Here is a 72089-nt window from a genome sequence, read left to right as displayed (position 1 = left end):
AATGTTCTATAAATATTTGTTAAGTTCATTTGTTTTAGGGTGTACCTTAAGTCCATTGTTTCTTGACTTTCTGTCTTGATGACCTGTCTAGTGCCGTCGGTGGAGTATTAAAATTTCCCACTATGATTGTGTTGCCGTCTATCTCATTTCTTAGATCTAGAAGTAATTGTTTTATAAATTTGGGACTCCAGTGTTAGGTGCACATATATTTAGAATTGTGATATCTCCCTGTTGGACTAGTTTTTCTATCATTATATAATGTCTGTCTTTGTCTTTTTAAACTGCTGTTGCTTTAAAGTTTGTTCTACTTCTGCTCACTTTTGGTGTCCATTTGCATGAAATATCTTTTTCCACCCCTTTACCTTAAATTTATGTGAGTCCTTATGTGTTAGGTGAGTCTCCTGAAGACAGCAGAAACTTGGTTGGTAAATCTGTATCCATTCTGCCATTCTGTATCTTTTAAGTGCAGCATTTAGGCCATTTACATTCAATGTAGTATTGAGATATGAGGTATTATTTCATTCATTTTGCTATTTGTTGTCTGAATACCTTGTTGTAGTTTTTTCACTGTGTTATTGTTTTATATATCATATAAGACTTATGCTATAAGGAGGTTCCATTTTGGTGTATTTTGAGGATTTATTTCAAGGTTTAGAGCTCCTTTTAGTAGTTCTTATAGTGCTGGCTTGGTAGTGGCAAATTCTCACACCATTTGTTTGTCTGGAAAAGACTGTATCTTTCCTTCATTTATGAAGCTTAGTTTGGCTGGATACAAAATTCTTGACTAATAATTGTTTTGTTTAAGGAGGCTAAAATATAGGACCCCAATCCCTTCTATCTTGTAGGGTTTCTGCTGAGAAATCTGTTGTTAATCTGATAGGTTTTTCTTTATAGGTCACCTGATGCTTTTGCCTCACAGCTCCAAAGATTCTTTCTTTCATCTGGTCTTCAGATAATAAGATGACTATTTGTCTAGGCAATGATCTTTTTGCAATGAATTTTCCAGGTGTTCTTTGAGCTTCTTGCATTTGGATGTCTAGAATATTCTCTCAAACATGTTTTCCAAAGTTTTAGATTTCTCTTCTTCCTTGGGAATAACAATTATTCTTAGGTTTGGATATTTAGCATAGTCCCAAACTTCTTGGAGGCTTTGTTCAGTTTGAAAAATTATTTTTTCTTTTTCTTCTTTTTTTTTTTATTTTTTAACAAAATGGGTTAATTTGAAAGCCTTGTCTTGATGCTCTGAAGTTCTTTCTTTTGCTCGTTTGATTCTCTTGCTGAGACTTTCTAGTGCATTTTCAATTTCTCTAAGTGTGTCCTTGCTTTCCAGAAGCTGTGATTTTTCTTTATCTATCCTTTCTATTTCACTGAAGAGTTTTCCTCTCATATCCTGTATCATGTTTTTGATTTATCTAAGTTGGACTTCACCTTTCTCTGGTGACTCCTTGATTAGCTTAATAATCAGCCTTCCAAATTCTTTTTCTGGCAATTTAGAGATTTTGTTTGGGTTTGGATCCATTGCTGGTGAGCTGGTATGATCTTTTGGGAGTCCTAAAGAAGTTTATAAGTTCTTTAGGACTTTATAAGTTTTATCATATTATCAGAATTGTTTTTCTGGTTCCCCCCAATTTGGGTAGACTATGTCAGAGGGAAAATCTGAGACCCAGGGGCTGCTTTTCAGATTCTTTCGTTTCAAGGGTGTTCCCTTGATGTGGTGTTCTCCCCCTTCCCCTAAGAATGAAGCTCCCTGAGACCAAACTGTAGTGATTGTTTTTGCTCCTCTGGGTCTAGTCACCCAGCAGAGCTACTGGATTCCAGGCTGGTACTAAGGAGTGTCTGCAAAGAGTACTGTGATATGGTCTATCTTCAGGTCTTGCAGCTGTGGATACCAGCACTTGCCCTGGTGGAAGTAGAAGGGGAGTGAAATGAACTCTATGAAGGTTTTTGGTTGTGTTTTTGTTTAGTGCACTGGTTTTGTGTTGGTTTGCCTCCACCCAGGAGGTGGCGCTTTCAAGAGCGCATCAGTTGTGGTCCTATAGGGAGTATGCAAACTGGCCCTAGGGCTACCTGGTTAAGTATTTGGGTTTCTCAGAAGGTGAGCAGGGCCATAGAGCCCCTAAAAGATTATGACCATTGTCTTTGGCTACCAGGGTGAATAGAGAAAGACTACCAGGTGGGGGCAAGGATAGGTATGTCTGAGCCCAGCCTCTCCTTGTGTGGGGCTTGTTGCGGCTGCTGTATGGGATGGCGGTGTGGTTCCCAGTCTAATGAAGTTATATTCCCAGGAGGATTATACCTGCCTCTGCTGCATCATACAGGTCACCAGGGAAGTAGAGGAAAGCCAGCAGTCACAGGCCTCACCCTGCTCCCACACAGCCTGCAGTCTTAAAGGTTGGTCTCAGTCCCACCATATCCCCTCTGCAGCACTGAGTCTATTTTCAGGCAGCTAGTGACAGGCAGAGAACATGTCCCAGACCACCACCTTTCTCAGTCCCTCCTGAGAAAGCAACTCAACTCACAGTTTTTTGGCATCTCAGAGAGCCTGTAGCAGTGATCCCATTCCTTCAAATGGTCTGTGGATTATCTCGGCTTTCCTGGTATGTTCTTGAACATTCCTGTGATAGTTCTTGAAGCAAAAGTTCACTATGTGAGTCTCCACATGCTGCTCTGTCCATGTGGGCAGGAGCTGCAAGCTAGTCCTGCCTCCTATCCACCATCATCCTCTGCAAAAAAAATAATTTTCAACTGGCATTTATTATTAATCTGTTCCAGGCACTTAATGGATATACACGTATTGTCTAGTTTCAATGACCACATTATAGGGGAAGATGTTAAGTAACTTACCACACATCCCACAGCCAGATAGTGGCAGAGCTAGAATTGATACTGAGCAGAGAAAAGAACCATACTCAAAAACCTTATATTATTCTTTCTTCATTCTTGGTGTTCAATGAGTAATAACACAGTCTATTTGCTGTAAGATCTTAAATTAAAACACGATGTGATAGGAAAGGATAAATTATGATAGTATCATCCTACTTTGTTTTATGGTAAAGCAAACCAGTCACCACAAGAGAGAAAATCACTGCACACACACACACAAATAAAATTGTGAAATTATACAAAGTATCATTTTATTGTCAATATGCCCCTCCAAAGACTGAGTTGATTGTACTACACCTTCTCAGAGCTCTATCTGGGAAAGGATAGGAAGGTTCACATGCTTTTTTTTTTTTTTTTTTTTCCGAAATGGCAAAAAGCCCAGACTTTTTTGTTACCATTCCATGGTAAACATTTGTCTCTCCAGTCACCCAGATTCATGATTCATTTGTTAGGGGCTTAGTGGGCACATTTTGGCTGTCAGCCTGCCATGTGCCCATGCCGGGCATTGAGTGAGTTCTGTATAGAGGAAGTCTCTCCTTTTTGACCATACAAGAGCATGTGGATGGGCTTTCTAACCAGATGCAGTTTAGCAATGAGATAGGTATGCAACACAGGAAAGGCCTCAGGAGGCACCTCGCCCACAAATTACCGTGGGTGCCACACTCAACACTAAGCAGTGTTGGCCATGAACTACATTAGAGCACAGTAACTGTACTGTTTTATCGTGCCTCTATATGTATTAGATAGCACAGAGATGTGACTTCTTAAGGAACCATCACTGTTTGAAACACATGAAGCAAGTCTAGAACTGCTATATCATACAACAACTATGTGTTTGCTTTGTTTCATAATGATTCATAATGGTCTTTTGAGCATTATGAATCAGGCTATACAGCCTCATTTTTTACATCATTTAAAAATGAGACTTCTGTCAACACCAATTCTAAAAGTGTGCATAAAACATCTGCACTGATGTCCCCTAACCTTGTTGGAGCTTAGGCTTTTGCCTTCAAGAAATCATTTTACAAAACAACAACTGTATAAAACTTGAAGAATAGCTGAGAATGTAAATGTAGAGGAAGTAAAGAGGCAAAGGATCAATTAAAGCCACATCTTTTCTTCCTGTTAGGTTGGTTCTTTCTCTAAGACTTTCTATGTTTCTTATTTCATTCATTCTTTTAATGAATAATTATTGTGTGACTTCTATGTGCAAGGCACTGTAGCAGCAACAAGAATGGAGGAGATAATTTTGAGGCACAGAGTAGTTTGAGGGGTAGGCTGGTCCTGGGAAGTGTGCTAATAAGCATAGTTTAAATTAGGAAATGAGCATAGTATACCCAAATAGCAGCAATATTCAAGTGAGAGAGGAATAAATATAAAGAAGTAAAAAAATCCCCATGTATATTGCCTATGCCAAATTTTATTCACAGCCAGTCCTGTAGCCAGAAAGAAGTAAATATTTGTTCTCTACCTCCTTCCTTCCTGAACTCAGAGTTCTGTCTCAAGTATAATAAGCACAATTCAACTTAATTACACATTCAATAGGTTTCAGGTGGGGAGAGGCTATAATTTAAAATATTTTCTATCAAAAATTATGTTTTAAAAGCCAAATAATTTACAAGCAAATTTTGAGGACTGTGTGTACCTACATGGAATCATATTCTTTCCTTTTCATAGGACTTAACTCATCATATAACTATATTTGTAATTATGTAATGATATAGAGCTTAGCTAACTATGTAAAGTTAGGCTGAATATGTAGCAACATTTAATTCTTCACAGTTAAAAGTTCAAGTGATTAATGGCCACTGTATTAGTCCATTTTCATGCTGCTGATAAAAACGTACCTGACATTGGGAAGGAAAAGAGGTTAAATTGGACTTACAGTTTCATATGGCTGGGGAGGCCTCAGAATCATGGAGGTTGGTGAAAGACACTTCTTACATGGTGGTGGCAAGAGAAAATGAGGAAGATCCAAAAGCAGAAACCCTTAATAAAACCATCAGATTTGTGAGACTTATTCACTACCATGAGAACAGTATGGGGGAAACTGCCCCCATAATTTAAATTATCTCCCATTGAGTTCCTCCCACAACACATGGGAATTATGGGAATACAATTCAAGATGAGATTTGGGTGAGTACACAGAGCAAAACCGATTCCATCCATGACCCCTCCAAATCTCATGTCCTCACATTTCAAAACCAATTATGCATTCCCAACAGTCTCCCGAAGTCTTAACTCATTTCAGCATTAGCCCAAAACTCCACAGTCCAAAGTCTCATCTGAGACAAGTCAAGTCCCTTCTGCCTATGAGCCTATAAAGTCAAAAGCAAGCTAGTTACTCCCTAGACACAATGAGAATATGGATATTGGATAAATACAGCCATTGCAAATGGGAGAAATTGGCCAAAACAAAGTGGTTACAGGGCCTATGCAAGTCTGAAATCCAGTGGGGCAGTCAAAATTTAAAGCTCCAAAGTGATCTCCTTTAATTCCATGTCTCACTTCCAGGTCACACTGATGCAAGAGGTAGGTTCCCAAAGTCTTGGGCAACTCCACCCCTGAGTCTTTGCAGGGTATACCTCCCTCCTGGCTGCTTTCACAGGCTGGTGTTGAGTGTCTGTAGTTTCCCAGGCGCATGGTGCAAGCTGTCAGTAAATCTACCATTCTGGGATCTGGAAGACAATGGCCATCTTCTCACAGCTCCACTAGGCAGTGCCCTAGTAGGCACTCTGTGTGGAGGCTCCAACCCCACATTTCCCTTCCACACTGCCCTAGCAGAGGTTCTCCATGAGGGCCCCAACCTGCAGCAAACTTTTGCCTGGGCATCCAGGCATTTGCATACATCTTCTGAAATCTAGGTGGAGGTTCCCAAACCTCAATTCTTGACTTGTGTACACCTGCCAGCTCAACACCATATGGAAGCTGCCAAGGTTTGGGACTTGCACCCTCTGAAACCATAAGCCAAGCTCTACCTTGACCCCTTTTAGCAATGGCTAAAGCAGCTGGAATGCAGGGCACCAAGTCCCTAGGCAGCACACAGCATGGGGAACCTAGGCCTGGCCCACAAAACCATTTTTTCCTCCTAGGCTTCTCGGTCTGTAAAGGGAGGGGCTGCCATGAAGGCCTATGACATGTCCTAGAGACATTTTCCCCATTGTCTTGGGGATTAACATTGGGCTCCTTGTTACTTATGCAAATTTTTGCAGCCAGCTTGAATTTCTCCTCAAAAAATGGGTTTTTCTTTTCCACTGTATCATCAGGCTGCAAATTTTCTGCTTTTATGCTTTGTTTCCCTTTTAAAATGGAATGCTTTTAACAGCACCCAAGTCACATTTTTTTTTTTTTTTTTTTTTTTTTTGAGACGGAGTCTTACTCTGTCGTCCAGACTGGAGTGCAGCTGTGTGATCTCAGCTCATTGTAACCTCTGCCTCCTGCTACAAGTGATTCTCTTCTCTGTCATTCAGGCTGGAGTGCAGTGGTGTGAGCTTAGCTCATTATAACCTCCACCTCCTGGTACAAGCAATTCTCCTGCCTCAGCCTCTCAAGTAGGTGGGACTATAGGCATATGCCACCACACCCAGCTAATTTTTGTATTTTTAGTAGATATGGGTTTCACCATGTTGACCAGGCTGGTCCTGAACTCCTGACTCAAGTGACCCGCCCACCTCAGCCTCCCAAGGTGTGGGATTATAGGCATGAGTCACCGTGTCTGGCCCCAAGTCACATTTTTAATGGTTTGCTGCTTAGAAATTTCTTCTGCCGGATACCCTACATCATCTCTCTCATGTTCAAAATTCCACAAATCTCTAGGACGGGGGAAAATGCTGCCCATCTCTTAGCTAAAACTTAGTAAGAGTCACCTTTGCTCCAGTTCCCAATAAATTCCTCATCTTCAACTGAGACCACCTCAGCCTGGACCTTATTATCCATATCGCTATCAGGCTTTAGGTCAAAGCCATTCAACAAGTCACAGGGAAGTTACAAACTTGCCCACATTTTCCTTTCTTCTTCAAACCCTCCAAACTGTTCCAGCCTCTGCCTGTTACCCAGTTCCAAAGTCACTTCCATATATCTGGGTATCTTTTCAGCAATACCTCACTCTACTGGTACCAATTTACTGTATTAGTCCATTTTCATGCTGCTGATAAAGACATACCCAAGATTGGAAAGAAAAAGAGGTTCAATTTGACTTACAGGGGATAAGTCAGAATCATGGCAGGAGGTGAAAGGCACTTCTTACATGGCAGTAGCAAGAGAAAATGAGTAAGATGCAAAAGTAGAAACCCCTGATAAAACCATCAGATCTCCTGAGACTTATTCAGTAACATGAGAACAGTATGGGGGAAACCGCCCCCATGATTCAAATTATCTTCCACTGGGTCCTTCCTACAACACTTGGGAATTACGGGAGTACAATTCAAAATTAGATTTGAGTAGGGACACAGAGCCAAACCATATCACCCACTATCTTTCTACCTATTATGGATTCAAAACTTTTTTTTTTTTTTTGTGGATTTCTAGTATGAGACTTTGTGTCCTAAACATTTACCAATAATTTATTAATTATAACTTAGAATATTTTCTCCTTGAAGTTAAATTTGTAGTAGAATTCTTAAACTTTAAAAACTTGGAATTCATTCAATCCTTTTTTTGGGTGAAGTTTTTGAGGCAATGAAAGAAAGGATTTTTTTTTTTTTTTAATTGTGTACCAAGATCTTTCCAACACTACATAATTACATTCTTGTAATTTTAAATGATTTTCTGAGAGATCAGCTTAGTTACTGAACAAAATTTAACAAAAAAAGTCATTAAATCTGAAGTTGCTATGCTTATGGTGCAGGTACATTCTTACATTCTTTTTCTTCTCCAAAATTTTTCAGATCCAAACACCATATCAGAGTTCATTGCTTTTTAGGGCTTATATTTACAGACATTTTAATAAAAGTCATGAGACTTCATCCTGTGTTTTTATGGGACTTGAATCTAAGGAGATGAATCAGAGTGGTTGTTAAATCTGAATTAATATTGTTGAGATTCCATTGGCAACACAACTGCTGATTTGGAATATCTGTTGTGACTTTAGTACACTTTAGTCATGAAGAATGAGTGCAAAATATTTATAGCATTTCAAAAAATTTTGAAAAGTTCATTTTGGGTCACAAATGTGGTTCCCACTTGTATTTCTCTAGTTACATGTTTAACAGCAGAGCAAATGTCCAGCATGACTGACATTCTGGGAAAAAGAATTAACTAAGAGGTTTTTCAAGTTTTGTGAATAGAAAAATCACAAGAGAATTCAGATAGCCCCAAAAAGCTATTGACATATTATGGTAGAAATCCCTGCTCACTAAGGAGTACTTACAGAATAATCATTCAGAGAAAGGTGAATTTTGGCTATGCCACTTAAGAACTCAGACCTAGTGATGTTATACAAAATACTTCAACATTCTGGGCCTTAATGTACACATATGTCAAATGAGAGAAATAATGGATACTATACAGAGTTATTATAAGGATGAAGTGAGATCATGAAAAAAAGTGGCTGAGACATTGTAGCTTTGCAATACATGGTAGCTGTACAGCTGTATATGCCAGGAAAATAAATGCTGAACAATAATGAGTGACTAAATCACAACAATCTTGTAAATCCTGGGCCTGAGTCCTAAAGAACTTGTGAAAAGCATGATCTTTTCATTGACTGGTATGTGTTTTGTGTAGGAAACATGTTTATAATGTATGAGAGATTGAAGTTCAATTCTCTTATTTTCTTTCACTCAAGAGACATCATAGTGTCATGCTCTCAATATTGTTCTTAATACTTATTTGAAGAACTGAGTCTATGCTGCCCAAGAATTTATGATTGGTAATGGGAATTAACCATATAAACTACACCCTGCCTATGTGTTAGCTAATGCTTATCCTTTGTTTAGTCTAGAAATGCCTTTAACTTTATTAAAAACTTACCTCTTGCCGGGCGCGGTGGCTCAAGCCTGTAATCCCAGCACTTTGGGAGGCTGAGAGGGGCGGATCACGAGGTCAGCAGATCGAGACCATCCTGGCTAACACGGTGAAACCCCGTCTCTACTAAAAATACAAAAAACTAGCCGGGCGAGGTGGCGGCGCCTGTAGTCCCAGCTACTCGGGAGGCTGAGGCAGGAGAATGGCGGGAACCCGGGAGGCGGAGCTTGCAGTGAGCTGAGATCCGGCCACTGCACTGCAGCCCGGGCGGCAGAGCATTGTTGGAAATTTTAGGAAAGACTACTGGGGGTGATTTGGGGGGTTGTCCTATAAATTATCTTTGCAGACTTCTGGGTACCCTTCTGCACATAGGGCCAGTCCTGCCTGTAGCTTCTCTGCTGTTTTCATGTTCCACTTCAGGTAAAAGAGGGACTGTGCTGTTTAATCACACGAGCCTATATGACATAATTTATCCATATGAGCATAATATGATTTATCCACACAAAAAAATCAAAAGACAAACAATATAGAAAAGCAATGTACACAAAGAAATTCACAACAGTATTTTTTATAGTAATATTAGAAATGACCTAATCACTCATGAGAGGGAAATGACTGGATAATTATCAAATTAAGTCAGTGAAATATTATGTAGTTGCTAAAGTAGTAATTGTGAACATGACAATGTCATAATATAATGTTAATTAAATAAAACAGAACAAAGATTGTATTTCCTCATCATTACAACTTCAGAAAATATGTAAGCATGGATAAATTCTAGAAGTAAAAACTAAAAATTATATATGATGGTGAAAATTGTGTGCATTTGCCCTTTCTTTTTAACTTTCCTCTACTGCGATAATTATGCTGGTACAAAAGAAATAAATATGGAGTAAGCAATAAAAAATTGAATGTTATCTGCAAGATGTATAGCACTATATAAAATATGTTTAGGTATTATTCTGCATGTAAAAGTTTAACTTGAGAGTTTAAATTAATAGTTATAGGAATAGTTCAATACATATAGTATTGTTAAAAATGTTAAAAAAACCAGAGTAAATGAATTAGAAGTAGAAGACACGAATTATTGCCTCAACTAAGCCACTAAGTGACAATTTAACTTGAGACAGTTTGTCTGAAACTGAATTTTAACTGTAAAACTCAGAAATTGACTAAAGTTGTTTCAGGTAAGTTTCCAGTCTGAAGTTTTTTGATTCTGAGCCTACAGCTCTCTATCCAAGCTTTATGTAACGTTTACACCCTTTATTTCAGGCACTATCCTAATAATAATGCTAATTACTACTATTGTATTTATTAGGACATCTGCTGAAAATGTGACTTAATTAAATCTTAAATGATTACAAATTATATCCACTATTTAAAATTTCTTCTCAGCTCCCTATCAATCTTAAGAATTTTATCTTTGGAGCTACCTAAGGTAAAAATCATATATATATGATTGCTTTTATATATAAATACATGAAAAATATAGATTCTTTCATATATATGAATTTTATATATGACAGATATAATTACTATCTGAAAATGAAAACTAGAGTGTACTTTTATACATGCTTTTTTCTTTTTAAACTTTTCAACCTAAAAATGTTTGTGCACAATTTTAATTTTGCAATTCAATTAGGTCGTAGAATTATAAGATACAATTTTTTGTAAAAGTATACTTGGATAAGGTATTTTTTTTTATTAACAGACTAATTAAAAATTGGTAAGAATTTGAAGTGATCAAATTAGTTTGTTTATGATTATAAAACAAATTACTGAGGGTATTTAAAAATAAGCTCCAGCAAGGAACTTAAAGAATCTCTTAAACAAGACATTTTCTAGTTCTTACCTCCCGTTGCAACTGACCAGAATAATTACAAATGGGCTGTAAAGTCAGGGCCATCGAGAGGCAGCTTGGTTTTTGATATTTTCAGTGTCAGGAAGGAAATGAATTGCCTTCAATCAAGGACTGGTAATTACCACAATTCAGGAGCTCACCACCTACAGGAAATGCAAAGACAGAACATAAAGTCTGTTACAGCAGCTTATATTGCTTTGATCTTCAGCAAAACTCCATTTGCTGCAGTATCCTGGCATTCTCTCCACTTTGTTGAATGTGAGGGTTCATAATGGACACAGCATGTTACTGACTAATTTCAGTGAGGAAACTCCACCTCTTTCTCCCTTATTTTCGTGTTTGACAAGAAGCTCTTTCTCCTAGAGATAAACACATTGAACTTTATCTGATATGGCATGAAGTAAAACAGTGTTAATTTGAGGACACAGACAAGTTTGAATGAGCTACATAAAAATTTAGGCTTTGTTGGACCAACTAAGTTTTATTATAAAATCTCTCCTCAAACACGTTACAGTGTGCACTCAAAGTCACTTGTCCAATAAAAGCCTATGTATTTTTACCTCTATATTTACTTGTACCAGTACATAGAAATTTTTAAGCCTCAAGAGAAGACAAATCACAAAATATTCAGCACCAGAAACCCCAAATTTTAAAATTCCGTGGGGTTTGGGGTTTGATTTTTTAGCACAAGTTGTGGGTCAGATGAAAGACATTCTGGTCAGAGGGTTGACAGTTTTAGATGCTTTCTTTCCTGTGTACTATTTGTGATGTGGCGTTTCTGGAAATATATGGTCAGGGAAGGTACTGGAGCAGCATTTCCATGAGAGCTGGTAGAGAGCTTGGCGAGAGAGATACAGTAACACGTAAAATAAACCCTTCCCGTAACCCCTTTTTGCCCCACGAACAAGTGACCCCTCTCTTAAGATAAGCTGACCCAATAAAGCCTGGTTGAGGTATGTCTGTTCATTAATCCAACATTTAAAAATTCTCTCCCATGCACCAGGCACCGTACAAGGCACTAGATCTGGCAATGACTACCAAGGTAGCCTCTAATAGGAGCAAATACTCATTTAAAACCCTCCAGCCAACATGGCGAGACCCCATCTCTACTAAAATTACAAAAGTTAGCTGGGAATGGTGGTGCATGCCTGTAAACCCAGCTACTCGAGAGGCTGAGACAGGAGAATCGCTTGAATCCAGGAGGTGGAGGTTGCCCTGAGCCAAGATTGCACCACTGCACTCCAGCCTGGGCCACAGAGCAAGACTCTGTTTCAAAAAAAAAAAAAAAGCCTCCGACCAAAATGACTCCTTTAGTTTTTGTCCACTGGTCATTCTATGTAACCCATTTAGAATCTGGCTTTTAAACTAAGATAATTAAAATGAGATTAAGAAACTATTAAAGCTGACATGAAAAAATGTCAGCAAGGACCTTTAGGTTTATCTACTGAATTTGTCTCATGAAATGCTCTTCAGTGATATTTACTAAACTGAAGTAGCTACAACTATTTACTTCTAATTGTAAAAAAAAAAAAACATTTCATGTAGCTTGACTATGGGTATGGGAACAAGGGGAAAATGAGAGTTACTTAACAGCTGTGGTTTGAATGTGTCCCCCAAAATGCACATTTTCATGAGAGCTGGTAGAGAGCTTGGCGAGAGAGATACAGTAACAGGTAAAATAAACTCTTCCCATAACCCCTTTTAGCCCTACACACAAGTGACCCCTCTCTTGAGACAGGCTGACCTATCTCCACGTGTTGGAAACTTAATTCTCAATGCAACAGTGTTGAGAGTCGGGACCTGTAGGAGGTAATTAGATCATGAGGGTTCAGACCTGGATTAATGCTCTTATCACAGGAATGGATTAATTATCATGGGAATGGGTTCCTGATAAAAGTGATTTCAACTCTTTCTTGCCTTCTCATGCTTTCTTATTCTTCCACCTTCTGCCACAGGATGATGCACCACAAAAGCCATCACCAGATACCAGCACCTTAATGTCGGACTTCTCAGCCTCCCGAACTGTAAGAAATAAATCCCTGTTCTTTATAAATTACCCAGTCTCAGGTATCCTATTTTAGCAGCACAGAATGGACTATGATAGAAAATTGGTACGATGGAGTGGCACCCTTGTTATAACAAATACCTAACACTGGAAGCCACTCTGGAACTGGGTAATGGGTAGAGTGTGGAAGAATTTAGAGGAGCAGGCTAGGAAAAGCCTAAATTGTGGTGTATTACTCCAGAATGGTAAGAAATAAATCTCTGTTCTTTATAAATTGCTCAGACTCACAGCACAAAACAAATTAAGATGTTAAGATTTGCCCCATTCTTAGAATTCATTTTCTTCCATTTTTCCTTTTAATTAAATCAATGCCAGCATCTAAGCAATGTGCCCCTTTTGACCATAGTCTTTCTAATTGACCAGAAGCTTAGATGTGGAAAATGCAAACATTATGCACATTTCTGGTGGGTTTAACTTCTGAGAAATTTTCACAAGGTTTTCCGTATTTTATCTGCTCCAGTAAACCTGTGGTTTCATGAACAGGCCTAGAATTTGAGATCCAGCTTCCAAACTTCAAAGGTGACTTTTCAACCCATTTGTTTATAGACAAGGTATTAACCTTTTGAGTTCTAGAATAGAGTTTTAGAACTCACTTTCATAAAAGTTTATATAGTCAATTCCATTCATTTATGCTAAGGACATAACATATTTCTAGATTGCACAATAGGTTGCTGTGGGAATCAAATGGAAATCCAGGTTTCCTGACAAGAAACAAAAGGTCTGTCAGTCCCTCTTGATCCCAGTCACTTCTCAAGAAAAATAATTCTTTACCTGGGTTTATCTCTTCTTAAGTCCACTGCTTCCTTGTGGGATTTTTTTTTTTTTTTAAATGCTGGATTGCAGATTAAATAAAAAGATCTGAGAAACAGGTCAGAAATTAAATCCTGGTGTTGTCATGGTTTTTTTAAATAGCACCCTTGAAATTGGTTGCAGAACATACATTTTATCTGATTCTAATTATGTGGAATTCCAAAGTCATTTTGGTAACAGAAACTACTCTAACCTGTTATTAAACTCAGGATGTTTTTTTTTAAGAAATAAAAATTGCTTGGTAAGAACGTTAACGTTTAAAAAACTATTAATGAATCAGACCAACAAAGCCTAGTCAAATGAATCTGTATCTTTATTCAAGCATTACTTCTACTTAGTTAAAAATGAATACATCCCCTGGAACTTAAAATAAAAGTTGAAGAAAAAAAATGAATGCATCTTTCATCTTTTATGGTTACAGATATAATGGAAAAATTGTTTCTGCCTCAAAGCCCTACTTTATAAATAATTAATGAAATACAGACATTGATAAACATCTCTAAAATTGCATTTCCCAGGAATATATCTATTTAACTCCTGATTCTTTTGTTAACATAACCCATACATGGGAAAAGAAATTGAAGCTTTTTAAATTACATGCTAATACATGGCCATCAATTTTAAGGGATTTGGAAAAGTCCACAATAGTAAAAATAGAGTAGGAAAAATTATAGTGAAGAAATAATAAAATAAAATAAATGAGCTACACAATTAGCCTCTCTTTATTTATTTGAAGGAAGTATGTAGAAGTATGTGCTGATTCTTACGTTCTCATACTTCAAGATGAGATCATGTTGGCATGCACTATTAGGGCCCTCACTCTTGTCCATAATGTTTTTGCAAGCTTTAATCAGATAGCTCTGTAATATGGTAATACCTTCTCTTTGGATAACTTCATTTCAAAGCAATCCGTAGACATTACACCTTTAATTATAGGAGACCTTGAGGCACAAAGCAAAAGCAGAATCAATTTCATCATGGGAATATACACAGCAAGGCATTAACATCTATAGTTAAATATGTCAGCATCAAACTTCTCCCTGTACCACCCACCATTTCACACAGTTCAGTTAGCTGACTCATTCATAACTTTAAGTCCAATCAGAATAAATTAATGATTCATCACTAATAAAGGTGCAAGGTGTGTACTTTTATTCTTCACTAGGGTAACATGACTGTTCTGAGTACTTCTGGAGCAAATGTGTATGCAGTGCTTGGTTTTTTGTCACTAAGTCTATGTACCCAGAAAAGACATAAATTATCAGTATTGTGGTTTACCACTTGCCAGGCAAAGGAAACTGTAAATAAATGTTTCACCACGTATTTATATGAAAAAAAATTAATTGGTGAATGGACTTTGTTATGATTCTTAATAATAATGAATCATAGTTTTACACATATAGTAGGATGAAGCATTTGAGATTTGATTCTAGCATTTCTGTCGATGTGTTCATAATTTATCCAATGAAAGTATTAAAAGAAAAGCTTTTGGGGGGGCCTTGAATTCAGAAGTCTCACATTTATGCACTTCTATCAAATGATGTAATAGGAATGTGTTTAAGATCAGCAGATGATATATTGAATGTAAACATAATGTGCTTATGACAAAAGCCAAAACACTATTTAATTGATTGGGAGAAAACAGAAATTCACCAAGAGTCAAAATCCCAAATAAGAGGTCCATGTTTTCAGGGCTTATTTTAATAGTATTAACTACTTCAATAAATTATTTTTCTTTGCTTTTTTCTATTCACTTAAAAATATTTAATGGTTTTATTGAACTATATTTTACATATAAAATTCGCCCATTGAAAATATTCAACTTGATGATTTTTAGTAAAATTTAGAATTGTGCAACTATGATAGATTCCATTTTAGGTAACTTCTGTCATTCTAAAAAGATCTTTAATGTCCATTTTTAGTGAAGTCTGCTCCCACCCCCAGTCCCAGCAAATACTGATATAATTTTCATCTACTTATTTTTGCTTTTTCTAGAAATTTCATATAAAAAGTGTGGTTTGCAAAATAAAATCCCCTGCACTTGTCAATATGTTACATCACACTGGAAAGGGGACTTTGCCAATGTAAATAAGACTTATAAATGCGGAGGTGGTCCAGAACTATCTGGATAGGCCCAGTGTAATCACTTCAGCCCTTAAAAGCACAGAACTTTTCTCAGCTGGGTCAGAGAGATACAATAATGGAAGAACAGTCAGAGAGATGCAATGCAAGAAAGACTCAGTCAGCCATTGATGGCTTTGAAGTTGGAGGAAGGGAGCCATGAGTCAAGAAATGGAAGGGACCTCTAGAAGGGAACAGTCAGAGAATAGATTACCCTCTAGAGCCTCCAGAAAGAAACACAGCCCTGTCAATTTAGCTTAGTGAGACCCATGTAGACTTATGGCTTCCAAAATGATAAGATGATACATTTGTATTGTTTTATGTCATTCAGTTTGTAGTAATTATTATGGTAGCAATAGAAAACTCATAGAAATGACTTATTTCATTTTGTATAATTTTGAGACGCATTCATTTTGTTGCATGGATTATTCTATTTTATTGCTGAGTATCATTCTATTGTATTGATACCAAATTTTGTTTTTTCCAATCACCTATTGGTGGTCATTTGGGTCGTTTCCAGTTTCTGGCTATTGTAAGTGATGATTTTATAAACATTTATGTACAAATCTTTATGTGGATATCTAAATATAAGATTTTATTTCTCTTGGATAAATACCTAAGATTAGAATTGCTGAGTCATATGGTAAATGGATGCATAACTTTAAAACTTCCCAAACTGTTCTTCAAAAGGGTTGTGCCATTTTACATCCCCACCAATAATGTATAAAGGTTCCAGTTTCTCAAAATATTTGCCAACACTTGGTATGGTCAGTCTTTTTGATTATAGTCATTCTAGTGGGTATATAATGATATCTCATTGTAATTTTAGTTTGCATTCTCCTAATGACTGATGATGTTGAGCATGTCTTCATTTGGTGTTTTTATTATTTTATTTTTAGACGTTCGTATATCTTATTTAGTGAAATGCCTATTGAAATATTTTGCCCGTTTTCTTGTTGAGTTATTTGTCACTTATTATTGAGCTTCAAAAGTTCTTTATGTATTCTGTTCAATAGCCAGATGACCTCATCTTCTAGCATTCACACCCTTGAGCAGTGCCTTCCTCATTGCTCTAGGATTGGTCTGACCAAAAGAACCAAACAACATACGACAGAAATGATGGTATATCACTTCCAAGGTTAGGTTATAAGAGAGACTGTTTTCCATCTCAGCTTCTTTCTCTCCCCTGCCAAACCCCTTTGCATCATTCATTCCAGAGAATCCAGCTGCCGTGTCATGAGGACAATCAGATGGCTTATAAAGGGCCCCTGGGACAAGGAACTGAGGTATTTTTCCAACAGCCAACAAGGAACCGAGGTCTGCCAACAACCATGTGAGTGAGCACGGAATTTTCTAGCTCCAGATGACTGCGGCTTTGGCCAAGAGCTTGTCTTGAGACACCCTGAACCAGCACCACTCAGCTAAGTCACTTCCAGATTCCTGCCCCTCAAAACTGTGTGACTTGTTGTTTTGAGATGCTAAGTATTACAGTAATTCGGCAACAGATGACAACTATATTCTGGATACAAGTGTTTCTGATATGTATGATTTGCAAATATATTTCTCACTTTGTGGTTTGCCTTTCCATTTTTGAAATGGGATCTTTTGAATACCATCAGTTTTCAATTTCGATGAAGTCAAATTCGCCAGTTTTTATTTTGTGAATCAGGCTTTCAGAATCATGTCTAAGAAATTCTTGCCTAAGGACACACATTGTTTATCAGATGTCGTCTTCTAAAATGTGGATAGTTTTAATTTTTCTACTTCTGTCTCAGATCCATGTTTATTTAAACATGTATATGGTGTAAAGTAAGCATCTAAGGTTTTTCGTTTTGGTTTGGTTTTTGTTTTGCATATAGCGATCCATTTGTTCTAACACCACTTGTGGTAAAGATTATTGTTTTCCTCTTGAATTGCCTAGGCATCTTTGTTAAAAATCAATTTACTGTAAATGTGTGGGTTCTTTACTGGGTTCTTCATCCTGTTTTATTGATCTACATATCTATTATTATATTGATGTCATACTGTGTTGATTACTGTACTTTTGTCTTAAAATTTGAAATTACACAAGTCCTCCAACTTCATGCTTCTTTTTCAAAATGTAAGTTGGAATCATGACTATTTGTCATTAACAAAGTCTTCTTTCAACAGCATAATAATATTTTTGAAATGAATAAAGCAGATGAATCAGTTCTGATAAAAATTAAGATATCCAAAATGTTTTCAGAGGTTTTCACCATAGTAAAACAAAAATACTTGATTTAAATAACTATTATTCACCTATCATTTTCTCAATGGCTACATTTCATAATGTTAGGACTGATTAACACCAAAAGCAATATCCAATATAAAAAAATCAATGATGTTTTTTGAAAAGATTTTAACTATTTATTGATAGCATGTAACTTCACTAAGAAAACGGGTAACATAAACAAAAAATTTAACTATTTTTCAACACTTATCTGTTGGTCATGAGAATTTAGAAGCTAAATCCTCATATTGCTGTTAGTGGAACAGTAAATTGTTCCAAAAAATGTTTGGAGAATAATTCATAGATTTCAAGGAATATTTTGAGATTACTTTTGTACTATTTATCAAAAACTGCTTATTATTTTCTGGTTTTTGTTTTTGCTTTTCCTGAAAGAGTACAAATATCAATTGAATTAAACTTTTCTGTATATTGTTTCAAAGTATTAAAAATAGTACCCAGTGACAATTTTTTGTTCATCGAGACGCTATGAAAAATTTCCAATATTATGCAAGAATAAGGTTGTTTTTATTAGGACTATTCCTATCTACTAGTTAAATTGAATCACCTTTAAAGCATCACGTACAGACTTAAAAAGCTTTGTCCTTATTGACACTTAAAGAACCCAGGAAATCTGGACATTTAATTTTCTACCACCTCTTTCTCTCATGAAAAAACATAATAAAGATTTTCTTGTTTTACTTTCTATGTTCCTGTTGTATCAATGTTATTAGTCTAAGAAAAATCATTTGAAAGTTTGATTAAGTGAAATATCTGAGTTATTGGCTGGTACACTCGTTTCGCACAGTCTGTATAAACAGGATGATTACCTGTATTATTGGATCTCTGTCATTATCAGACAATTCCAAAATGAATGAAAATGTCAAAATCTGAAATTTCCTGTTTCCTTCTGACTCGGCGAAGAGTCAACAAGGCACATTTGACATTTAGCCTAATTACCATAGTTGCAAAAAATCATTTAGAAAAAAGTCAGTGAACATAAAATAATATCCTTTGTCTCATATTAACTGGTTTAATAGTTTTCTCTAAATCTTTATGGAAGAGAATTTGGAAAGGTCTTTCATTGTCAGTTTACATTTGAGTTGGGTTGTGTAAATATGTGGAAGGATATCTGGGCACCTTTCAAGATCAGTTAATTTGGGGTTAGGGTTAATCCAAAATTCTTCTATTTGGCATGTACTGGCATATCTTACTAAATTCAATAAAATAGGTGGCCTATATAGAGGGATTACTTATATAAATTATAAGAAGACTCCAAAAATGATTAGAATATGTTAAACCACACATGTAACAGGGTAAATTACTGAAAATTACTTTTCCTATGAGAGCTAATGCTAAACTTTAGTTTTTGCTGAACTTTAGTTTTTGCTAAAGCAAAAAATTAAATTGAATACTATTCAATTCAATTCAATTTTATGTCTGCCACTAGATAAGGTGTGTGTGATCAGATATACCACCCAGATTGCAAGCATAAATTTCTATGTTTGAAAATTTAAAAAATAAAAAAAAACTAGGTCTATTTCATGAAATAAAAGTGTTTTGAATCTCACTTAATTAAATAAAAATGGTAAGTAACAAAGCACAGTGATTTCAATGCTGAGTTCTGTGCTCCACAGAGAAAGATTCCATTTCTGACTGAGACATTGGTATGCTTTCAGGAAGCAGTAATGCCATCAAAACATTAAGTTCAGATACCCTGAACTCTTAGTACTGACTGATTTGGCAATCAATCCTCTGCATTTTTTTCTGATCCAAACTTTTATTACATATGCATTTGTAAAAATTGAAGTCCTGCCATTTGTTACTTTATTTTTCTGTATTTACATATTTTAAATTTTATTAAGAAAACAGGTAACATGAACAAAAATTTAAACTATTTTTCAGCACTTACCTGTTCGTCATGAGAATTTAGAAACTAAATCTTCATAATGCTGTTCATAGGAAATTGTTCCAAAAAATGTTTGGAGAATAATTTGTACATTTCAAAGAATATTTTAAGATTACTTTTGTGCTATTTATCAAAAACTTATTATTATTTTCTGGGTTTTGGTTTTGTTTTTGTTTTGCTTTTTCTGAAAGAGTACAAATGTCAATTGAATTAAACTTTTCTGTACATTATTTCAAAGTATTAAAAATACTATGAAAAATTGTCAATATTATGCAAAAATAAGGTTGTTTTTCTTAGTACTATTCCTATTTAAATTGGATTAACTTTAAATGGTCCTACTTAAACTGATTCTTCAATCAGTCATTTATTCTATGTTATACTAATCTTTTTTCTTTTTCAAATGTTATACTTTAAGTTTATAAATTTGTGCACCACTCAGCAGCTGGGAGAGTAATACAGGAAGGACATTATTTTCCACCAAGTAAAATGTAGCACACAAAATGTTAGAAGACGAGAGCTTAAGTGGTTAGGAGAATTATGATAAGCCTTCCATACCTCTCTATGTCCAAGAAAATACAGAATTTTTTAAAGGACTCTACTATATGCACCATATTTTAACTTCTGTTTACATAGGATGGGGGATTTTTTTACTTTTAAAAAGGAAAGCAAGGAGAGAAAGCGTATCTAGCTTTGTTATACTACATTCTGATTTTGCATTGTTACACTATTTTCTAATATTTTTAAAGTATCTTATAACAAGCATTTGATGGTGGGAGTCAGGAGAGGCTATGTCTAGCCATAATGAAGTGCTAGTCTATCTAAACAGACTTGGCTTCTACTGTATGAAATCAGTAGCTTTTCTGGTAAGTGGTAAATTTCTTCATACATTTGATCTTATTTTGAGTTAAGGTTTGCAGATTATGTTATGGTTCACTGAAGTCCCCAGTAGTTTCCAGCCTTTTCTTTCTAAGTCACATTAAACATTTATCATTAACAGCAGAATAAAAATATGCACAGCTATTTTAATAAAAGCTAGGAGACCAGGTGCAGAGGCTCACGTCTGTAATCCCAGCACTTTGGGAGGCTGAGGCGGGTGGATCACCTGAGGTCAGGAGTTCAAGACCAGCCTGACCAACATGGTGAAGCCCCATCTCTACTAAAATACAAAAAATTAGCTGGGCACAGTGGTACATACCTGTCGTCCCAGCTGCTTGGGAGGCTGAGGCAGGACAATCGTTTGAACCCGAGAGGTGGAGGTTGCAATGGGCCGAGATTGTGCCATTGTACTCCAGCCTGGGCAACAAGAGTGAAACTCTGACTCAAAAAATAAAAAAAGTAAAAATAAAAATAAAAACTAGGAAATTCTCTTGGCAAAAGCAATATTATTAATAAACATAACCCTTTTTTGTTTGTTGCCTATGGTGACATTCTTAGATTTCAATAGAAATGAGAAATGTAAATAAGTAGTCATTTCACAATTTAATGGTTCAGACTATGACAAGTTCTAGAAATGAAATTTCCTACTGTCAATGATCTCTGCCTTCCTAGCCTAGTTAACATGGTAAGTAACATCACTTCTGGTAATCCAGTCAGATGCTGTATCCAGTGTGAGTGGCTGAGTGTAAGCAGACATTTTTTCTTGTGTCTCACGTGACATTGGCTTGGTCTAAGTCTTGCCTGGCATCCTGATAAGTCTGTATGACACAACTTTTACTATGCTTTTCCAGCTCATTCTTTTCTCAAATTATGGACTAAAAATGCAGTACTAACATTCCCAACTGTTTTTACTAGACTTCTTCAGAACATTAGGAGTACTGTAGATAATACCAGTATTATTTTATTCGTTTCTTTAAATAGTTTTTTAGTTTCTTTTTTGTTTTGTTTTTTGTTTTTTTATTTTTATTTATTTATTTTTAACTATTACAAGCAATGTATTGACTATATAGGGAGTTATATTTTAACAGAATTTCAAAATAGAAAAAGAGCATTTTACTTTTTCGGATTCATGAGAATTTTCAAAATCATTATTCAAAAAGAATGCTTCTCAAATTTATTGAATCATAGTATATGCTCTTTGCTGGCACACCCAAATCTGACTTTGAATGTCGAAACTCATTTTTTATTGTTTTGCTGTAATTTTCAGCAAAATTACAGACCAATAATCAAAGTAAATAAGGAGATTATGTGACACAGTATCCTTTATTCTTTCAGAGCAAATTTGGTATTGTTAAATCTACTTATAAGCATTTGGCTTTTCTTTTTAATGACTCAATGGCCTTGTAGTAATTTTAATTCTAGTAAAGATTTTATGTATCAATTATGATGAATTAATGCTGCTAAGATTTGATTTATAATTTTAAATATATGCGGACAGTAAAGAAAATCTGCACATAGTAATTGTTTCAAAAAGATGGGTTCACTTTCTTTTATAATTACTTGTGATTCTATGTGTGATGGTATGTGCATTTAAGCCTACCTATATACAATCATATAGTTTTAAAATATAAGATTATCATCAATTTTTCAACTAAGATAACTTAAATTATGTTTAATTTGGGGCTTAAAAATTCAGGCAATAATAGATAATAAGGGTTCCCTTCTAAATTTATTGGTGTCAAGATGAAATACCAAATGTCATAAGCATTGTCCTTTACAATTCTGAGTATGTTCTACTTTTGAGAGTTTTGTGATGTGCCATTTGGCCTACTTGTTTTACCTCCTAGTTTGCTAAGACAAGTCTCAAAGGAATGTATGAAAGATATTTGGGGCCAAATAATAAAGTGTGGTTGAAAAACACTTGCCTCCTGTAAATACAGTTTTACTGAGAGAATATCAAGATTTGCATCTCTGGCAATAATACCAGGTAGTCTTGTAAAATTCCTGATGTCTTTGCTTTACTTTGTTTATATGTAGAATTTTAAAGAGGATCAATGATGTGACATGTAACAGGGTACATAATTTAAGTTTCTAATTTCAAATTCTCTGTAAATTAAAAATCAGCAAAGTAGTGTTTGATTTAAATGAGACATTTTCTTTGAAAGGATTGTGTCAGCGATTGTTGTCTAGAAGAAAAAAAATACTTCCTTAATATGCACGGTACCTTAAAGAGATTGTGGTTTGTAACTCATTTGACAACTGTCTATAAAACTGGTTTCCTATATATATATATAAAATAAATCTTTGTGTAGATCTTATGTCTGCTTATTTATGTTTATTTACAAAGTAGCCTTTGCAGTGGCCCTGCTTCTTCTGGTATTGTATCTCATCATGGAAGCTTACATGTGCAGGTTTTCCTCACTGCTTGGTTTTGCAATGCCATTGGAGATATGTCATGTAAGGTGGGCTTGCTGAAATCAGCTACTCAAGGACTATTGCATGACTCCCAAGAGTTCTGTGCTTCCTCTCACAGCTTGCACCTACTAAACAAATTTTTGTCGTCAAGATTCATATAAGACCTACATTTGGAATTCCTGGAAAATTATTCAAATTAATTATTTGGATGTTTCTTTCTTCCTGGAATTATAATTTTGATGACCATCAACTTTATGCAATACTCTAGAAAGATGCTAATAGCATTCTCACATTCTCAGCACTACATTTTCTTCTCTATTATTTGTCAAGTATTAAAGGCCCCAGAGGAGTCAGCAGGATGAAAACTGAGGATTTGTCATCATGCAATTCCTGGCTAAAATTCGAGGACAAATTTCTTTTTCTTTTTTTTTTTTTTTCAGATTAACTCATTATTTAAATCTGAAAAAAAATCCCCAGTTAAGAAAGTGACATTATCCCCATTTTTCATACAGAAACATTGAGATCTGCAGGTGTTAAAATCCTACTATATTATGAAACAGCAGGTCAGCACTAAAGAGAAAATTTGACCTTAGATCTCCCTGACTCTAATGCTTTCACTTTTTCTTTTATTCTCTTTTTTTTTCTTTTTATTATTATACTTTAAGTTCCAGGGAACATGTGCACAACATGCAAGTTTGTTACATATACACACATGTGCCATGTTGGTGTGCTGCACCCATTAACTCGTCATTTACCTTAGGCATATCTCCTAATGCTATCCCTCCCCCCTCCCCCCACCCCACGACAGGCCCCAGTCTGTGATGTTCCCCATCCTGTGTCCAAGTGTTCTCATTGTTCAGTTCCCACCTATGAGTGAGAACATGCGGTATTTGGTTTTCTGTCCTTCTGATAGTTTGCTGAGAATGATGATTTCCAGCTTCATCCATGTTCCTACAAAGGACAGGAATTCATCCTTTTTTATGGCTGCATAGTGTTGCATGGTATATATGTGCCACATTTTCTTAATCTAGTCTATCATTGATGGACATTTGGGTTGGTTCCAAGTCTTTGCTATTTTGAATAGTGTCGCAATAAACATACGTGTGCATGTGTCTTTATAGCAGCATGATTTATAATCTTTTGGGTATATACCCAGGAATGGGATTGCTGGGTCAAATGCTATTTCTAGTTCTAAATCCTTGAGTAATCGCCACACTGTCTTCCACAATGGTTGAACTAGTTTACAATCCCACCAACAGTGTAAAAGTGTTCCTATTTCTCCACATCCTCTCCAGCACCTGTTGTTTCCTGACTTTTGAATGATTGCCATTCTAACTGGTGTGAGATGGTATCTCATTGTGGTTTTGATTTGCATTTCTCTGATGGCCAGTGATGATGAGCATTTTTTCATGTGTCTGTTGTCTGCATAAATGTCTTCTTTTGAGAAGTGTCTGTTTATATCCTTTACCCACTTTTTGATGGTGGTGTTTGATTTTTTCTTGTAAATGTGTTTAAGTTCTTTGTAGATTCTGGATATTAGCCCTTTGTCAGATGGGTAGATTGCAAAAATTTTCTCCCATTCTCTAGGTTGCCTGTTCACTCTGATGGTCATTTCTTTTGCTGTGCAGAAGCTCTTTAGTTTAATTAGATCCCATTTGTCAATTTTGACTTTTGTTTCCATGGCTGTTGGTATTTTAGACATGAAGTTCTTGCCCATGCCTATGTCCTGAATGGTATTGCCTAGGTTTTCTTCTAGGGTTTTTATGGTTTTGGGTCTAATATTTAAGTCTTTAATCCATCTTGAATTAATTTTTGTATAAGATATGAGGAAGGGATCCAGTTTCAGCTTTCTACTTATGGCTAGCCAGTTTTCCTAGCACCATTTACTAAATAGGGAATCCTTTCCCCATTTATTGATTTTGTCAGGTTTATCAAAGATCAGGTGGTTGTAGATGTGTGGTATTATTTCTGAGGGCTCTGTTCTGTACCATTGATCTATATCTGTGTTTTGGTACCAGTACCATGCTGTTTTGGTTACTGTATCTTTGTAGTATAGTTTAAAGTCAGGTAGCGTGATGCCTCCAGCTTCGTTCTTTTGACTTAGGATTGTCTTGGCAATGCAGGCTCTTTTTTGTTTCCATATGAACTTTGAAGTCGTTTTTCCAGTTCTGTGAAGAAAGTCATTGGTAGGTTGATGGGGATGGCATTAAATCTATAAATTACCTTGGGCAGTATGGCCATTTTCATGATATTAATTATTCTTGTCCATGAGCATGGAATGTTCTTCCATTTGTTTGTGTCCTCTTTTATTTAGCTGAGCAGTGGTTTTAGTTCTCCTTGAAGAGGTCTTTTACATCCCTTGTAAGTTGGATTCCTAGATGACATGATTGTATATTTAGAAAACCCCATTGTCTCAGCCCAAAATGTCCTTAAGCTGATAAGCAACTTCAGCAAAGTCTCAGCATACAAAATCAGTATGCAAAGATCACAGGCATTCCTATACACCAATAACAGACAAACAGAGAGCCAAATCATGAGTGAACTCCCATTCACAATTGCTTCGAAGAGGACAAATTTCTTAAGCTGTCTTAGCCACACTTTCCTCATATATAAAATAGAGCTGAGAACAGAGGCTAAATGAGTATTAACTATCTTTACCTCAGACCATTTAAAATGAAACTAACTTGTAAAAGTCTGAGTAACAAGGATTATAGGAAGTACAATGAAATGCGTAGCAATGAAGCACATAACTTGTGTCATGAGAGATCCTGTGAAAATGTCCTTTAGAAACAGTGACCAATGTATACAGGTTAACTTGTAATGTCTTTAATGTAGGAAAAAAACAAACAAATGCCGTTTCTTTTACTATCAATACAACCTCTGGGGTGGGTGATGGTTTATAAACCATCATCTATTTTTTTTTTTCTTTCCTTTAAGGTCCAGTATTTCACTAGAATATGCATTGATATTGATTATTCTGGGTCAACATTATCAGATAATCTCAGATGTATGAAACAATGTGGATATTTCAATTTGTAGTCACATTTTTCTCAGGGATTACATTTTGTTGTGCATTTGTTCTGTTCCCTTATTTCTCCTTCCCCAACTCCCCTTTTATCCTTTTGTTAGATCTTCTTTATCAATCTCCATAATTTGTCATAGTCTCAAATATCTTTTTATCTCTTCATTTATTTCAATTTTTAAAAAGGTATTTGCTTTCACTTTCTATTTCTCTTAAAATATTATCTATTATGCTTTTCATTTGCATTTTCTCTAATTTTTTTCATTTCTTTTTTTGTTTTATTTCTAATTCATTTCTAAACTCTTTTACCTCATTTCTAGTTATTATAATTCTAATTATTTTTTATGTCTTATAACCATTCCTAATGTGTATAGTTAATTTATGTACAGGTTGTTTTGTGGCCATATCTTTCTAGAGTAATTCCTTTGCCTGTAGGGATATTATTTTACTTCTTGCCATCTTTTTTATTTTAACAATCATTGTGCTATTTAATCTCAATGCCACTCTGTTGCTGATTATTTTGCTAGGAGATAGATAGATATTTAACATAACTCTTCTATTGTTTTTTGTCTTTTGTTGTTTTGAGATGGAGTCTTGCCCTGTCACCCAGGTTGGAGTGCAGTGGTGTGATCTTGGCTCACTGCAACCTCTGCCTCCTGGGTTCAAGCCATTCTTCTGCCTCAGCCTCCCAAGTAGCTGGAACTACAGGCGTGTGCCACTATGTGTGGCTATTTTTTTGTATTTTTAGTAGAGATAGGGTTTCACCGCAGTAGCCAGGATGGTCTGGTGATCCTCCTGCCTCCTGACCTCGTGATCCTCCCACTTCAGTTTCCCTAAGTGCTGGCATTATAAGCGTGAGCCACTGTGCCCAGCCCTTCTTCTATTGTTTTTGTGAAATGTAGAAACATATGGTGACTTGCTTTCTAATATTTACTCTCTCTTTATCCTTCCTTTGTTTTATCTATAATTTATCTTTTATTCATCTATTTTGCTTATATTCTACTCAACTTTGCTTCCATCCCAGCAGTTTCTCTTCAGTGTGGGGCTTTCTTGGGAAATAACTTTAGTTGATTGGTTTTCAAAGTTTATGTGGTCCCCACTGGTCCAATCCTTTAAGAAATTACTGACTATTCTGTGATAGGAAGAATTCTGAAGATGACCCACAAGATTTCTGTTGCCTGGTTATTCAATCTGACACTAATCTAAGTACTCTCATGAAGGGACTTTATAGATGTCATTAAGGTTACTAATCAGCTGACCTTAAAGTAGGGAGATGATCCTGAATTATCAAAGTAAGCCAAACGCTAAACACATAAGCCCTAAAAAAAAAAAAGAGAGAGAAATGTCTCAAAGTTGAGCCAAAAGATTCCACAGAAAGAAAATCAGATATATTTGAATTATGAGAGGGACTTGACCTAACACTGCTGTCTTTGAAGATGGAGGAAGAGAGACACAAGTCAAGGATCTCAGCAGCTTCTAGAAGCTGAGAATGATTATGGGCCAGTAGCCAATGAAGAAATGGGGACCTCATTTTAACAACCACATGAAATTCTGTTGACAAACAGAATGAGATTATAAATAAATCCATCCTCAGAGCCTCCAGAAAGGAATTCAGCCCAGCTGACACCTTGATTTCAGTCTTGTGGGAGCAAAGAAACCTTCCAAGCCTATAGGACTTCTTACCTATAGGACTGTGAGATAATAAATTTGTGTTTTTTAAGCCACTAAGTTTGTGATAAATTATAGCAGCAATAGAAAACTCTATAGAGCTCTTGTATTCAGATACTTACTTAAGCTGCTGTTCTCAAGTTGGCTCATTTTCCTCTAAAATGAATACTATTGGCTATTTGGAGTTTCTTAAATTCATGTTCATTGAATGTTCTGTTACCTCTTTATGTTTCTTTTAATATAGATGCTGATAAAATCCTGGTCCTTTAGCTGTAGAATTTATCCTCTACAGTTTGTATTTTGTGGTCTGTAGGGCTGTCATGTAAATTGGTGTTGCTGTTAATGTTATCCATAGGTTTTCAATTTGTATTCAGTTGTTCTATTTTTATATAAGGATTCAGAAGGATTAAAAATTTGATGCTGCCATCTTGCTGGAGTCTCTCTGGCCTTAATGTCCTTGTTAGTCTATGATCCTTATCCAAACTTGATCTTCTTTTATAAACATACTGTAATTACTCTCATCAGGCCTGTGCCTGCCAGAAATAGCTTACCTCATTTCTCTCAGTACTTTTTAACTCCATTGCCTCATATACTATGTGGGTGTATGTCTATTAATTTGCTACTTTGAAAATGGAATTTGATTGTTTCCTGCTGAGTGATACTTCTTGTTCTTATGCTGTGGACAATGACTGCATTTACTGTATTTTGGTCACTTAGAATGGTGCGCAACATCTAGCAGGTATTTTATACATCAGGTTAGACCTATGTGTCTAATGCAACCATAATTCTTCAGTGAGGAAATCCAAGAGAATCCCAAGAAAATCAACTGAGAAACTGTTAAAACCATGAAAACATTTTGTAATAGTCAATGGAGAAAAAGAAAAATATACAAAAAGATCTATGGATTTCTTAAATGCCAGAAATAGATAAGAAACTGTAATAAAAATAATCTATTAGTAACAGCAATAAAAACATAGACAACAATATGATATACTTACCAAGAAAGTGTCACTTATATAGAAATCCTTACTGAGAGCCAAAAACATTTAGCACACCATGTTTTTAAATGTGATTTTTCAGAAATAATACCATATAAGTATCAGAGTAAAATTTAAGTGATTGTATTATTTAGGATCCTCCAGAGTTACAGAACAAATAAGGTAAATAGATAATGATATATGAGAGTTTTTTTATTAGAGGAACCGGCTCATGTGATTATGGAGGTTGAGAAGGTCCATGACAGGTCATGTGCAAGTTGCAGAACCAGGGAAGTCAGTAGCATGGCTGTCCGAGTTTGAAAGCCTCAGAACCAGGGAAACTGATGTTGTAACTCCCAGCCCCAGGGCCTGAGAACTCAGGAGAAAGGAGTGGGTGGTGGTGGAGTGGTGTCACTGGTGCAGGTCCCAGAGTCCAAAGGATGGAAAACCTGAATTTTTAATGTCTGAGAGCAGGAGAAAAAATGTGTCCCAGCTCCAGGAGAGAGAGAACAAATTCATCTTTCCTCTGCTTTTTGTTCTACCCCACCCAATCCTCCAGCAAATTAGATGGTGCCCAACCACTCTGAGGGAAGATCTTCCTCACTCAGCTCACTGACTCACATGTCAAGCTCCTTATAGTCACACCCAAAAATAATGCTTTATTAGCTATGTGTAATCCAGTCAAGTTGACACCTAAAATTAACTATCATGGTGAATATGCATATTGTAGTAGTAAGAAAAACCTCTTGAAGTATACCATTAAGAACAGAAAATATGGCCAGGTGTAGTGACTCATGCCTGTAATCCCAACGCTTTAATAGACTAGGGAGGGAGGATCCCTTGAAGCCAAGAGTTTGAGACCAGTCTGGACAACATAAAAAGATTCTATCTCTACAAAAAAAAAAAATAATAAAATAAAATAACAAAAATGAGCCAGGCACTTGGCACACACCCATAGTTCCAACTAGTTGGGAGGCTGAGGACAGAGGCTATCTGGGAAGCCCAAGCCCAGAAGCTTAAGGTTGCAATGAATGAGACCCTGTCTCAAAGAAAAAAAAAAAAGGAACAGAAATTATAAAGGAAAAGATAGAAAGATTTGATTTCTGTCTTTCTCTCTCTTACGGAAGTTTAATGCCCTTTGTTGGTTACAGTATAAGATAATTATCTTGTTTGGCAAAAACATGTTTAAATGACTTGTTAATCAAAGTGTACCTACCCAAACTCCAGTAATTTGCCCTAAAATCATCATGAATTGAAGAAAATATTTCATTCTTAACATATTAATTACAGTATAATTCATAATTTAACAAATTGGAAATATAAAAAATTGAAAACCATAAATTTTCTAAAATTTATTAAACTAAATTAATTATGCTTCACCAAACGTAGGGCATATAAGTACTCATTTAAAATACTGTCAGTTTTGTATATCAGGGGTGTGTGTGCATTGACTAGAAAGATGTTTATAGTAATATAGCAGAACATCTTACAGAAAGTATATACATTTCTTTGTGTTTTTTAAAGAAAAAAACAATCCTGAGTACTTTTCTGAAAACAAGGCTCTCAGACTTTCCCACCATTTAATTACATTTAACTCATTTTAATCTTAGCAGTATATTCATGACAAAGTATGTCCTCTTTGGCATTCTTTCTTTTTCTTTTTAATTTTACTTTAAGTTCCAAGATACAAGTGCAGAATGTGCAGATTTATTACATAGGTATATGTGTCATGGTGGTTTGCTGCACCTATCAACCTGTCATCTAGGTTTTAAGTCCCACATGCATTAGCTATTTGTTCTAAGGCTCTCCTTTCCCTTGCTCCCCACCCACTGACTGGCCCCAGTGTGTGTCGTTCCCCTCCCTGTGTCCATGTGTTCTCATTGTTCAACTCTCACTTGAGTGAGAACATACGGTGTTTGGTTTTCTGTTCCTGTGTTAGTTTGCTGAGGATGATAGCTTTCAGCTTCATCCATGTCCCTGCAAAGGACATGATCTCATTTATTTTTATGGCTGCATAGTATTCCACAGTGTATATGTACCACATTTTATTTATCCAATCTATCATCGATAGGCATTTGGGTTGGTTCCATGTCTTTGCTATTAGAAATAGTGTTGCAATAAACACATGTGTGCATGTGTCTTTATAGTAGTATGATTTATATTACTTTGGGTATTCAAATCCCAGTAATGGGATTGCTGGATCAAATGTTATTTCTGGTTCTAGATCCTTGAGGAAGAACCACACTGTCTTCCATGATAGTTGAACTAATTTACATTCCCACCAACAGTGTGTAAAAGTGTTTCAATTTCTCCACAGACTTGCCAGCATCTATCGTTTCTTGACTTTTTAATAATCACCATTCTGACTGGTGTGAGACGGTACATCATTGTGGTTTTAATTTTCATTTTGCTAATGATCAGTGATGTTGAGCTTTTTTTATGTTTGTTGGTCACATAAATGTCTTCTTTTGAGAAGTGTCTGTTCGTATACTTTGCCTGCTTTTTGATGGTTTTTCTTTTCTTGTAAATTTGTTTAAGTTTCTTGTAGATTATAGATATTAAACCTTTGTCAGAAAGGTAGATTGCAAAATTTTCTTCCCATTTCTGTGAGCTGGCTGTTCACTCTGATGATAGTTTCTTTTGCTATGCAGAAGCTCTTTTGTTTAACCAGATACCATTTGTCAATTTTAGCTTTTGTCGCTTTTGGCATTTTCATCATGAAGTATTTGCCCATGCCTATGTCCTGAATGGTATTGCCTAGTTTTTCTTCTAGGGTTATTATAGTTTGGGTTTTGCATTTAAGTCTGTAATCCATCTTGAGTTGATTTTTGTATAAGCTGTAAGAAAGGGGTCTAGTTTCAGTTTTCTGCACATGGCTAGCCAGTTTTCCCAGCACCATTTATTAAATAGGGAATTCTTTCGCTATTGCTTGTTTTGGTCAGGTTTGTCAAAAATCAGATGGTTGTAGATGTGTGGTGTTATTTCTGAGGTCTCTGTTCAGCTCCATTGGTCTATTGTCTGTTTTGGTACCAGTACCATGCTGTTTTAGTTACTGTATCCTTGTAGTGTAGTTTGAAGTCAGGTAGCATCATGCCTCCAGCTTTGTTCTTTTTGCTTAGGGTTGTCTTGGCTATATGGGATCTTTTTTGGTTCCATATGAAATTTAAAGTAGTTTTTTTCGAATTCGGTGAAGAATGTCAGTGGTGGTTTGAGGGGAATAACATTGAATCTATTAATCTATTAATTACTTTGGGCATTTCATTCATTTGATCCTCAATCACTGATACTCTTTCTGTATGGCCATTTTTGTGATATTGATTCTTTCAATCCATAAGGGTGGAATGTTTTTCCATTTGTTTGTGTCCTCTCTTATTTTCTTGAGCAGTGGTTTGTAGTTCTCCTTGAAGCGGTTCTTCACATCCCTTGTAAGTTGTATTCCTAGGTATTTCATTCTCTTTGTAGCAATTGTGAATGGGAGTTCATTCAAGATTTGTTTCTCTGTTTGTCTATTGTTTGTGTATAAGAATGCTTGTGATTTTTGCATATTGATTTTGTTTCCTGAGATTTTGCTGAAGTTGCTTAACAGTTTAAGGAGTTTGGGGGCTGAGACTATGGAGTTTTCTAAATATAGAATCACATCATCTGCAAAGAGAAACAATTTTATTTCCTCTCATCCTATATGAATACCTTTTATTTCTTTCTTTTGCCTGATTGCCCTGGCCAGAACTTCCAATAGTATGTTGAACAAGGGTGGTGAGAGAGGGCACAAAGGGAATGCTTCCAGCTTTTGCCCATTCAGTATGATATTGACTGTGAGTTTTTCATAAATATCTGTTATTATTTTGAGATATGTTCCATCAGTATCTAGTTTATTGAGAGTTTTTAACATGAAGAGATGTTGAATATTATCAAAGGTCTTTTCTGCATCTATTGGGATAATTATGGTTTTTTGTCATTGGTTCTGTTTATGTGATGGATTACATTTATTGATTTGTGTATGTTGAACCAGGCTTGCATCCCAGGGATGAAACTGACTTGATTGTGGTGAATAAGTTTGTGAATGTGCTGCTGAATTGTTTGCCAGTATGTTATTGAGGATTTTCACATCGATGTTCATCAGAGATATTGGCCTGAAGTTTCTTTTATTGTTGTGCCTCTGCCAGGATTTGGTATCAGGATGATGCTGGCCTTATACAATGAGAGAGTGAAGTCCCTCCTTTTCACTTGTTTGGAATAGTTTCAGAAGGAATGGTATCAGTTCCTCTTTGTACCTTTGGGTACCTCTGGTAGAATTCGGCTGTTAATCCATCTGGTCCTGGGCTTTTTTTAGTTGGTAGGCTATCAGTTACTACCTCAATAAGAGAACTTATTATTGATCTATTCAGGGATTCAGCTTCTTTCTGGTTTAGTCTTGGGAGGGTATATGTGTCCACGAATTTATCCTTTTTTTTCTAGGTTTTCTAGTTTATTTGCCTAGAGATATTTATAGTATTCCTTGATGGTAGTTTGTAATTTTTTGGGGTCAGTGGTGATATCCCTTTCATCATTTTTTATTTTGTCTATTTAATTCTTCTCTCTTTTCTTTTTTATTAGTCTAGCTAGTGGTCTATGTATTTTGTTATTTTTTCTGAAAAACCAACTCCTGAATTCATTAATTTTTTGAAGGATTTTTCTTATCTCTCTCTTTCAGTTCTGCTTGGATCTTAGTTATTTCTTGTCTTCTGCAAGCTTTTGAATTTGTTTGCTCTTGCTTCTCTAGCTCTTTTAATTGCGATGTTAAGGTGTCGATTTTAGATCTTTCTAGCTTTCTGATGTGTCCATGTAGTTCCATAAATTTCCCTCTTAACACTGCTTTAGCTGCATCCCAGAGATTCTGGTATGTTGTCTCTTTGCTTTAATTGGTTTCAAAGAACTTCTTGATTTCTTCTTAATTTCATTATTTACTCAGGAGTCATTCAGAAGCAGAATGTCAGTTTCCATGTAGTTATGTCGTTTCGAGTTAGTTTATTAATCCCGAGTTCCAATTTGATTGCACCGTGTTCTGAGAGATTGTTTGTTATGATTTCAGTTCTTTTGCATTTGCTAAGAGAGTGTTTTACTTCCAGTTGTGTGGTCAATTTTAGATAAGTGCCATGTGGCACTGAGAAAAATGTATATTCTGTTGATTTGAGGTGAAGAGTTCTGTAGATGTCTATTAGGTCCATTTGTTCCAGGGCTGAATTCAAGTCCTGAATATCCTTGTTAATTTGCTGTCTCAATGATCTGTCTAATACTGACAATGGGGTGTTAAAGTCTCCCACTGTTATTGTGTGGGAGTCTAAGTTTCTTTGTAGGTCTCTAAGAACTTGTTTTTTGAATCTGGGTCCTCCTGTTTTGGGTGCATATATATTTAGGATAGTTAGCTCTTCTTGTTGAATTGATCCCTTTACCATTATGTAATGACTTTCTTTGTCTTGTTTGATCTTCATTGGTTTAAAGACTGTTTTGTCAGAGACTAGGATGGCAATCCCTGTTTTTTGTTTTTTTTTTTTTTTCCATTTTCTTGGTAAATATTCCTCTATCCCTTTATTTTGAGCTTATGCGCGTCTTTGCGTGTGAGATGGGTCTGTTGAATATAGCACACCAATGGGTCTTGACTCTTTATACAATTTGCCAGTTTGTGTCTTTTAATTGGGGGCATTTAGCCCATTTACATTGAAGGTTAATATTGTTATGTTTGAATTTGATGCTGTCATCATGATGCTATCTGGTTATTTTGCCTAGTAGTTGATTCAGGTTCTTCATAGTGTCATTGATCTTTATATTTTGGTGTGTTTTTGCAGTGGCTGGTACCAGTTTTTCGTTTCCAGATTTAGTGCTTCCTTCAGGAGCTCTTGCAAGGCAGGCCTGGTGGTAACAAAATCCCTCAGCATTTGCTCGTCTGGAAAAGATTTTATTTCTCCTTTGCTTATAAAGCTTAGTTGGCTGGATATGAAAATCTGGGTTGAAAATTCTTTTTCTTTAAGAATGTCGAATATTGGTCCCCACTCTTCTGGCTTGTAGGGTTTCTGCTGAGAGGTCTGCTGTTAGTCAGATGGGCTTCCCTTTGTGGGTGACTTGGCCTTTCTCTTTGGCTGCCCTTAACATTTTTTCCTTTATTTTGACCTTGGAGAATCTGATGATTATGCGTCTTGGGTTGATCTTCTCATGAAGTATCTTAGCAGTGTTCTCTGTATTTCCTAAATTTGAATGTTGGCCTGTCTTGCTAGGTAGGGGAAGTTCTCCTGAATAATATCCTGAAGTGTGTTTTGCATTCATTCTCCTGTCTCTTTTAGATACTCCAATCAATCATAGGCTCAATCTTTTTACATAGTCCCATATTTCTTGGAGGTTTTGTTCATTCCTTTTTGTTCTTTTTTCCTCTAATTTTGTCTGTACGCTTTATTTTGTCTGTACGCTTTATTTTGTCTGTACGCTTAATTTTGTCTGTACGCAAGATGGTCTTCAAACTTTGATACCCTTTCTTCCTCTTGGTCAATTCAGCTATCGATACTTGTGATATTGTGTGCTTCATGTTGTTCTTGTGCTGTGTTTTTCAACTCCATCAGGTCATTTATGTTCCTCTTTAAAATGGCTATTGTAGTTAACAGCTCCTGTAACCTTTTATCAAGGTTCATAGCTTCTTTTCACTAGGTTCAAGTATGCTCCTTTAGCTCAGTGGAGTTTGTTATTACCCACCTTCTGAAGCCTACTTCTGTCAAATCATCCATCTCATCCTCTGTCCAGTTCTGCACCCTTGCGGGAAAGGTGTTTACGATCATTTGGAGGAAAAGAGGCACTCTGGCCTTTGGGTTTTCAGCATTTTTCTCATTGATTCTTTCACTTCGTCATGAGTTTGTCTAGTTTTGATCTTTGAGGCTGCTGAATCTTGGATGGGGGTTTTATGGAGGCTTTTTGTTGTTGATGATGCTATTTTTGTTACTTTCTGTTTGTTTTTCTTTCAGTTATCAGATCCCTCTTCTATAGGGCTGCAGCGGATTGCTGTGGGTTCACTTCAGGCCTTATTCATCTGGTTCGCTCCAGCGTCTGGAGATGTCACTCAAGGAGGCTGCAGAACAGCAAAGATTGCTGTCTGCTCCTTCCTCTGGGATCTCTGACCCTGAGGGGCACTGACCTGGTGCCAGTAGGTATGCTCCTGAATAGGGTATCTGACAACCCCTGTTGGAGGGTCTCACCCAGTTGGGTGGCACAGGGAGCAGGACCCATTTAACAAAGCGCTTTGACTGTCCCTTGGTGGAGGGGGTGTGCTTTGCTGGGGCAAAACCCACTTGCCTGGGCTGCCCAGACTGCTCAGAACTAGCAAGAGGACAGACTGAGTCTGCTGTTCTGTGGAGACTGTGGCTGCCCCTCCTGCTAGAGGCTCAGGCCCAGGGAGGTCAGAGTTCTGTCTCTGAGATCCTGGCAGGAGTTGTTGGAGCTGCGGCAGGGAGGCCCTGCCCAGTGAGGAGTGATGGGTCAGGATCAGGCCTGAAGAGTGTCTCTGGCCACAGTCTGCCACAGCTGTTGTGTTGGGCTGCGGCAGGTACCTCTTGGGACTTCTCTGCTCCAGCAGGGGAAAAGCATGGCCTGGAGCTATAGGGATGGCAGCTGCCCCTCCCCCTCCCTAGGAGCTTAGTGTTAGGCAGCTGTCAGTCCCAGTGCTGGCTGCTGTCCCTCCCACAAGGAGCTCAAATGGCTTAGACGGTGGCAGGCAGCAGCAGCTATGGTGCTGGCCACCCCGCCCCCCGGGAGCTTAGCAGATTCTAACTGATTCCAGATTCTAGCTGAATACCTTTTGAGAATCTGTGCAGCTCCATGGTTGGGGCCCTAGGCCCTGGAGGCATGGGCTTACAAGTGGGATCCTCCAATCCGTGGTGGCACACTCTCGAGAAAAAAGCACAGTTTCCCAGCCTGGGTAGCATCCTCATTCACTGCCTCCTTTGAGGGCTGGGGTCTCCCCTGCCCTGTGTGGCTGTCAGCTGGGCCGCCACACCACACGATTCTTCCTTCCTCTCTGTGGTCATGCCAGCCGTGTAGTCACTTCTGATGACAGAACCTGGATACCTTGGTTGCTGGTGCTGGATTCAGGCTGTTATGGTTCTTTTAATGGGAGCCTCCCATTGTTGCTGCTTTTAGTGAGCCATCTTGGCCCCACCCGCTTTGGTATTCTTGATATTTGTTTACATCCTCTACTGGAAAAGCTGTTATTTCTATTTCTACTTCTCTTTCTATAGAAGGAGGTTGCCGTTTATACATTTTTATTAAGAGGAACTTTTCTTTTCTTTTTCTTTTTCTTTTCTTTTTTTTTTTTTTTGAGAAGGACTCCCCCTCTGTGGCCCAGGCTGGAGTACAGTGGCACCATCTCAGCTCACTGCAAGCTCCTCCTCCCGGGTTCATGCCATTCTCCTGCCTCAACTTCCCGAGTAGCTGGGACTTCACGCGCCCACCACCGCGCGTAGCTAATGTTTTGTATTTTTAGTAGAGACGGGGTTTCACCGTGTTAGCCAGAATGGTCTTGATCTCCTGACCTCGTGATTCGCCCACTTCCGCTTCCCAAAGTGCTGGGATTACAGTCCTGAGCCACTACGCCCGGCCAGAAGGAACTTTTCTAATTCGAAGGAATTATTTAGTTACAATGATGATATACTTAAAATGGCCAATAGACTTATGAATATCCAATCATAAGTTACTAAGTAGAACAAAAATTTGGATCAAATAATTTTAAAAATACTTCAAAAGAAAAATAGGGAATTACTCAAATGTTGAGGTTAACATCTGGTTACATTTTTTGAATCAGGTAGTTTGAAATTTATATATAATAAATATATAAAATGAATTACATGAATGTATAGATAAGAAAAACTAACAAACTTATTACCGCAACTCATGTGAATATAAAAGTTTGCCCTTAGATGACTAGCCCATGAAATAGATACTACAACCCGTGTTCTCAAATTCAGTCTCAAATTTCACTCTATCCAACTGACAATATTAAAGAATTTGACTCATGCATAAATATTCATTTCATGTCAACAAACATTGAGGCAAAGAAAGAAAAAAGATTGAGTCACTCCTCAATAATAAATAGAAACATATTTTAATAGTTGGAGTTAAATTTTGTTATTGTGTTGATGTTTTTATCTGATGTTTAGACAACTGTTACAACTTTCTGTTTGCACAGATGTGTTAACAGGTACTTGAACAACCTTTGAAAGGAGTTATACATATTACTTTTAGTCAGCAGAATTTTCAAAATGATATAGCTATTTAAACACATTTAAATATATTATTCTGCAATAAATAGGAAAATTGTGTGTCTTTTCTTAGCATTTATTTAAAGTTCAATATAGACTATATTTTAAAAATTAAAAGTCAACATATAAATTAATCTTTATACTTCAAGATATGAAGTATCTCTGCAAATACCCTAAAAACAGGGTATTTGCAGAAAAGAGAAAAGCACATGGATATTAAATATCCAGGTGAATACATTTTTACATATGTTTCCTCTTCCATTGTTGCTGGAAGTCAGGGACCCCGAACGGAGGGACCGGCTGAAGCTGCGGCAGAAGAACATAAATTGTGAAGATTTCATGAACATGTATTAGTTCCCCAAATTAATACTTTTATAACAATTTCTTATGCCTGTCTTTACTGTAATCTCTGAACATAAAGTGTGAAGATTTCATGGACGCTTATCACTTCCCCAATGAATATCCTTGTGATTTCCTATGCCTGTCTTTAATTTAATCTCTTAATCCGGTCATCTTCTTTGTATGCTGAGGAGGATGAATGTCACCTCAGGACCCTGTGATTGTATCAACTGCACAAATTGTTTGTAGAGAATGTGTGTTTGAACAATGTGAAATCTGGGCATCTTTAAAAAAGAACAGGATAACGGCAATGTTCAGAGAACAAGAGAAGTAACTTTGAACTGGCCGCAGGTGAGCCGGACAGAACAGAGCTATATTCCTCCTCTTTCATAAGCAAATAGGAGAAATATTGCTGAATTCTTTTTCTCAGCAAGGAACATCCCTGAGAAAGAGAATGCGCCCTGAAGGTAGGCTTATAAACGGCCCTTTTTTAAGTCGTCCCATCCTTTATGGTCGAAGTGGAAGGGATGAAATAAGCCCCAGTCTCCTATAGTGCTCCCAGGCTTATCAGGTGGACAGAAATTCACACCTAATAAATTTTGGTCAGACAGGTTATCTGCTCTCAAACCCTGTTTCCTGATAAGATGTTATCAATGACAATGCGTGCCCGAAACTTCATTGGCAATTTTAATTTCACCTCATCTGGTGGTCTTCTGCTCTCGCCCTGCCTCCATTTGTTTTGTGATATTTTCTTACCTTGTGAAGTATGTGATCTCTGTGACCCACACCCCATTCATGCACTCCCTCCCCTTTTGAGAATAGCTAATAAAAACTTGATGGTTTTAGGGCTCGAGGAACATCACGGATCCTGCCGATATGTGATGTCTCCCCCAGACACCCAGCTTTAAATTTCTCTCTCTTGTGCTGTTTCCCTTTATTTCTCAACCCAGCCAAGACACTTAGGAAATAGAAAAAAAACCACGTTAATCATCGGGAGCGGGTTCTCCCTATATTCCGTGATACCACTAGTAAGACCAAAATATAGAACATCTCTAGCACATTTCTTCACAGTCCACAACACGCTAGCCATAAACCAGTATTCTGATTTCTACCGCCACATATAGGATCTGGCTGCTCTTGAACTTGAGACAAATGTAACCATTCAGTGTGTATTCTATGTCTAGCTTCTTTTAGTCCATATTATCTCTGTGATAGTTACACATGTTACTACATGTAGCAGTAACCTACTCTAATTACTATGTGGGAGTCCAGTGTATCTCACACAGTAATTAAGGTATGCCAAATCGATGGTTTATCACCATTCATTTCTTCATTCTACTCCTTTTTTTTTTTTTTTTTTGAGACAGAGTCTCACTCTGTCCCCCGGGCTGGAGTGCAGCAGCGCGATCTCGGTTCACTGCAAGCTCCGCCTCCCGGGTTCCCGCCATTCTCCTGCCTCAGCCTCCCGAGTAGCTGGGACTACAGGCACCGCCACCTCGCCCGGCTAGTTTTTTGTACTTTTTAGTAGAGACGGGGTTTCACCGTGTTAGCCAGGATGGTCTCGATCTCCTGACCTCGTGATCCGCCCATCTCGGCCTCCCAAAGTGCTGGGATTACAGGCTTGAGCCACCGTGCCCGGCCTTCTTCATTCTACTCTTGATGAACATTTGGATTATTTCCCACGAGGTTTTCATGAATAAAGTGCCCATGAACATTCTTAAATAGGTCTTTTAAATGGACACATGCCCTTATTTTTTTAGTTATCCCCATAAGAGTAGAATTGTCATTTCGCAGGGTATAGTATGCTTCGTTTTGGTAGATACTACTATAAATAGTTACCCAACATGCTTTTACCAACTTACACTTCCACAAGCAGTAGCGTTAGAGTTCTGGTTGCTTCACTTTGTCATTGACACTTGGTATTGTCAATCTTTTTAATTTTAGTAATTCTGATGGATATGTGAAAGTGCCTCATTGTGTTTTAAATTGCATTTCCATGATCAGTTATGATGGGTAGCACTTTTATGTTTTTGGGCATTTAGATATCCTTTTTTGTGAAGTACCTGTTCAAATCTTATGTCTATTTGTTATTGTGTTTTTTGTAACTCTAAAACTTGATTTATAGGAGTTTTTTGAAATTCCGAGTACAGATGATTGGCCAGATAAATATATTGCAAGCATTCTTGCCCATCATTTTGTCTTTTTACCCTCATAATGGTGACTTAATAAACAATAATTCATGATTTTAATGAAGTCTAAATTAATAATATTTTATCTTTTTGGACTTATTTAAAACATATTTCCCTACATTAAATTATTTTTCTATTTTACTGTAGTTTTAATGTTTTATCTTTTCCACTTAGATTCATGATCTATCTCAAAATAATTTTTGTGTACAATGGAAGGCGGGTGTTTTGTTCCCCTTCCCTGCCATGGAAAATACTATCTTTCTTTACTAAATGGCACTGATGCCTTTGTTGTAAATCAGGTGACCACATAGACATGAATCTGTTTCTGGAATCTTTGCTATTGTTTATTGGTTCAGTTTCAGTCCTTGTGCCAATATTACGCTGTGATAGTTACTGTAAATTTGTAAAATCCACCAGTTTGTTCTTCGTTTTCAAGATTTCCATGCCTTACCTAGGTCCTTTGCATTTCTATGTACATTTCAGCATCAGTTTTTTAGTTTACACACACACACACACACAAATGCTTTCTGGTAATTTTGATTGTAATTTTGTTGATTATGTTGATCAATTTTGAGAGGATTAGTTGTTTTACTCTCAGCAATTTAGTTTTAGGCATAAAAATTTTTAATATCTTACTAGATTTATTCCATGAATTAAATGTTTTATTGCTGTTACCGCATATTATAAATGGTAATTTTTGTACATTTCATTTCTAGCTGTTTATTACTTTTATATAAAACATATATGTAAATTTTATATTGAGTGTGTATCCAGTGACTGTGCTAAATTCACTAAAATTTTATAGATTCATTGTTTATTTTCCACATAAAATTATGTCATCTGTAGATCATGAAAGTTTTCTTTTTCCTTTTTAGTCTTTGTAACTTGATTTCTTTGCATTGCCTTTGTGCATTGGCTGTAAGTATGGTGGTTAGTAGAAGTGATGGTAGTGGACATTCTTGTCTTGATCTTGCATTCATAAGAAAAGTTTTCAATACATCATTGTTATGTTAAGTGTAAGCCTTTTTGTAGGTATATTTTAACAGATGAAGGGCATTCCTACTGGCTGACAATTGATTTTATCATGAGTGAGGGCTGTTTTACCAAATGCTTTTCAGCATTTATATAAATTGTCATATGGAGTTTTGGGGAGGATTCTGTTAATGTGGTAAATTGCTTCCGTTGATGTTGAAAGCTAAACCAACCTTGATTCCTAGAAAAAAGTCCACTTGGTCATCGTATGTTATCCTTTTAATAAATTACTGAATTCTTGTATTATTTTATTTAGTATTTTTGCATTTGTGTTCATGAAGATTATTATTCAGCGATTTTCCTTTTCTTACAGTGTTTTACTAGGCTTTAGTTTTAAGGTTATGCTGGTCTTATGAGGTAAAAAATATTTCTCCTTTTTTGATTCTCTGATAAAACACCATTTAAGACTGATGGTTTTTTATTTTTAACTTTTTGAGGTACATAATAGGTGTGTATATTTATGGTGTATATATGTTTATGGTATAAATATAGTAGGTATACATATATATTTATGGGGTGCATAAGATATTTTGGTACAGGCATGGAATGTGCATTAATCATATCAGAGTAAATGACCCCATCACCACAAGCATTTATCCTTTCTTTGTGTTACAGACAATTCAATTATACTCATGTAGTTATTTTTAAATGTACAATACATTATTGTTGACTGTAGTCACACTGTTGTGGTATCAAATACTAGATTTTATTCATCTTATCTAACCATATTTTTGTGCCCATTAGCCATATCCACTTCCTCTTCTCCACTCCATTACCCTTCCCAGCCTCTGATATAACCATCATGAAATTCTTATCTTGTTCTGGTTCTCAAGGGGAATACTTCCAGCTCTTGCCCATTCAATATGATGTTGGCTGTGAGTTTGTCATAGATGGCTCTTATTATTTTAAGGTATATTCCTTCAATGCCTAGTTTTTTCAGGGTTTTTAACATGAAGCGATGTTAAATTTTATTGAAAGTCTTTTCTGCATCTATTGAGATAATCATGTGGCTTTTTATTTTAGTTCTGTTTATGTGGTGAATAACATTTATAGATTTGTATATGTTGATCCAACCTTGCATCCCAAGGATAAAGCCTACTTGATCATGGTAGGTTAGCTTTTTAATTATTTGCTAGTATTTTGATTATTTCCTAGTATTTTGTTGAGGACTTTTGCGTCTATGTTTCCCCTGCCCTGCTGTCTGAGTGATCTTTTTAACATCCCTAAAGTCTTTACTAGTTTCCCAAAGTTTTTTCCTTGTATTGATAATTTGTCTTTTTCTCTTTTATATTCTAGATCATTTTTATTGAGTTTATTTGTTTATTTATTTATTTGTTTATTCTATTTATTTATTTTTATTTTTTTGAAATGGAGTCTCACTCTGTTGCCCAGGCTGGAGTCCAGTGGCATGATTTCGGCTCACTGCAAGCTCTGTCTCCCAGGTTCACACCATTCTCCCGCCTCAGCCTCCCGAGTAACTGGGACTACAGGCAACCACCACCAAGCCTCACTATTTATTTTTGTATTTTCAGTAGAGACGGGGTTTCAGCGTGTTAGCCAGGATGGTCTCGATCTCCTGACCTCATGATCCGCCCGCCTTGGCCTCCCAAAGTGCTGGGATTATAGGCATTAGCCACCACGCCCGGCTGAGTTTATTAATTAATCTTTTCAGAAACCTACCTTTGGTTTTGGTGATTATCTCTATTCCCTATTCGTTTTCTATTTCATTGACATTTATTCTTTTACTTATTATTTTCTTTCTTCTATGCTCTTTTATTTACTTTGGAATTCTCTCTCTAGCTTTTTAAGATGTAAGCCTGTATCACTAACCTGCAAACATTCTTAGTTTTATGTAAATTTAGATCTGTAAACTTCATAGTGAGCATTGCTTTATCTGCGTATCATGTGTTCACATGTCCTGTTTTTATTGGCTTTCAGTTCAAAATAATTTTTATTTCCATTGTGATTTCTTGTTTGACCCATGTTTATTTAAAAGTGTGTCACTTGGTTTCCATACATTTGCACAATTTCTAGTTATATTTTTATTATTGATCTTTTAGTTTAACTCCACTGTGATTCAATAATATATTGTTTTATTCAAATTCTCTGAAATTGTTGAGATCTGCTTTATGGGCCTATATTTTGGCAAATATCCCATGCCCACTTTTTAAAAAATGTAAAAACTGCAATTGTTTAGTGCAGTGTTCTGAAATATAAATTAAATTAAATCTTAACTACTCTTGCTATATTTTATCTGTTTGTTCCATCAGTCATGAGATACATTAAAATCTCCAATTATGATTGCTCCATTTTTCTTTATAGTTCTCTCAATTTTTCTTCTTTTTTTAAAAAACTATGTTATCTGGTGCACTCACATTTTGGATTCCTATATTTCTCTACTGAATTATCTTGGGATATTATGAACATCCTAATATATTGCAATTATTTTAAATATTAATTAAAATATATTTACACATACTTTCAAAGGCTCTGCACTCATTCCTGTATTTTCCCACTTCCTTTGACTTGAGAAATTTCTTTTTAATACTTTTTATATTTAATAATTAATATATTTCTATTTAATATATATTATATTATATATGTTATAATATATAATATAATAATATAAAATATATAGTATATTTCTATTTAATACTTTTTAATATCGCCATTTTGCTAACAAAGTCTTTCAGTCTTTATTCAACTACATACATTTTATTTTGTTTTTATTTTGAGTACTTTCAATGTGCTTACAATTTTAGCTGGCATTTTGTTTTTCTTTCAGTACTTTAAAGATGTCATTCTGCTGTCTTCTAATTTTCAGTTTTGGCTGAAAAGCCAACTATTCATTTTGATTTTTCTTATTTGAAAGTAACATTTCTTCTTGGATCTCCTAGTTGATTTTAAAATTTTCTCTTTACTTTTGGTTTCTGTAAGTTTGCCTAAAATAGGCATAATGGAGTTATCTTTGTATTTATCTGGATTGGGGTTTGCTGACCTTCATACCTAGTGGTTCATGTCTTCCTTCCTTCCTTCCTTCCTTCCTTCCTTCCTTCCTTCCTTCCTTCCTTCCTTCCTTCCTTCTCTTTCTTCCTTCCTTCTCTTTCTTCTCTTTCTTTTCTTTCTTCTTTTTTTTTGAGACAGAGTTTTGCTTTTGTTGCCCTGGCTAGAGTGCAATGGCATGATCTCCACCCACTGCAACCTCTGCCTTCTGGGTTCAAGTGATTCCAGAGGTTGGAATCCCCTTCTGGGATTATAGGCCCCCACCACCACGGCTGGCTAATTTTTGTATTTTTAGCAAAAACAGGATTTCACCATGTTGGCCAGTCTGGTCTCGAACTCCTGGCCTCAAGTGATCCACCTGCCTCGGCCTCCCAAAGTGCTGGGATTACAAGCATGAGCCACCACACCCAGCCTATTTTAAAATAATACTTGACATCATCTCTTCAAAAACTGCTTTGGTCCTATTCTCTTTTCCTTTTGAGACAGCAATAACATGTTTATTAGACTATTTTACTGTGCTCCTAAATTCTCTTACACATATTCCTCACCTACAATGATTGGGTTAGAAACTGTTGCTCACCTCTCTAGTTGAAACAGAAACTAGCAAGCTATAGTTTTCATACAGTATCAAGGAAAAAATTGTGACTTTATAGACTAATTGCTTTTAAAACAGGATGTGTTTTTTTGCAATCCATGTGTAGCTTTCCAACTAATTAAGCCAAGATCATTTTAATGAGAAATCAAAGCTAAAATCGATGGATTATGTGTGTGATGACACAAAGTAGTAAACATGTAAGAAGCCATGTTGGCTTATTCCTGCCTGCTTGAACCCCTGGCTCTATGATGAATTGCAGCTCTCCAGAAGAATGCCTTGAAGATAAAACAGAATATAGTACATGGCCCCCCATGTTTCTTGCCTGAGTCTCTCTATTCCCTAAAACATAATGACCATAGTCTTTGCCTTTTTCTACACATAAAACAATGTCTGACAGGATTAGTGACTGTGCCTCTGTAGTTCATAACCAGATGTGCTATTATACCTCGATCTTTTTTAAAAATATTTTTTCAATAGCTTTTGGAGTACAAGAGGTTTTGGGTTACATAGATGAATTATATACTGGTTACACCCCAGTCTTGATGTGGTTCTGCTTTAATGAAACTTCTGAGCAAGCTCAATGTGATTTTGCATGTACTGAACCCCCACCACCCGCACATAGCAGTGGGCTGAACTGCCATGCCAGGGCAGTCTGACGGTACTGCTCCCAGGCCATAGATTTAGTCGATAGTCCTGAGAAAGACTCCTGAATAATACTAATTAATTCTTTAAATGCTAATTAATGACTTTTTTCTTTTCTTGACATGTTCCCAATAAATGCCACTCAAACATGCAGAATAATTAACAAGATACAGAGCAATATTTTTCAAAAAGCAAGTGATCACCCCGGCACGGTGGCTCACACCTATAATCCCAGCACTTTGGGAGGCCAACGTGGGCAGATCACCTGAGGTTAGGAATTCAAGATCAGCCTGGCCAACATGGTGAAACCCTGTCTCTACAAAAATACAAAACTTAGCTGGGTGTGGTGGTGGGCACCTGTAATCTCAGCTACTTGGGAGGCTAAGGCAGGAGAATTGCTTGAACTTGGGAGGCAGTGGTTGCAGTGAGCCGAGACTGTGCCATTGCATCCCAGCCTGGGCAACAGAGTGAGATTCTATCTAAAAAAAAAAAAAAAAAAAAAAGCATGTGATTTTCTCTGAATTGCAATGTTGTACAACAAAGCAACAAATCTACTGAAACTTCTTCAAAACTGCCTGTATTCTAGAAAAAAAATCAATCCATCAAAGAAAAATATCAAGTTATTTCTATGTTCTGAATACAATGCTAAAGTTCATTCTGAGTCTAAATTTTATTACAGAATTAATTCTATTAAAGAATTAAAATCACCAAATACAAGCTCTCTAACTTAGTTGTTGTAAAAGTTCATGACACAGGACATTTCTCAGCCAGTTTGAAACCAGGGACCTCCATAGCCAGTGACGCACCCCTGCCCCCAGCCCTGTGGCTTGGCATCACAGGCACCCTGCCCACTTTGCCTGCTGGGCCAAGACTGGCTTGTGCACTGGCTCAGCCCGTGGCTGGGCCAGACGTGCCCTAGCTTGCCTGTGTTATAGCTTGTACCCACAATCAGTGGTTTCCGAGCTCATGACCCACATCCAAAAAGAATGAGATTATACTAACATTTTGAAGGGTAAGGAGGGTGGAGAATAATTTTATTGAGTGACAGACCAGCCCTCAGCAGAGAGGGGATGTGGGGGCTAGTCCCCCATCCCTGCAATCAGGTGGTTTCTTTCCCTGTGTGGCTGAGTCTGGGGCTTTTATGGGCTCAGAAGAGGGAAGTGGGTGCTGAGTGGTTTGTGAGTATGCAGAAAAAGACTAAAGCAAAGGCACTACTCAAAAGTGAGCATGACAGTGTATAAAACCAATCAGAAAAGGGTAGGTATATGTATTATAAAATAAGTGAAGTGTAGGGATCACTCAGAGGAAAATACACCAAACAGGAAGACAGGTTCTCAATCTGGTTTACCCAGGGCTATCTTTGGCTTGAAGGTCAGGTTTCACTGGGGTCCCACCCCTATGTGCCTAGGCATTTGACTGCCTCTTGTCACTATCATTAATTCATAGAAGTAACTATACTAAGTAAAAATACATGCATGAATAGCACCCAGAAAAATCTGTAAAGGTGTACCAGGACTATTTTTGTTTCAAATTTGAAGAAAACCAACTCAAGTCAGCTTAAGCAAAAAAAGAGAATGTATTGGTTTACATAAACGAAAATCCAGTTTTGACAGGATTTGGTCATAGCCCAATCCTCAACTTATCACCATGCATCGGGGAATGGAGAGGTGGAGGAAGATATTAAGGTATTTGGCCAAACCTAGGTGAGTGCTCTAACCTTGGAACCCCAGGTCAAAATGGAGGAAGTGTGGATATCTGAGCAAAAATTGCAGGTTGAAGGCTGCATCAAGGATAAAGAAAAATGAAATTGGAAAGGTAACAACTGAAAGAGACAAATAGAGACAAGAAATAAGAAAACAAAAAGGGAGTATTCATTGGATAGTTGGGGATTGCAGTTGAATTTCATTCTGTTTGTAAAAAAATTATGTCCTTCAATTTGAAAAATAAACTAAAATATCTGCAGTTATTCTTACTGTGAAGCAAAAGAATAATAGAGACTTAACTTAGTAATAAAACCCAGAGAACTATCATATAAAGAAATCTTAAACTCCAGATAAAATGATCTGTAAGAGTGAATTTCTAACTTAATCAATTTATTAAAAATTCTGTGTGTCCAGGGTTTCTGGACATTGCTGAGAAAAACAGCGATTCTTTGGGTTGCCAAAGGCAAACTCCAGTCATCCTCTTCAAGAATATATCTGAGGAGAGTTAATGCCAGAAATATGTGGATCAGGCCTTAGGCAGGAACATTCACAGACTCTAAATTGATTGTGGAGTTTCTAATCTCTTTCTTGGGAATTTTAATGTCAGGGAATAGATTAAGAGGTTCAGCTTAGTTCGAAAAACCGAAGTTGAAACTTTAGTCAGAATCAGCATCAAAATTCATCCCATGAATATATCTCAGTGTCCCTGTAAAAGAGGAGATACATAACTGATATGCTGAAGATTTCAACATGATATTGAAATGGGAGCATTTGCAAAGTAGGCTTATTAGAAATGAATATGGGCTTTGTTTTGTTATTATGATAATCTATGTAAAGCATTGCTATAAAGCTAATTTTCTAATATGTGCTAATATATGCCTTTCCAAAGATAGCTATCCAAAGAAAGAATGGGTTACATCAGGGAAATAATATTTCTACATTTGAAGAAATTATAAATCTACAATTGTAAATTAGAAAAATTAGGGTACTTGATAATTTATTAGGCTTATCTGTTTCCTATGAAGAACATCAAAGTTAAGTCTGTAAAACTTACATTTTCCTGTAATTTATTTCCTTTTGAAATCAAATAAACCAATGTGTAATTATAAATTATTTCTTTTACAACAAGGCAAAGCATTAATTCCAGTCTTCTATATCCTCAAATATCTACTAATAATATGCTTTACATAGCATTGTCAATTATTTGACAAGATAAATAATCCGTAATATCAAGTTACTGCCTTGTTAAAAACACACATAGAGTGAATCCTAATGTAAAATACGGACTTTAGGTGATAACAATGTGTCAATGTAGGTTCACTGGAAGAAACGCACAACTCTGGTGAGGGATGTTGATAATGGGAGAGGTTGGGCCTGTGTGGCGGCAGGGGTTTCTGTGTAGGAACTCTCTGTATTTTCCACTCAGTTTTGCTGTGAACCTAAAACTGCTTTTAAAAATAAAGTTTATTAATTTTTATTAAAGCATACACAAAATCTTATTTTTTATCTATAAATATGTTATTCTAAGAAGTATTTCAATAATTGTATTCCTAGTTGCAGAAATTCAAGCTATTCACAAAATTTATGCTACCGATTTTTTTAACTTTGTTTTCTTTGAGTACTTATTTCTCGTTTTCTCAATTATCTCATACTGATACAATTAATCTCTTTACAAAATAAATTCCCTGAGCTTCTATTATTCTGAAGTGTCCTGGAGATAAATCGCAGCTTTGTTAAAGTATGAAGCACAAGGCTTTTATCCTTCCGGGAATATTACATTTCATGTTTCACTTTTGTGGAGAAGTCAGTAACAAACTGCTCACCCATCTGTTTGCTTAATAGAATATTGCAGTCAATGAGGCTGGTGTCTGGAGCCAGACAGGCCTGGTGGCACTGGGCTTTGGCCAAACATCTCGAACCATTTTCCTAAATGTTTCAGAACCAGCAAAATACAAAGCTGGTTTTACCAAGTGCTTTTTCTCTTTAATTTTTTAATTTGTGCACATTGTGAGGGAAATGTAATCCATCTGCTTCATTAGCACTTAATTCACCAAATTATTGTTTTTTAAGAGGAATTTGATGTCCAAGATGCCTTGTGAGTCTTTTTATTCTCCCCATTGGAACCCCTGGGAAGTGGGGTTTTCCAAAGACAAATGTATCTCGGAGTTTAGAAGGTACTGGTGTAGTGAACAATATCGTAATATTAATATCCTTTAAGCTAGAAAAGTTGTGTCTAGTACCACCAGAAAGATGAATTAAAAATACAGTCTAGTGAATGTAATTATTAAGCTTTTGTTCCAGTTTCTTGGCTTCTTTCAAATTTTTTCTAATTCCAGCTATTCCTAAGTGGTATAGTACATTGTTCCCAACCTAAATAATTTTTTTTTCGTGCTCTGACCATCAAGAGGTTATGTTTTTCTACCAAAGGCTTTGATTACCACTAAGTGATTCCATGTCCCTAGGGCCTGGCTCCGTGCACACTTGGATGTGTTTGCATTGTCTGTATAGGAACGCCCCAGGCATATTCCGTATCACTAACTCTGCAGGATCTTGATGTGTGTTATATTTTAAAAGGCTGTGTGGACTCATAAATTTTGGAAACACAAGGTTAAAGGAGACTCAATGGGTTTTTTAGTTCAGGATTTGGGGGCCTTTACTGTTTTAATGAGCACTATGCGTCCCCTGGAGAGGACAGCATATGGAGCGCTGCAGAACTGCTTCAGCATGGAGCACACTTTTCCTGGAGCATCTGGACTAGAGTTCCGTGGGAAAAACTTTGGAAATTCTGACCTACATCTTTTCTCTTTGCGTTTATTTCATTACCTCCTGGTGTCTGGTGTCTATTGTCTAAAGACAAACAACAAACTGCCTTCTTTTAACATTTAATTTAATTTTCTTTTCATTACAGAGGGCAGGATTGTTCTGTTTCACTGAGGAAACAATCCTGCCATCAAGAAAGAGTCTGAAGTATCACAGAATATTTTGCAACTATTTGAATGGAAATCCCCATTTATGAGTTTAGTGGGCAGTGTGGCCGCTGGGCATTAGAAGAGCTGCGTTGCATTTCTTTGATTAATTTCTATCAAATTGTGCTACGATAGGTAATTTATCTTTTTTTCTTTAATCCTGTGGGAATTGGCCCATCTTTACTAAATTGCAAAAAGAGGAAGCAGAAAGACATTTTGAAAATAGCTTAAAAGTAAGAAAGAGATAATGTTGGAAGCCTTTTCTCTGAAGGTGAGCTCTATCTGTCTGTCTATCTAGAAGTACATGCAAGTAAGAATATAAAAATTTAGAATTACTTTTTCTATTTTGTCCTGAGGCTGATCTCCCTAAAATGTCTTTTCGGTATTTGTCTCAATTCCATGCCTCAATTTTCTACCTGGTTTAGGAATTACCTTGAGAGACGGATGGGTAGAGAAACTCATGAGAACAGTCATATCCTTTAAGAGGGTCTATATAAATCTTTCACTTCACTAATGCCTTAGGGACGTGTGTGTATGTGTGTGTGTGTGTGTGTGTATGTGTGTGTGTGTGTGTGTGTGCGCGCAGAAACAGGAGGGAGGTCACAAATTCCTAACTCAGAGGAGGAAAGAAATAAACTTCACTCTTTTCTCAGGGGAGTCAATTCTACACCAAAAGTGACACATTCTTTTTGGGCAGCTTCTTTTGGCCGTAGCTCTAACTTCAATCTCCATTGTAAGGGCCAAGGATGCCACGAAAACACACAGTAATTGTTTAGTGAAATCATCAGCATTAGACTTGCTTTTTCTCCTCATTCTGCCCTGTGTTCCATCCACCTAGTTTGTTCTAAGATGATCAATGATAATGCTATTTTTTGCTGCCTGAATTCTGCTAGTATCTCTCAATATTGTTCCTATTCACGCATAAAGGGATTCTAAAGGATTCATGCCTTCCTCTCTGTTTATGTGCAATGTCTTTTGCATTATATATGCCATGGTAAATTCATATATTCATTTGTCAACCATTTATGCAACTGTCCCTTATTCATGTATTCATTAATGTATGCATTCATCCATTTAGCAAACATTTATTCTGCACCTACAACACAGCAGTTAAGGGTGTTTTCAAAGCTTTTACCTTCAAACTAAGTAAAAATCATCCCAGATTTCCTACAAAAAGACTTCCAGATGAAATGTAAACACAGAACAAAATAAATATTAAAGGCCAATAGCATCATTAATTGCAAGTTTAATTCATTTTAGCTTAGAAATGGGATTCTTTTCTTGGGCTCATATGATATCCGCATAATTCTAGGATTAATACTGGGTCCAGAATCACAAGGAATAGTATTGTGCTTAAATATAATATTCCACATAGGAAACTGAGTCAATATTTTACATTTTCCCTAGGCTCCAGCTTCCGATTTTATTGTGCTATAGTATTGCAGTCACCTTTTATTTTAGTTGTTAAATGGAATATCACTTTGGAATGAAAATATCTGAGAGACAGGATGATATAGTTTATAGGACAAGTCTCATAATATAATTAAATATGGCACTGATATTTATTGCATTCTATTTGCTTGTGTTAGCTAAAATTTAAATAGCCAGTGTGGAAAAAGGAAATAATTTATTCAAATAAGTTTTCGAAACATTAATTCCCTTTTATGCCTAGATTACCAGCTCTCTTAAATCTTCATAGTTCTGTGATTCTCCAACAAATTTCCCTTTCTCTGCTTCTTTTTAAATGAGATCTCCCCAAGACAGTTGTCTAAACTCAATGTCTTCAATGACTTTCTTTTCTTTTCTTAACTGTGTGAATGCTAATTAGGCTTCATCTCGGTCATTACTCCTAACTGTATCCTGCCAACTGCCCAGGATGAAGAAACTGGGAGTCATCTAGACCCTGTTGTGTCTTGCATACCCCATATCCAATCCATCAGCAAATCACATCAGTTCTTCTGTAAATGTTATACAGGGTGCAACAGACCGACTCACCACTTCTACAGCTACCACCTTGGTCTAAATCCTGGCACTAGTGTTGCCAGACTCACGGGATCCAAAATAAATGAATGCAAATGTAATGTTTATTGCTGGAAAAAGCACAGGATTAAAGTAAGAATGCATTCTGGCCAAAGGCTGCCTCTCAGCAGGGGGTCTAGAAAGTCTGTATATAGGTGCCAATCATCTCCTATTTGTAGGACTCTATTGTTTTCTCTCAAAGATCAGGGACCTCCAATGTGTCCAAGAAACATCTAGGTGGATTTCTGACTGGATTTTTAAATTCCTTGCTGGACAATCAGGCATGTTCTCTGCGATATAACATGCTTTTCCTTTAGATAGGTGCTTGGCCTCCTCCCTCGTCTCCTTTAAGTCAATTATTTAGCCTCAACATCAGAGCCCTGTGGAGGTCTCACTGAAACCAGGTACAGATCATCAATCTTGCTATTATCGGTAAACAAAATAATGCTGAAAACCTGGTAATAACTACCCTCAAACTTGCCTTGGACTCATGGTTACAAAGTAACACTATTATTCTGTATATTTCATGCCTTGACTAAGGGATCAGTGTCATCCAGATACATCTCCTGCCTTTAGCAAAGCAGCTCAGGCCAGTTCCAGGCCTGCTGGAATTCACGGACACAGCACAACCCCGTCAGTTCTCTCCTGAATTGTTGCACTTTTCCCTGCTTCCATTTTAATACTGGACAGCCTGTTCTTAACAAAATCAGAGTGATCCTTTAAGATAACAAGTCAGAACATGACACTCCTCTACATAAAACCCTCCATGAATTCCTTCTTTTCATGGCCTAGAAGACCCACACCACCTAGACCTCTACCTCCTTCCCTTTCCAGCTTGGTCTTCTCCAGCTTTTCCCCTTACTTTCTCCACTCTGGTCACACTGGCCTCCTCACTGTAGAGGTCATGGCTGGAAACGGGCCTGTGTGCTGCTGCCCTTCTGTCTGACACGCTCTTCCTTTAAATAGTGCTTGGCCTCCTGCCTCATCTCTGCTAGGTAAATTTTCAGATCTCATCTTCATAGTGAAGCTTTCCACAATGAAAACTGAAAATATCCCTCTTCAAATGTTTCTTTTTTAATCTTCTGGTGCTTTCAGTTTTCTTCAGATAATTCATAACCATCTGATATGCTATATTTTCTACCATCTTTTCTTTACTGTCTGTCTTTATCATAGATTGTAATCTCTCTGAGGAAAGGGGCATCTATTTGAGATTCATTGCCGAATCTCCAACTCCTAGAACAATGCCTGCTAAACAAGTTAGTGAATGACAGGACAGGTTGTAAATTCATATCTGAAAATTTACAGTATTCATTAGAGGTCTGGGCTTAAAAGCATAGGAATCATCTCTTAAACCAAACACCTGCCAGACTTAAAAACAATAGCCTCATGTCATAATACCCAGGAAATGCTGAACTCCAAGAAGTGTGTAGGGTCTCAGCAAATGAATACACTCTCTGGCTGAAGTGGAATTAAGGAAAATACCTCACATATTCAGGAAAGATCATTGCTTGTAAATTTACTTTATACATTTGAGCTTTTAGAATGTAAGCAACTCAAAAATTAGGTAGGTTTTCGTTTTTGTTTTTTAACTATAAATCAAGATACTGTGAGATAAGTTCTTCAAATCCCTGGAAATGAGGGAGCATCCAGAGTTTAGACTTGGCTTCCAATGGGGTGATCATAGAAGATTTCTTGGAGGATAAACATTGAGGCTGGATGATGTAACCACACATCCAGGTGCCTCTGCTTCTACCTGGATTTCTCATAGGCCGCTTAAACTCTCAAGTCAATAGCTGGGGCTTCATCTTTGCTAGACCAAATCTGTGGTACTGTGCTAATCCTCATCTCACTGAATGGAACTAGCATCCACTTAATTGAAAAACAAACAAACAAACAAACAAACAGGCAGGGCATGGTGGCTCAAACCTATAATCCCAGCACTTTGGGAGGCCTAGGCAGGTAGATCACCTGAGGTTGGGAGTTCGAGACAAGCCTGACCAATATGGAGAAACTGCATCTCTACTGAAAATACAAAATTAGCTGGGCGTGGTGGCACATGCCTGTAATCCCAGCTACTCAGGAGACTGAGGCAGGAGAATCACTTGAACCTGGGAGGCGGAGGCTGCAGTGAGCCAAGATCATGCCATTGCATTACAGCCTGGGCAACAAGAGCGAAACTCCGTTTCAAAAAAAAAAAAAAAATTTGAAAACTTGGAAAAACATTTATGTCTTTTTTTGCCATCAACCCCCAAAACTAACCAAACATCAATTTTAGCAAGTAAATATTTGTATGTCTTCCTGCTCCTTTCCAAGACCCCTAACACTGCTCCAATTAATGCCAGCAATATTTTTTACCTGGATACTCACCAAAGCCTCCTAACTGATCATATTTTCTTTCATCTCTTTGACCTGTGTGTTCTCCAAACCACCAAAATGCAACTTTCAAAAATGCAAATTGTGTTGCACTTCTGCTTCAATGATTTTCTATTGTTCTTAAAAAAAAAATTAAACCTCTTAACATAACTGCCTTGAAAGGCCATTTGTGCCTCTGCTTGTTTCTCCAGCCTCAAATCTTGCCACCCTTTCCTTTACCTATTGTGAGTGCACCCAATTGAGCTACTTTTAGAATCTACAATATGCTAGACTGAAATCTACTATTCCTTCCTGTATAATTTCCTCAGGGAAGTTACCCTGACCTCCATGTTACAACCTTCTACCATATATATACTCCACAGACTGAAGTCAAATGCTCTTGCATTGCATTTCCACTGCCTTCCAAAACTCCCCTGACAGAGTACTTACAACACATTACTGTAGTTGCTTCCTTAATCACGTTTTTCCCACAAGACTATAGTAATAGTAAAGATAGTAAAAATAAATAGTAAGGATTAATTGAGTGATTACTGCATGCCAGATTCATTCATTACACACAACACCTAATGAGATATGTCTTGTTTTACAGTTAAGGAAACTAAAGCACAGAGAAGTAAAATAATGTATCCAGGGTCATACATCCTGGAAATAGCAGAATCAGTATTCAAACAGGGAAAACTACATAAGCAAAGCAATCTCCTAAAGATGTTTTCATAAGGGTTTTATAATTATATTATCCATTTTTCATGAAATCATAGACTTCTGAAATTTCTCTAATTGTGTAATTTTCTAATTTTTGTATCTGTGCTACTGAAGCGAGTACAATTATGTAATTTTCTGTCCTTAAATGGTACTTTCTGGGAGTGAGTAATGACAATTCCTAACTGTACCCCTCGTGCACTCTTGAATTAAGATTTAAGCATCATTTACCGATTTTCATATTTTATTTGTTGCTGTATATGCAACATGCTGTTCAACCAATTAGTAACTATATTCTATGTGAGTGTAGTGTGTTAGTATAAAACAATAAACAAACAAAACCACCAAACCTTCTTAAGTCAATATCATATAGATGATTAATACCAGTGTTGTGTCAAAGACTTTAAGAACCTGTTACCAAGATTGCTGATGATGTCGTTTCTATATCCCTGAGAAATAGCAGAATCTGGAGTCCTGGAGAAAGTTAGTTTCCCCCTCCTTTCAGTATAGATTTTCTCTACCCAACAGAAATCAATTAATCTTTTTATGCCCAAGATTATGCTTCTATAAACTGTAGAAAACCGTTGCTACCTACACTAAGAAGAATGTTCTGATAAACAATGAAGTTATGTCTGAAACGCAGTATACAACAAAGTACCATGATTTTGAGGGGGTTAGAATTAACTTGTTTTCCAGTTTCTAATTAGTCTGTAATAACTGAAGGACAGTCTAATAATTCTTGACCCCTTTTTCTGGGTTACTCATGCAGCTCCTAAGAATTCTAATGTGCACATGTAACACTCTATCTATTGCAAGTGGCTTCATGTATAAACCAATGATATACAAGTAGGGTGCAAGATATTCCATTCAAAAGAAAATAAGAGGACTTTGCCTCATTTTCAGTATTTTCCAAGCTAAGCAATGTGACTTTCCCCTTGATTTGGTTATATTCACTTTCTGTAGTAAATGTTCAAAAGTCATTTATTAGGACAGAGGGAAAATGTGCTATCACTTTCTCTGAACTAATAAAGAACACGTTGAAGTTTCAAGCAAAAGAAATTTCATTACAGAGCATTGGTATTTTGTGAAGCATTATGGTGTTGATATAGCAAATGTTAATTAAATGACCAGTAACTTAAACAGGGTCAATCTAACTTCTTCTTTTGACTGATATTTGTGAGGTACAGTTGTTTATAAAGTACTTTTGGGCTTCGAGTAAAGTACATTTTCCCACATTATTCAGTAATTCACTGCCTCTGTGCAATCTTTAATTATTTTTAGAGTTTTTGGGGGAAATGCCTTTACAGTTTTAGTTACTTTGCAAATTAAATTCTAATTTATATGAAGCTGACTCAGTCTTTGTTTTTTCCAGGAAATGTAACAGAAAGCTATAAGGGCATTAGCCACCTTGAGCCTTTTTATCAAGATGTGTTCAGATGAGGAAAGGCACCTAATAGAGGTCTGAAGTTTAGTAAAACTTTATTATTAAAATCTATTTCGTTATAATGATTTTCTTCCACTTTTCTAATTGACTTCTTTTCAAATGGTTATTTACATACTGCTCTTCCTGCATCATATTTCTCATTTTAAAAAGCGTTTTGCAAAAGCCTTTTCCCCCTTTTTTGAAGAGGAAAAAGATTTTTGGTTCTTAATTGAAAAGACATTTACTTCGGCAAATCTCTTTTCTCTTCGATTAACTGTGAAGCGTTCTGAGGTCTGAGAAAGAGGTTTTATCCCTAAGATCAGTCCCCAGTTGTTGGTCGTTTAACCCATCTTGGTGGAAAAGACCAGGAGAAGGGAGGAGAAACAAGGGGGTCTTATAACACTGATAAGAAAAGATTGTAAATATTGAATTATGTTGTATGACATTGAGGGCTAACTTCTGACTTGAAGGTGAGGGTGGATAGGATGGAGAACTATATGACACCAAAAGCCTCTGCCTTCATTTTGAAAGAAAGGGAGGGCTATCCATGTTTACCCTGCATTTGCCTGTGGAATTCAATCATTCCCCGGCATAAACTCCCCACTAACTTACCAGAAGCCTCCTCACACCCAGACACATATGTTTTCAATTGAAAAGTGCTTACAAAAAGACCACCTGCCAGCAAAGGGAATGTTGTTCCTCTCCCAGTGGGGTTCTTACAGACAGGACTGAATGTAGTTAAGCAGGAACAGAGCTAGAAGCCTAAAACAATGGTGTTTCAGGCTAGCATGCTTATTGAGATTTTCTTTGAAAAAGAAAAGGAAGATGTATAAGATACTAAAATGATCACTGTTATTTTGTTTTGCTGGGACTCCACCAGAATTTTGAATCCTCTCTTCCCCACACCTCCTACTCGTATTTCTTTGTTCAGTCACGTTGTGTGATATGCTTGAATAGTTTTAACTAAATAATAAAATATTTGAAAATAGTTTTAGTTTTTGAGAGTTACTACTTTAAAGCAAATGAAAGGATTTTTCATTGTGAGTGTAGATGAAAACGAATCCTGTTGTTTACCCTGTACCTATTTTACAGTCACCGAAAGCAGAGGGAGTCACACAGGTTGCTGAAAAACTAACAGCTGAATCATTTAAGTATTAAAATTAATCTTGAGCATCAAATAGAAAACTTCCACACACACAGAGTGAAGTCGTTTGGGTGGAAATTGAGGAAGAGGAGAAGGAAAGAGGGGAGAAATTGAATATCCTCGAGTTTAGGAATGGGGTCATTCCTTATTTCTTGTTTCTGTTATTCTCTTTTCACACATACTCAGTCACTCTACGAAGTGTAAACAGATGCTGGGGGACTGAGTTCTGGGATTTGATAACACTTTTTTTTTCTTTTTTGAATGAAAGAAAAGCCGGATGAGGGAAGCCCAGCCACAGTATTGGGTGAGATAAAAAAGCTGTAAGTAAAAAGTTCACACCTATTTTGTTTCATAAAATTAACCTCACAATCAAATAGCTAGAGGAAATGCTTCCTCCTTTGACATTCTTAGAATCCTCCTCCTCCTCCCCACTGGAGGGCTTTATATTAATCTCACAAGTACGGAGATTGCAAGTAAAACTGTTCCATCAGCAGTGATAGCCTTGTGTGGGAGGTCTGAGTGGACCGGCCCTCATGCAAACACTGCAGGCACATTCCACAGGGATGAAAGTGATCTCAGACGCCCAGCTCCAGTTGACAAAATCTAGGAGTCAGGTGACAAAGTGGTGACATGGTCAATGATGACAGCCAAGAAGCAGTTCCAAGTTAATATCACGTACAGAGACTTGAGCCAGCTGCATTCTGTATCATATTGTTATGTAGCAGAGACAAACTGCAGTGAGGAAAAAAAAAAGTTAAAAAAATTCATTCCTCAAGCCTTCACTGCTGTGTAATGAGATAACAATACAAAGGTCTGCTACCTATGGGAGGTCTTTGAGCAATTTACCACCCAGGAACCAAAGTGAACTAGATGAACTCTTCTTAAAACAATAAACTGAAGGTTCTAACTTGCATGACCTCACTAGTCAAAAGCAAAGTGAAGAAATAGGAATATAATAAGGAAATAGGTACATTTCCTATGGTGTCTTTCTCATGACAGTTTTCTCTTGAGAATTCACGGGCTAGCACTGTTTTACAATAACTTGCTTTAGAAACAGCATGAGAGAAGCATGTGCAATTCATGTTTAATGAACTGAGAGCAGTCTTTTGGTTAAATGGTGTAGTTAAACCCCTGCCAAGGCACCCCCTGGTCTGTGATCCCCTAGGAAACTAGGATTGAGAGCATTCCAGAAGTATCCATTGCTTTCTTGTTTCTTATGGAAAAATCTATTTTTAAAAATTTTTTTGTTGTTATTGTTCTTTTTCCCAGAAGACTAATTCTGTGTGTAAATTATGTGGTTCATTTTTTCTTGCTCTGCAAAACAAAATCTTTAACTTCTGCCAAAGTTAGCATTTACGGGACAGTTGTCCCCCCTTATCCACAATTTTGCTTTTCGCAGTTTCAGTTACCGGTGGTGAACCACACTCTGAAAAAAATATGTGTGTGTGTATATATATAATATATGTACGTGTATATATCCAGAAAAAAATATAGATATATCTATATAGAGAGAGAGAGATTTTTTTTTTCTCTTTGACACTGGCTCTGTCACCCAGGCTGAAGTGCGGTGGTGCTATTTCTACTCACTGCAACTTCCGCCTCCCAGGTTCAAGCCAGCCTCCTACCTTAGCCTCCCGAATAGCTGGAATTACACGTGTGCACCACCATGCTAGCCAATTTTTGCATTTTTGTAGAGACGGGGTTTTGCCATATTGCCGAGGCTGGTCTTGAACTCCTGAACTCAAGCAATCTACCCTCTGCAGCCTTCCAAGTGCTAGAATTACAAGTGTGAACCACCGTGCCAAGCCCTGAAAATATTAAATGGGGAATTCCAGAAATAAACAATTCCTAAATTTTTAAGTGTGCACTATTCCGAGTAGTGTGATGAAATATTGCACCTTCCCAACTGTGACTCGAATTATCCCTTTGTCCATTATATCCACGCTGAAGACACTACCTGCCTAGTCACTTAATAGCCGTCCGGGTTATCAGATTGACTGTTGTGGTATTACAGTGCTTATGTTCAAGTGACCCTTATTTTTTTTAATAATGGCTTCAAAGTGCAAGAGTAGTGATGCTGACATATCGTTATAATTATTCTATTTTATTATCATTGTTGTTATTCTTTTACTGTGCCTAATTTGTAATACTTTATTATAGGTATACATACTTTATTATAGGTATGTATGTATGAGAAAAATCATAGCAGATACTGGGTTCGGTGCTGTCCTCAGTTTTAGATATCAACTGGGGTGCTTGAAACATGTGCCCCACGGTAAGAGGTTTCGCTGTATTTATTTTATGTGGGCAGTAGCTCAGAACTACACATCTCAACCAAGTTTTCTTCTTATGTTACATGTTTCCAATTTTAGAACGAAAACAAAATGTCTCATTGGGAGAGAAAATCTATTACCCTGTTCAGAATACTCACAGAGCATGGCAGAAAAAAAATCACTGTTTTTTCTCATTTTCATGACGTTAGGACCTTGAATTTGACCTTTCAACCTGTCACCTAGCCTTTTGGTTCCTGTCTTTCCCTCCCAATATCTCTCTCTTGCTCCCTCCTTCCTTCCTTCCTTCCCTTGACAAAAATTCACTGATGACCATTTACTCTGTGCCAGGTAGTTCTGCTAGGTTCCACGGGTGATAGAAATGTCACCTGAGAAGAATAAAAGTTTTCTCTTTTACATTTTACTTCTGAACATTTGAATTTTATCCTAAAAAGTATATATCACTTTTCAAAGATATTCCAAATAATTTTATAAAAAATAATTATTTTAAAACAGAGGTCAGCAAACTTTTTTTGGTAAAGAGCCACACAGTAAATATTTTAGGCCTTGTGGGCCATATGGTCTCTGTTGCAACTACTCAGCTCTGCCACTGTAGAGCTAAAGCAGCCACGATGATACCTAAACAAATGGGTGTGACTGTGTTCAAAAAAATTTTATTTACAGAAACAAGCAGTAGGCTAGATCTGGCCCATGAACTGTAGTTTACTTACCCTGATCTAAAATATTGAGACAAAGCCCACTAGTCCAGACAAATGCAGTCCAGCCATTAGTACCACTAGCATCATGCATGAGCCATAGTAAGCATTAAATTTCATATCAGAGTACAATGATCTTACACAGATTATTAACAATCTCAGGGCTTCAGTCTCTTTATTTACAAATTCATAGAGAAGCCTAATTAGATATTTTGAGTGTTTTTCTAACTCTAAATTTTGGTTATGTCTTATCATACACAACCAAACTTCACAGGAAGAGAAGCTGCTTGATACAATTTGCTGAGCAATGTATGTAGAGAGCAGGTGTCTCTTGACACTGATAAGACATGAAGGGTGGAAACTGATCACTTGAGTAAAAACTATAAATTGTGTTAAACAAATAATAAAGGGTAAATCACACTTCATTTAATAAAAATTTTATGTACATTTTCTCATGATTCTCATTACAACTGTGGTCCTCATTACAACTGCATTAGATAGCAAGAATGGTTACTATTTCCCTTGTCTTTCAGATAAGAAAGTAAGAGATCAGAGAAATTACATGAATTACCTGTTTTTCAACATTTAATGCCTAGCTGAGCAGAATGTGAATGCCAGCCAAGTCTTAATTTAGAGCTCTTCAAACCATGACAGCTTCCTTCCAAATTACATACTTTAGAATTACTTTAAAAATTGCAATACGGGCCTGGTGCGGTGGCTCATGCCAATAATCTCAGCACTTTGGGAGGCCGAGGCAGGTGGATCACTTGAGGTTAGGAGTTCAAGACCAACCTGGCCAAGACGGTGAAACCCCGTGTCTACTAAAAATACAAAAATTATCTGGGCGTGGTTGTGCGGTCCTGTAATCCCAACTACTCAGGAGGCTGAGGCAGGAGAATTGCTTGAACCCATGGGGAGGAGGTTGCAGTGAGCCAAGATCACACTCCAGCCTGGAGAATAGAGCGAGACTCAGTCTCAAAAAAAAAAAAAAAAAAAAAAAATTGCAATATTAGTCTAAAATGATAGAACAGCAGTACCAATATGACTATTAAATTACACCTGCAAAGGTAGGTATTTTGTAATAGAGTTCCGTAAAGTACAAAAATGAACCACTACCACCAACAGAAAAAAAAAAAAGCAGATGAAGAAACTACGTACAGTGCCTGTAGATGACACCAAAATACAAATCTCAAACCCTTAACAGCATGAGGAGTTCAGACCAAGCCGAGCTCTTCTGTTCTGCCCATGTTTACAAAGACATACCATTTTTACTTTCCAGGAAAAAGTACAGTGATCAAACTAATAATGTCTTTCTAATTAACTTCTTTCAAAATAAAAATACATTTACAAGCTGGTCACTTTAAAGACTGTGTTTTTCTCTTATTAAAATTGAAGGTTTAGTCATTCTAGATGACAACAAAAATATTAGTTATTTTTAAAAACTGTTCTTGCTGAGACACGCCATTTTTACTTTCTAGGAAAAAGTATAGTGATCAAACTCTTAATGTCTTTCTAATTAACTTCTTTCAAAATAAACGTACATTTACAAGCTGGTCGCTTTAAAGACTGTGTTTTTCTCTTATTAAAGTTGAAGATTTAGTCATTCCAGATGACAACAAAAAATATTATTTTTAAAAACTGTTTTTGCTGATTTAGTTTTCACTTATTTTCATGTTTTTCACACTCCATCTGGTTTTATATATTCTGTATCCTTTTCTTTTTTGTCAAGTTGAAAAAAATGCACATGCATCAGTTTGCATCTTCAAAACATTTTACAAACACTACCAAACTGAAATTCTTTAGTGGTTAAAATGTTTTTCTCATGAGCTTCTAAAATACCTCAGTAAATGGTTTTTCTTTTGTTACCCAAAAAATTTTAGTTCTCTATTTAGGCAAATATTGTCTGTATTTTTTAGCACTTATTAGAACCTATGTATAGTCCAAGCTTTTAAGGAAAAACATGTTAAGAAACAGGGAATCCTGGCTTTGTTTTCATCTTCTCATTAAGTTCAACATTGATTTAGGTGTCAAGAACGGCATACAACGTATCCTAATATGAAAATGAAGTGAGCACGCCTTTAGGAACCCGTGTTTGTTGAGGGAGACAGATAGGACTACACCATTTTATTACAGTAGGCTGTGGTGAGGGCCAGGACGAGAGAACAATGACGATGACATTGACAATGATGGGGACATTGACGATAATGACAACAATAATGGCAGGGGCAACAGGTAATACGAAGTCCTTATTGTATAGAAGGCGTTTTTTAAAAGCTTGCACACAATTAACTCAGTTAATATAACCAACTGTGAAAGTTATGGTAGGGGATTAAAATTTACTTTCAATTGCTTGATTAGTATTCAGCCAAGTTTGGCTTTTAAAGGCTCTCAATCATTTGTCTTTCCTTGCCTCATGCAGTGGTTTTATCAGCTACCTTTATGGCAAGTTTTCTTTTTCCTTTTTTTTTTTTTTTTTGAGACGGAGTCTCGCTCTGTCGCCCAGGCTGGAGTGCAGTGGCCGGATCTCAGCTCACTGCAAGCTCCGCCTCCCGGGTTCCCGCCATTCTCCTGCCTCAGCCTCCGGAGTAGCTGGGACTACAGGCGCCGCCACCTCGCCCGGCTAGTTTTTGGTATTTTTAGTAGAGACGGGGTTTCACCGTGTTAGCCAGGATGGTCTCGATCTCCTGACCTCGTGATCCGCCCGTCTCGGCCTCCCAAAGTGCTGGGATGACAGGCTTGAGCCACCGCACCCGGCCTTATGGCAAGTTTTCATTCCCCTCTCGCTTTTGACTTTGTAGTCTGCAAAAGCCCCTGTTATGGGCTGAACAGTGGCTCCTCAAAACTCACATGTTGAAGTCTTAACCCCTAGTACCTCAGAATGTGACTGTATTTGGAGATGGGGTCTTTACAGACGGGACTAACTTAAAAGGAGGTAGTCAGAACGAGTCTTAACCCAACATGACTCCTGCCCTTACAAGAAGGGAACATTTGGAAACAGATGAGTACACGGTGAAGACCATGTGAAAACACAAGGAGAAAATGAGCATCTACAAACCAAGGTAAGAGGCCTCAGAAACAATCAACCCTGCAGACACCTTTGTCTGGAACTTGAAAGGTCCCAAGCTGTGAGTAAAGAAATTTCTGTGTGCCAGTCTGTGAACGTTTTTATGGCAGCCCTAACAAATGAATCTACCCAATTGTGCAGTTTTTTCACATGGTTTTTGTATTTACTTATATTTTATTTATTAATTTTGTGTTTTCACATAATCATTTGTAAAAAGGACGCAATCTCTAAAAATCAAAATAGAAAGGGGGAAAATCAGGCCCCAAGATAAACCACCCTCACATCAAGGGACCTTAACCCATCTTTCCCTCACCTTTGGACTTGGATTTCAGGTTTACGTTTACAGCCCTGATAGTAGTAACAAAAATATACTTGTCATTTCTGAAGTTTAAGTAACAGATAGATAAAATTCACATCATCAAAATACAGCTTTATGTAACAGGAAAAAAGATCCAGTGGCTATTGCTCTTTTAATTCTAAATGATAATTTGTACAATACTTGGGGTCGTATGCACATTTTTTTTTTTTTTTCTTCTTTTGAGACGGAGTCTCACTCTGTTGCTCAGCCTAAAGTGCAATAGTACGATCCCAGCTCATTGCAACCTCCACCACTTGGGTTCAGGCTACTCTCCTGCCTCAGTCTCCCGAGTAGCTGAGATTACAGGCACCCACCACCACGTCTGGCTAATTTTTATATTTTAAATAGAGACGGGATTTCATCATGTTGGCCAGGCTGGTCTTGAACTTCTGACCTCAAGTGATCCACCCACCTCAGCCTCCCAAAGTGCTGGGATTACAAGCGTGAGCCACCACGCGTGGCCTGTATGCACTTTTCTGAAATGTAAATATTAGCTATATGTGTAGCTCAGGCTGGAAAAATTAGTATTTTGGAAAGAGTATATAGTCTCAAAAATTACATACATTTTTTTTTTTTTTAATTATTTTTAAATTCTGAGAACTCATAGGGAAAACAAGAACTGTTACTGTTTTCTGTTATAGCTTGTGCAGGTCTAATAGAGTTTTAAATGAAAACTTCTCATAACCTAGATTCTGAGATTCAGGCCTAAAAATGCAGAATGACTACATTTGGGATTTAGAGACTTAAGGGATGACAAATATTAATAGATAATATTAAATCACTTATTTGTTTTTTCTTTATTAAGTACTTCCTTTTCTCTAGTACCATTACTCCTTCTCCTGGCTCTTCTCTAGCAGGGGTCCTGCCTCTTGCTTTTGCTTCCCAAACCCTTGTTTGCCACAAAATACTGCAAGTCACTAACCTGCCCTAATAAGTAACGCTTTTTTGTGCCACTGCCTTTACTCGCCTAGAACATCTTACCTGGGTTCCCTTTTTCTCCTTTTCCTAATGCTCCTGGAGAATACATTTTCAATTATTATTAGTTTTAAAATCTTTTTGAACTATAATAGGCTTCAGAAAAGTACATAAATATGAAATTGATTTTTGAAATTATTTATTTAATCTAGATTTACAAATGCATTGCTTTGAAGTTTATTATTCTCCTATAATTTTTTAGTCTTGTTATGATTTCCCATTTCATTTCTAACAATGTTTGGTACCTTTTTATCTTGAATATACTTGCTAAAGTGTCTTCTTAATCTTTCAAACACTGATTTTTGCTTTTATTTGTCATTTTTTACTTTTTGTCCCATGGTTAGTTGGTTTATACTTTTATTTATATTATCCTTTTATTTTCTGTTGTTTATTTTATTTTCCTGGGCTCCTGTGTTCAGAGCATAGATCACTTGTTTTTTATCTTCTTTTCAAATGGATACACCTAAGTTCATGCATTTTTTTTTTCCTCAGATGTGCCTCAGCCATACCCTTAAGTTTTGTTACATAGCATTTTATTTTGTTATTCAGCTCCAAATGGTTTTCAAGTATCATTTTGATTTTTGCTTTAACCTAATAATTATTTGGAATTGTGTATGTTCATGCGTGTGTGTGTGTGTGTGTGTGTATGTGTCTTTAATTTGCTTGTATGTGGTTTTTCTTGGTGGAATTTCTTGTAATTGTCCCCAGATAAGTAACTGCAGCCTGTATACTATCACCTTCATGGAATTTGCTGACATTTCCAATGTGGTATAGCACATGGTAAATTTTTGTGGCTGTAATCTGTGTGTTTGAAAATGATATGTAGTCTTAAGTGTATGGTAGACATTTTTGTATTGCTACTCAGTCAGGCTTGTTAAGTGCATTACACAATTCCTCCATATCCCTCTTTATTAGTTGGCAGTTACTTGGTTGGTTTCTGAGAGGGATGTTCAGCCTCTCACTGTGATGACGAATTTGTCCATTTTGCTTTGTAGGGCTATCAGTATTTGCTTTATATATTCCCCTCTGTGGTACCCCAGTTAAACATCTTCCTTGTTTCGCTGGGCCCTGTGGTCCCAGGTGTCTACTACTGAGGCCGTGAAGAAGCCTAGTTACTTCTCAGCTTCCATAACAAAACTTTCTCTTGCACATTTTGTATCCTTTGTTCTCTTTTTAATTTGAACTCTGCTTTTAGGATTTCCTTTAATGTCCAGTCCTCTGAGAATTCTCCTTCTTGTTTTTGAGCACTGAGCATTTTAAATGTTTAAATTATTCTGTTGTAACTTCTATATGGATTTGATAGAAGAGGCCGAGGAGAGGCTAAAGTGTATGCTCATTTCAAGCATTTCAAGATTAAACTTGAGCTATTCTAAGACGCCTTTAATGGTCTTTCTCTTCCACTCTCCAGACTCTCCTTTTATCATGCCACCTCTTGCCCTGACTTTCCAACCTATATTTGCTCCTTTCACATTGTTATAAAGGAACTACCTGAGGTTGGATAATTTCTAAGGAAAGGAGGTTTATTTAGTTCGCAATTCTAGAGACTATACAAGAAGCATGGCTCTGACATCTGCTTCTGCTGTGGGCCTCAGGAAGCTCCCAGTCATGGTAAAGTGGTAAGGGGAGGAGGCTCAGATGAGAGAGGAGGAGGGTACCAGGCTCCTTTTAACAATCGGTTCTCCCATGGAATAACACAGTGAGAACTCACTTATAACCACAAGAAAGGTACTAAGCCATTCATGAAGGATTTGCCCCATGACCCAAACACCTCTGACTCTAGGCTCCACCTCTAACATTGAGGATCGAATTTCAGCTTGAGATTTGGATTTGCAGGAGGCAAAGTATATCACAATGCCATCAATCTTCTTTCAGTTTCTCAATGCAGAAAGATCTCTCCTGACACAAGACTTTTACATATCAGAATTCTCTGCCTGGAATTGCCGTTTTCCACATGATTGACCTGATGACCATATTTATCCTTCAGAAATGAGAGAAAATGTCACTTACTTAGAGCCATCTTCGGCAATCTAATATAAACCAGGCCATTCAATTCTTTTTTATTTTATTTTTTTACCTTTTATTTTAGGTTCAAGGGTATATATACAGGTTTGTTATGTAGGTAAATTGCATGTTGCAGGAGTTCGGTGTATTAATCTGTTTTCACACTGACTAATTGGGTATTAAATAAATACCCCAAACTGGGTAATTGATAAACACAAAAGGTTTAATTGACTCACTGTTCTGCATGGCTGGGAGGCCTCAGGGAGACTTACAATCATGGCAGAAGGAGAAGCAGGCAAGGTGGCAGGAGAAACAGAGAGAAACCCAGGGGAAACTCGCCATTTATAAAGCCAACAGATCTCGTGAGAACTCCCTCACTATGATGAGAGCATGGGGGAAACCGTCCCCATGATCCAGTCACCTCCCACCCACCAGGTCTGTCCCTCAATACCTGGGACAGGTGTTGAAGTATAATTCAAGATGAAACTTCGGTGGGGACACAAAGCCTAAACATATCATTTGATATACAGATTATTTCATCACCCAGGTAAGGATGTCTGTTGTTCCCTTCTTTGTGTCTGTATGTACTCAATGTTTTAGCTCCACTTGTAAGTGAGCATATGCGGTATTTGGTTTTCTGTTTCTGCATTAATTTGCTCAGGAAAATGGCTTCCAGCTCCATCTATGTTGCCGCAAAAGACATGATCTCATTCTTTTTATGGCTTCATAGTATTCCATAGTGTATATGTATCACATTTTCTTTATCCAGTCTACCATTGATGGGGATTTAGGTTGATTTCATGTCTTTGCTATTATGAATAGAGTTGCAATGAACATACACATGCATGTCTTTATGGTAGAACAATTTATATTTCTTTGGATATAATACTCAACAATGGGATCGCTGGGTCAAATGGTACTTTCACTTTAAGTCCCTTGAGAAATTGCCAAACTGTATTCACAATGGCTGAACTAATTTACATTTCCCCCAGCAGTATATAAGCATTTCCTTTTATTCACAACATAACTAGCGTTCGTTTTGTTTGTTTGTTTGTTGGTGTTTTAGTTTTAAATGATAGCCATTCTGACTGGTGTGAGGTGGTATCTCACTGTGGTTTTGGTTTGCATTTCTCTAGTGATTAGTGATGTGGAGCATATTTTTTCATATGCTTGTTTATCACATGTATGTCTTCTTTTGAAAAGTGTTTGTTCACGTCCTTTGCCCACATTTTAATGGTGTTGCTTGATTGTTTCTTGTACATTTATTTAAATTCCTTATAGATTCTGGATATTAGACCTTTTCTGGATGCACAGTTTGCGAAAATCTTCTCCCATTCTGTAGGTTGTCTGTTTATTCTGTTGATAGTTTCTTTCACTGTGCAAAAGGTCTCTAGTTTAATTAGATCCCATTTGTCAATTTTTATTTTTGTTGCAATTGCTTTTGGTGTCTTCATCATAAAATCTTTGCTAGTCCTATGTCCAGAATGATGTTTCCTAGGTTATCTTCCAGTATTTTCATAGTTTTAGGTTTTACGTTTAAGTCTTTAATTCATCTTGAATTGGTTTTTGTGTATGATATGAGGAAGGGGTCCAGTTTCAATCTTCCACATATGCAGACCTTTCAATTCTAGTTTGTTGCAGTACCTCTATTTCAGTTTAGCATATTTCATGATCATATACCTAATTATTCACTAATTTATTCTTTCTTCCAAATATAGTTTCAAATTCAAATTGATCAGAGACTATGTCTAGTTGTTCTTTGATGTATTCTTATTGTCAAGACAGTACTGGAAATATAGTAGGTATTAAAAGAACATCTGTTAAATGAACAAATAAATACCAGCCCCAAATAGTTGCACACTTTGGGTAGGGGTTAGGAAGATCATAGGAACTAATATCAGGCTAAAATTCCATATAGACATGACACGGTGATTTTAAGGAGATATATCTAGTCTGAGAATTTAGGAATATCATAAAAGCTACAAGCGCAAGACATTTTATATTTGTGATAGCTAGTCTTTACATTAACATTGAAATTTACAGATAAGTTGAGGATTAGGGAAATCAAGTAACTTACACAAGATCAAGTTATTTATAATAGCAGACCTGGGATTCAAAACCAGATATGTTTGGTTCCAAAGTTTTTCCTTTCTTTACACTATTACCCTGTTCACCATTATGCAATATTTGATATCTAAGAAATATTACTAATTTTATTTTGAAGGCAATTTATTTTAAGAAAACCAGAATGACATTTTCAGCTTTGGAATTCATCTAAACTGAGACAAATACAAAAATCTAGCTACCAATATAGATTTAAAAAATTATTTGTACAACTGAAGAAATATTGAAAGATACCAATTTTCACTAAGTTGTTAGTTTCTGTGGACTTCTCTAACAAATTTTATTGAGTTCAATTTACCGAAGTAAATAAGCATGACCATAAGAATTGATGGAGATATGTGAGAACTACTGCTTATTTCTTCATTAAGTCTGCGCAGATGAGCTCCATTTACTACTAAGTCTAATTCTTCTGTACATTAAGATAGCAACTCAAGTCAGTTTGGGCCATCCAATTCTTCCACATAAAGTTGGCTAAAACATCTGGATGATTGATCAAACATCTGGATGATTGATTAAATATGTGACTGAACTGATGGAACACTTGGGCATCATAAAAACAAACCAAGAGCAATTTTTTCCTGACTCTAAGAAATGGGAAAATCAATATTTCTCTTTAAGACTTTTCGTCACCTGCCTAATAATCTAAATAAGGATCCTAAGAAGATGAACATTGTGTGCGTTTTACATTCCTCGCATCTCTAGAGGGGTTTTGTTTATTTAGTTTCTGTGGCTGAATGTTTAAAACAAAAATGAAAAGAACAACTTGGAAAGAGTTTTACAAAAACAATAGGTTCACTCCACCCTTATTACAACATTATTTTATTTAGCCAGTTTTTTAAATAAGTAGTTTTGCAATAAAAGCAATGAATAAAAGATATAAAAACCTAGAACTTCCTAGATTATAACAATTCAGAAAGAAAAACTTGAGTAATACTTAATATATCAACATGAAATATAGCTATATAAGAAAATGTTAAATGACAAACACAAGAAAGTAAAAGGAGAGAGAAACTGAGAACAAAAGGAGAGAGAAACTGAATATAATACCTTTGAGAGAGGGTCATGTGCAATCCAGCAATAATACCTCAATTACTACAATGATACATGCTGACAAAAAGCTCAAAATGTAATAATTATTAGGCTTGGTGCAGTGACTCACGCCTGTACTCCCAGCACTTTGGGAGGCTGAGGTGGGCAGAACACAAGGTCAGGAGTTCGAGACTGGCCTGGCCAACATGGTGAAACCCGTCTCTACTAAAAGTACAAAATTATCTGGGCGTGGTGGCACATGACTGTAATCCCAGCTACTCAGGAGGCTGAGGCGGGAGTATCGCTTGAACCCGGGAGGCAGAGGTTGCAGTGAGCCGAGATTGTGCCATTGCCCTCCACCAGGGCAACAAGAGAAAAAAGCTCCATCTCAAAAAAAAAAAAAAAAAAAAAAACCCAGAACTATTAATTTTATTAAACAATAATTTTGCTAATATTAAATTAAAATTATACTTTCTCACATTATTGATTTTGAAAATTTATTTTATTTACTTTTTTCCATTTTGATTCACTTTTAAAGATATTCATTTCCAGTTTAAAGAAGGTCACTGTATCTCCTGTATGTGGCACATACATGAAAAGTGTGGATTTGTTGGAAATAAGTAAAGTTGGAATAAGTATTGGATTTCTTGGAAATAAATAAAGGTAAGTGTAAAATGGCAATTAAGATCATAGGTCTGGAGTCATATTACATTTCCATCTAAATCACATATGCAAAAGAGTCACAAGCAGTGCATACAAAATTGCCTCTAATTTCTATTTGTATAACTGCAGTAAAGTTATTCAATCTATCTGTGTCTCTATTTGTTTCACTGGCTAATAACAATAAAAATAATGATAACCCTTGTTCAGTTGCAGTGCACCAAAGTAAGAAAGAAAATTTTTTTAAAAAAAACAACAATAACCCAACAAGGTCATTTTGAGAATAAGGTTGATCATACACACAAAGCAATAGTACCTAATATAGAAAAAAAAAATATGCTCAAAGCCATCAAGAAGAAAATTCACTGGTATATTTCTAGTATTAGCTATATAAACAACATTCTGTAAGTATTTGTTTATATTTGTTTAATGAGCAGTTTGGTGTCTATCTTTTTCACAGAGAGATGAATGGAAAACAATTACACAAAATACTGCAGGCAAGGAGAGTGCAAAGGATAAAGTACAGGGAAAATTAGGCTTTTTTTTTTTTTTTTTTAGTGCAAAGGGGATATAACAGACACTCATCTTTTGTCATATGTTTCCTTAAACATTTTACAAACGCTTTTTTACAGCCTTGAAATCTTGTTTTGACTCCCCATTCTCTAGGTAAAGAA

Source organism: Piliocolobus tephrosceles, chromosome 5 (assembly GCF_002776525.5).
Source record: "Piliocolobus tephrosceles isolate RC106 chromosome 5, ASM277652v3, whole genome shotgun sequence".
Taxonomy (NCBI): Eukaryota; Metazoa; Chordata; class Mammalia; order Primates; family Cercopithecidae; genus Piliocolobus; species Piliocolobus tephrosceles.
Note: the sequence above shows the minus strand (reverse complement) of the source record.